Source organism: Giraffa tippelskirchi, chromosome X, assembly GCF_054371585.1.
Source record: "Giraffa tippelskirchi isolate mGirTip1 chromosome X, T2T-mGirTip1v1.2.pri, whole genome shotgun sequence".
NCBI classification, from domain to species: Eukaryota; Metazoa; Chordata; class Mammalia; order Artiodactyla; family Giraffidae; genus Giraffa; species Giraffa tippelskirchi.
In genome coordinates, this window is record NC_137289.1 from 40,868,817 (window position 1) to 40,940,905 (window position 72,089).

General features: G+C 45.4%; 1 protein-coding gene, 1 long non-coding RNA gene and 1 pseudogene across 27 annotated transcripts in view; 2 read left to right on the forward strand and 1 right to left on the reverse strand.

Annotated features, from left to right (window-relative positions):
* Positions 1-1,610: 1,610 nt before the first annotated feature.
* Positions 1,611-45,736, reverse strand: LOC145537079 (histone-lysine N-methyltransferase PRDM7-like). Of its 25 annotated transcripts, none has more exons than XM_081567646.1 (7): positions 45,568-45,736; positions 42,845-43,158; positions 16,483-16,579; positions 15,241-15,404; positions 5,569-6,212; positions 4,251-4,443; positions 1,611-2,568 (listed from the first exon to the last, which is right to left on the reverse strand). In XM_081567646.1, exons 5-7 carry the CDS (start codon positions 5,571-5,573, stop codon positions 2,461-2,463), a joined length of 306 nt encoding a protein of 101 aa, XP_081423772.1. In that variant the 5' UTR covers positions 5,574-6,212; positions 15,241-15,404; positions 16,483-16,579; positions 42,845-43,158; positions 45,568-45,736; the 3' UTR covers positions 1,611-2,460. The 25 variants fall into 25 exon arrangements, with proteins under 25 accessions (XP_081423772.1, XP_081423758.1, XP_081423767.1 ...); XM_081567632.1 differs by having other exon boundaries at positions 1,611-2,571; XM_081567641.1 differs by having other exon boundaries at positions 5,569-6,336.
* Positions 23,390-24,036, forward strand: LOC145537080 (histone H2B pseudogene; annotated as a pseudogene). Its single transcript, XR_014076170.1, has one exon. The product of XR_014076170.1 is annotated as a histone H2B pseudogene (transcript).
* Positions 45,737-70,679: 24,943 nt separating the features above from the next.
* Positions 70,680-72,089, forward strand: part of LOC145536058 (uncharacterized) — a 3,768-nt gene continuing 2,358 nt past the window's right edge. Inside the window, exon 1 of the long non-coding RNA XR_014075638.1 lies at positions 70,680-70,886. This is a non-coding gene — a long non-coding RNA (uncharacterized LOC145536058). The remainder of the gene's footprint in view (positions 70,887-72,089) is intronic.

Below are 72,089 nucleotides of genomic sequence, written 5' to 3' on the forward strand. Positions count from 1 at the left end.
ACAGAAGATGGGGAGTCTATACGGCTTCGCTTCCTGTAGGGAAACCAAGCCACAGACAAACGTGATCCTTTAAGAAAGCGTGAAAGAAATGAGAAAATAATAGTGGCTGGTTATTACTGACACGGTTCGTGTAGAGACGCTTCGGAAGCCTGGCACAGGGAGGGAACTGAGGGCTGTTGCCCCCAGTCCTGGAGTTTGCACCCTCCACCCCCCGTCCCGCAGCCCACTGTCCCCTTGGTGTCTTCTGGTGACCGGGCGAACTTCAGCCTCCTGAACACATCCTGGAAGGATCAGGCCAGGGCAGAGGTCCTTCACAGAGGGGAGGGTGTGGTCGACTCTTTAGAACGCCATTGCCTCCACTCTGTGTCAGAGCTCAGTTCTGGGTCTAAGCAAGTGTGGCTTCCTGATGCCGTCACCACCTTCACTCACCGGGGGGCCTTTGTGTCCACCTTGTCCCCTCGTGCAGCCTGGTCACCCCTGGGACCCGTGCTGTGCGTATCTGCTCTGCTCACAGCACACCCCAGGGTCCATCAGACTTTACTCATAAAAGGGACGTGTAAGGATGAACTGTTCCATAGTTAAGAATTTCAAGGTCGCGACAGCGTTGACCAGAGCACGTGGACACAGGTACGAGGCCCGTGCACAGAGAAGCCGCTGTGTGGGCTTCGAGGACCCTGCGTGTGGGGGTGGGATGGGGGCTGGACAGGGACTTCCTGCACACGCGGCTCCAGGCTCTGTTCTCGGCAGGGCGGACTACTGTCGGCACTGCCTGTCTGTGGAGGGGCTCTGGGGCTGCCCAGCTCAGCAGGAATGGCAGTGGTGGGAAGGGAGGTCGCCCTCCCTTAGCACCCCTGACCTCACACCCACTCATCAGGGCAGCCGAGTGCCTAAACGGCCCCTTCCTCGTCTAGCTCTGAAGAGCTGGAAGGTGTGGGGGCTGAAGGACATGCAGAAAACAAAATTCTGTAAAGCAATTATTCTTCAATTAAAAAATAATAAAAGGTTAAAGAAAACATCACAAGGAACAGCAAAGGTGGGGCTTGCATTCTCAGCCAGCCTCTGCCAGATTCTCCCTGTGCTTATGCATAAGACTAAAATGCTGCTGCCTCCACCGTGTATCACAGATGAGAATAGAGACACAGAGAGGTTGAGCATCTTGCCCCAGGTCGCACAGCTGCTGAGGGCAGGGCTGAAAACTGGACCCCTGTGGTCGAATCTGGAGTCCAGATGCTGTGATGACCCTGGGGGAGCAGCAAAGACCAGATGGCCCAGGCTGAGCAAGGCACACGCACATGCGCACACACACGTGCACGAGGCCTTCACCTCTGAGGCCACAGAAGCCAGAGGAAACCAGAGGGCAACCAGGAGAGGCCAAAGGAGAGTCGTGGTCTATAAGGAGGAGAGGCCACACTTCCCAGGAGGCCGGGAAATTCTCTTCCCTGGTGAGTCTGTCTCAAACCCTAGATTCCTCTCCCTGGACCCAGGAACTGACTGTTCCATGACCTAACTGAGTTGGCTCCAGAATTATGCCTTCCCAGGGGTTCAGCTACCACTGGACCCCACTGCTCTCAGTAATAAGCGGGGAATAAGTACGTAGTCTGGGCTTCAGATTTGTTTGGAGACAAAATTTATTAGGAGTACAAAAAACCCACAAAGGCAATTGGCATGAACATCTCCAGAACACTTAAGAAACCCTCTGCTGTTTATCTACCTCCTCTCCTGTCATGAAAGTGGAAGGTCTGTTTAATCAATTAATTCTGGGCTTATCACACTTTTTCTTTAAAATATTTATTTATGTATTAATTTATTCGGCTGCACTGTGTCTTAGTTGCAGCATGTGGGAGCTAGTTCCCTAATGAGGTATTGAACATGGGTCTCTGCATTGGAGTCTTGGCCACTAGACCACCTGGGAAGTCTCTTCTCATACTCTTGGGGACAGTAAAGGGTCATAGACCTCCTCTGAGGCCCCCTTAGAGCTGAGGCATGGGGCGGCTGCAGTAATCCTCCTGTGGCTAAGATGTGGTTTGTTGGTCATGACTCACTCACACTCCCTGCACACATAGGGCTTCTCCCCTGTGTGTGTCCTCTGGTTTGTGATGAGACTTGACCTATCCTTGGAGACTTGCCCACACTCTCCGCACTTGGCTTTTATAATCCCCGAGACCCCTGCCCCCATGAATAATTTGCCTGTGTCCTCTGGATTCAGTTTCTGGCTTGTGGTGGGCTCTTCCGTCATTCTCTCATGCATCCCAGAGCCCCCCATTTGTCCCTAGGACGAGTAGGAAGAGGCCCTTGAAATCCTCTTCAGCCTTTTGCTTTTCAGCAAAGGTTGGGGCCTTTCCTTGGCCTCGCGACCCTCAGGTTTGTCACTCGGGCTGTGCGGATCAGAATATCGCTGCTGCTGATTTTGATTGCCTGGGCAGTGATCCTCTGCTTGGAGGTGGTCTCTTGCAGATGGTCTCAGGAGGGTCTGAGAGGGGTGATTGCGTTGGACATGTTCGCTGAGGAATTTCTGACTAGAGAAGGCCAGAGAGCAGGAGGCACATGGGTGGATCTTGGGCTTCGGTTCTGCTGAAAGAGAAAGCTTTTGGTCAGGTAGCTGGTTTGCCGTCGTAAGGCCTGCCCACTAATCATCTTGGTGTTGACAGCGCACGATTTGTCTCCCATCAAGTGTGTCTCTACAGTCCACTTTTCCATTCCATCCTTATTCTCTACATCTACAGAAATCCGGGAAGCTTGTGTCAAGGGCCTTTTCTACGTATCACCCGGACTAGGGACCTTCCAGCAGCATCAGAGCAGCGTCTCTCCTGATAGAGGTGGATCTGCAGGGACCTTTCCCTGTGTGTCAGTATCTGAAAAGTCATGTCACAGTGGCCACAGGTATTTTACCCTACTGAGAGATAAGACTCTTGATGACTTAGGTAGAATCTTCCTGAGTGGCTCCCTGTGAGGGGAAAGGGTCTATTAAGTTAGGGGCGCCTGGCCTGGAGCTCTCTGCCTATGGGAGGTAGCACAGGGGGTAGTTAGAGCAGGTGTGAGTAAAGCTGACTTTGCGGCTCCTGGTTCAAAGAGCAGCCTTTGTGCCGATCTCTGCAGGAAGTGGGTTTCAGACTGGACGAGACCGAGTGGCCCAGGTCCCACTGACTACAGGTCTCTGGCTCCTGCTGCCCCAACTGCTTCACAAATTGCTCCTCTCTCAGTTTTCCATAAATCCGAAAATAAAGGCATGTCCTTTCTCAAGCCTCACCAGTATTCATACCTCATTTATTTCATTCAGTCTTAGTCCATTTAACATGCACTAGGAAGTCCTGTTTAAAAATACATCTCCAGCCAGACTCCTCACACCCTCACTCCCGTGCATCTTCAGCCAGCCCACTCTCCCCTCGTGTCCGGCAATGAACTGACCTCTGAGGGGACTCTCCGCTGCTGTCTCTTCCCCAAAATGAACCAAAGCATTGTCACAGAACAGAGAACATGCCGCTTGCAGCTGAAAACCTCACGGTTGTTCTGTGTCACCCAGAAAGACCCCTGGGGCCTGTACGTGGACACAGGCCCTGAGGCTTCCGTGTCCCGTCCAGCCTCCTTCCTGTCCCTCTGTGCTTCCTCCTGCGACCACCGGCATGGCCTCTCGTCCCGGCCCTGGGGCTGCGGCACTGGCTGTTCCCCTGCCTGGAATCCTTTCCCACGGGTGTTATCTCTGCAGAGACCCTGCCCCACCATCCTGCACCACACCCCGCCTTCTGCTCACACTGATCCAAGGCACTTTTCCTGCACTGTTTTCCTCAGAGCACCAGCCCCTGTCTGGTATGAAGCCGGTGCTGCCCCAGGGCAGTGGTTCTGTCTGTTTTGGTGGGTGGAGCCCTGTCTGGCACAGAGTATGAACTCACAGGACAACAAACTGAAACAGTGACTGAATGCAAATCACTGGACTCCTGTCGCTTAGAAATGGGAGGAAATGAGGAAGAAACAGGGAAAGGTGAGAGAGCTGGTAGGTGCTAGAAAACTTGCTTTTTGCTTCTGAGCCTTTCAGCAGAAGGTGATGTTACATATTTTTTGCATAAAATGTTGAAAATTAGAACTAACATTTTTCACATAAAAATCTTTCCTAACAGTCATATGAAATGAATCTAATTCTGAGGCATTTTAATTGCGACTTGACTGACTTTAGACTGGATTGTACTCTGCTTTGGAATCGGACCAGGGAGGCTCCCCGGGGTGGGCTGGGGCGCTGGAAGAGGGGTGGCGCTCACCTCTCCCGGCCGCGAGCTCGCTCTTCCCCCTGCTGTCCCGTTGATGCCGAGGTCCTGGCCATACTCGTCCCCGTACCAGACCAGCAGCTCACAGCCCAGCCCGACCACTTGGCAGGTTCGGTAGAAGATCTGCCGGTGATACTGGAAGGCCACCAGGTTCTGCTCCTCATCGTCCCGGGCACAGTTCACATACCTGGGGTCGAGGCAGGGAAAGGAAAAGAAACCTCAGGTGACGAGCGCCCCCCACTGTCGGACCATGCCCAGCTCCTTGCCTTCAGACTCTGAGGCCGCTGTGGCTCCCACCGCCCCTCATGGGGACCTTCTGTTCACACCTTCGACCAGGCCGTGCGAATTCCTATTTCCAGATCCTGTCTCTGGTCCTCTTCCTGGCTGGAATGCTTTTCTCTCCTTACCTAATTAGCCATTTTCCGGAGCCCAGTCCCAGCCGCGTCTCCACCTGGACTGTCCATGAGGCTGGTGACCTCCAGCTCCCCTAAGTTCTAAATTAAGTTCTCTTTCATTCCACAGGACTTGGTGCTCCTAGGCTAGCACACACCCCTCAGCACTCACCCCAGCCTGCCTTCTCTCCCGAGGCTTTTCTTCAATCTCCCCATGTGTATCCAGGGTCCTGTTCACTTGCCCACCCCCTCCCATGGAAACTTGGAGAGTGCTCTGACATAGCTTGAGACCCAGAACAGTAATAGTTTATTCACTTTCTGCCTGCCCTGATGAAAGGAGAGGCCCTTAGAGAATGGCCATGCTCACGGCCATCCTGCCCCGCATTCCTTCCCAGGCCTCAGGGCTCACTTCTCACTGGAACCGAGCCTGGGGAGGTTGTTGCCCACATGGACTCAAGGTCTCTCGTGTTAGGTTATCCTGGCACTGTGCAGTTACTCAAAAATGGAAAAATTAAAGTTACTATTTCTAAAACCAATTGGCTAATGTCTGTCTGCAGTATGTTCTCCAAAAGGACATGGGTTGTGTGACCTGCTTCAGTAATGAAGTTCACTGTCTAAACTGAAACATGAAGTGCTTGGTAAGTGTCAATTAAGTGAGTTACAGTGTCCCTGGTGAATCTAGACTCCTCAAGTTGTTTTCAAGTCCCCCAGTTTTGTTTAGCACATAGACTTGTATTTTGAGGGCACATGCTATATTTGTATTTCTTTCTTTCCAATATCTTTTGAAATGAAAGAGCATGATATGGAAGGAAAAGAGGAAAGAAGATGTGAAAGCTATTGAGGGAGACAGGTTGAGAAGGAAAGGGGTGTGGGCTTGAGGGAAGAGCGACGTCTACAAACTGCAGACTCACTGCACTCACCTCATCCAGTTGGCCAAAGACGTGTCCTTTCTATCCACATATTCATAGCAGTTTCTCCCTTTGGTGATCTGAGTGTCAGAAAAAGAGTTACAAGCTTTCTTCTCTCTTTTATTTATTTTTTTGTGTAGGAAGCAATAGAAGAACGATTTCTCTCTGCTGTCATTGGTGCTCTTCAGCCTGCATGGATTCAACTGCGTTCATCAAGAGGCTCTTTAGTTCTTCTTCACTTTCTGCCATAAGCGTGGTGTCATCTGCATATCTGAGGTTATTGATATTTCTCCCGGCAATCTTGATTCCAGCTTGTGCTTCTTCCAGCCCAGCGTTTCTCATGATGTACGCTGCATATAAGTTAAATAAGCAGGGTGACAATATACAGCCTTGACGTACTCCTTTTCTTATTTGGAACCAGTCTGTTGTTCCATGTCCAGTTCTAAGTGTTGCTTCCTGACCCGCATACAGGTTTCTCAAGAGACAGGTCAGATGGTCTGGTATTCCCATCTCTTTCAGAATTTTCCACAGTTTATTGTGACCCACACAGTCAAAGGCTTTGGCATAGTAAATAAAGCAGAAATAGCTGTTTTTCTGGAACTGTCTTGCTTTTTCGATGATCCTAGAGACTAGACCAAATTCCAGTCTGGTACCAGCTTACCAGATGACAGAAAAAAAATTGTTTATGGGTAAGCTTAGAAAAGTCTTTTCCATATATCTTGAAGTAGCAGTATTTTTGCAAAGGCATCAGTGTGAAACCATAGAAGGCATGTTTAAAACCTGATTAAATTGAAATTGACAAAGTAATCTGGCCATTGCTGTGACTTGAAACACTTGAATATGATAACTAGAATTATAACTGACAGCATTTTACCAAAACATATCAGATTTTCATGAATGTCACATAATTTCTAGGATATCTATATTAGTATCATCAACCATACAATATAACTTGAGAAGATCCATCACTTCTTCTGACAACACTTCCCATGTAGTTTAACATGCCAAATGAACTCGGGCTGTTTAATATCTCTCTTTGGGAGGTCTCAGGGGCCCTCTGAAGCATCCCAAAGGTAGCTAGACGTCAATTATTTAGGAAGGTTTGTTTATAAATATCAAAAGGGTTTATAACAGTCAAGTAGGATGACATAAGTCACTGTGAAACAATACTTATCCACTTAGCCAAAGTTAACAAAGGATTTCAAAGGTCAACCTAGAACAGATCACTCAAGAGGTAAAGAAACTTAAAATCCATTAGCAAAGGCAGTTCAACCTCTCAAGAAAACTTGTACTAGGCACAAAACACTTTTCTGGAGGTCCACTTCCCATAAAACCTCCTTATCCCTTTCCGTACCCATTCCTTTGCTTCTCCCATCCTGAAACTGCCACCCGAAGTCAGAACTATTTCTTTTTCCTTCATAAAATGTGATTTCATTACTCATACCTTCTTTAATAACAAGACATACATTTTCCTTAAGCAACAAAGAACTGACTTTTACATTGGCATTCTATAGATTGGTGAACATACGTATCAGTGATACTATCTAAAAAACATTTTTGCTTTCTTATAGTGAACATCTTAGGATGGCACCAGACACTATTCATGGATGGTCAAAAACCTCTTTAGTGTCTGTGTAAGAGGAAGGTCCTGTCAAGTAGTGAATGTCTCAGAACCTTATTTATTTGGAAATGACCTAGCTATTCAATACACTGTCATCACTTAGTTTAGCACAACGATAGAAATTCAGGTAACCAAAATCTGGAGAAACTATTGTAAATTCAGTTCAGTTCAGTTGCTCAGTCGTGTCTGACTCTTTGCGACCCCATGGACTGCAGGATGCCAGGCTTCCCTGTCCATCACCAACTCCCGGGGCTTGCTCAAACTCATGTCCATCGAGTCAGTGATGCCATCCAACCATCTTATCCTCTGTCGTCCCCTTCTCCTCTGCCTTCAATTGAGACTATTGTAGATAGATATTTTAAAGTATAATTATTTTTAACAGTTTATCTAAAAGCTCATATCGCATTTACATTCTTTAGGAGTTTTTCTGTTTGTTTGTTTTTAGAGGTACTTTCTTTGTTGACAAGCTTGTGACAGACATAACAATATAGCAATATTTAACTTATAATAAACCTAGGCACTATAAAAATTTTATGCTTACTGTTAATGACTCAGACATGTCTAGAGTAGTGAAAAAAAATAAATACCAGGTATTTAATATTGACTATTTCCCAGTTCACATGAATCTAAAATTCATTTAGGTCAATTTTTTCTTGTATTTAGAACTGTTTGATTTGTAAGGGCTTCCTTTTCTTTAGATTATTTAAATAAGAACTCACTTACAACTTCAGCAATATTATCAAAAAACAGAAGACTCACACTGAGACATACATAAATCCACAGACAGACAGAGGTCTTCAAAAGGTAAGTCTAGGGGTGAGGGGTTGAGTAGGGTGTAAGTTAGGGTGTGGGTTAGGTTTAGGGTGTGGGATAGGGTGTCGGGTTAGGGTGTCGGGTTAGGCAGTCGGGTTAGGGTGTCGGGTGTCAGGTTAGAGTGTCGGGTTAGGGTGTCGGGTAAGGGTTAGGATGCTGTTATTTCTGCACTAAATATATATAATTCTCTATAGCTCACATTTGAAAATCTAGGCACAGATTGTCCTGCATGATATATGGAATACGCTCTAAGAAAATCTGGAAAAAGTTTTCCCAATGGAAATATTGACTTCTTTATGTTACATTTATGAATATCTGTGAGCACATTTTCCTACACAATATATGGAATTCTCCATGGTAAACCTTTGAATATATGGACATTCATTTTCCTACATTAAATATTCAATTCTCTCCACAACACATATGAAAATATTAGCCTGGCTTTGGTGGGCATAGATTTTCAAATGTGGAATACCAAATTCTGTATGTTTCACGCGTGGCAATCAGTGTGCAGATTTGCTTAAATAAAATATGGAATCACATACATTTTGCAGATGATAATTGGAACAAAGACTTTTGCTATATTGACATATGGGATTCTGTATATTTCATATATGAAAATCTTAATTAAGATTTTCTGACATAAGTATGTAATTTTCTATATTTCATGTTATAGAAATCAGGGAACCAATTTTCCCACATTAATTAGGACACCTCTACATTTCACAAATAGAAATTTGTGAACAGATTTTCATACTTGTCATATGAGATTTTTCACATTTAGTATAAGAAAATCTCGGCCCAGATATTTGCACAAAAAATACAGAAATCTTTATGCTTCATATATGAAAATATGAGTGACAATATTCCCGTATGAAATACGGAATTCTCTATATATCAGATTTGAACTAGGGCCATCCATTTTCTACATAAATATGAAATATCTATGTATCACATATGAACACCTCTGCTCAAACTTTCCTAGAGGAAGTATTGAACATTATGTGTATCACATAGGAAAACCTGGGTGCCAATTTCCCCTCATGCAATCAGGAATTCTGTATATTTAAGATATCTTTCAAATTCTGCATACCAATTTTACTACATAAAATATGGAACCCTGCATAATTCAGATATGGAAATCACTGTGACATTTTTACTCTCTTAAAAATAGATTTTCTGTATGTTACATATGATAATCTCAACGATGGTTTTACTACATGAAATGTTGAATTTTTTTGTATTTCACTTGATTAAAATCTGTATCCAGAGTTTTTTACATGAACTATGGAATTCTCTATACTTCCTATATGAAAATCTGGGTGGTGATTTTCTTACATTAAATATGGGATACTCTACATTTCACACATGAAAATCTAGGCATTGGTTTTCTTAAGACACGGAGATCCAATATAGTATTGGTATTCCCCTATTTCACAAGGGAAAATGTCAGCACCACTGTTTCTTCATGAAATATGAAATTCTTTGCATTTCTCATACATATATCAAGACAACCATTATCCACCATGAAATATGGAATTCCTTATATTTCCTATACCAAAATCTAGGTGCTAATGCTCCTTCATGGAAGTTGGACTTTGGTATGGTTCACATTTGAAGATCAGAATGGAGATTTTCTTATAAGAAATATGGAAATCTCTATATTTTGAATGAACCAGTGGTTCTCCACGTACTGCCACGTGTTCCCTGTTTGCATTTGGGTCCCTGTCCCTGACACGTGTCTGCTTGTGTTGCATGTGTGTGTGCATGGGTACTGGCCTCTGCAGACACAGAGATGAAGGTGACAGAACATGAGATGTGGAGCAACCAGAAGAGGAGGCACGAGGCGCTCACAGACTAGGGGAGACGGGTCCATGCATCTCTGTCATGCCCCTGTCCGGGACAGGAATGAGGGAAGGATGACAGATGACAACTGTGGACAGTGACTCTGCAAATCTGCAGTTACATCAAGAGGCATAAACAAGCTCACAATTCCTGCTGTGATGTGTGTTTGTATCCGTAAGCAGTGGTGGGGGGTTTGAGGAGTCACCCAGAGGAAATAAATCAAGTGATGTGGGGATTTAAAACCACCGTCTGTGGACCCCTCAGTCTGTGGTGCATTGGCTACCCTGTGGAAATGCTGGACGAGGCTAGGGCAGGACCCCCGATTTTGAAGAGGCCAGGGTGCTTCGGATAAAGGAAGAGACTGGAAGGAGGAGGATTGGAATGAGAGCCGGCTTCACTGAAGATTGTTCCACACTTGTGAGAAGGCGATCTGGGCAAGTCCTAGGCTAGTGCTGCCTAGGATCAGCCTGTCAGCCAGCACACTCCCTCTCCAAGTGTGTTCCATATTGGCACCATGCGAGACAAATGACATGCTAATGTAGGCTCTCAGAGTGAATCCCCAGGCATCCTAGGAGAGCCTGGGTGTGAGCGTGCAATCCGTCCGGGCACTTCCAGCTACCTGGCAGTGCAGAAGGGTGAGGAAAGCGCAGGTGGGCGGTGTGTGTGAGTGCCCCTCTGCCAGTGTCTGCCTGTGAGGGAGGGAACAGGGATGAAGCAAGGACGGCAGGCTGTTTGCATGCAGGGACCCTGGGACAGTGAGAGACAGGTTCCAGTGCAGAGCCTGCTGTATTTAGGCTCCAGGCATTACTGAATAGCAGTCATGAGGAAGACACCACATTGCTCGTTTAAAAATGTCCTGACGTGAATTCCTTCCTTTTTCCGAGTGTGCTGCTGCACCCTGGATCCCTTGCCGAAAGGATAGGCAGGCAGAAAGCACCAGTGGGAAGTCGGTGAGGATGGAAAGGAGCCAAGAAACAGAATGGGGTGGATTCCCAGGCACAGAAGAGGGGGCGGGGCTACAGTCCCTTGGATCTTTCTGTCCTTCTCAAGTGTAGCAGCATTCATGCCCCAAAATGACCAGGGGCATGAGCACACCTTGCTTTGTATGTAAGCTTTGGTTGACTGACGGGACTCCAGCATAAGCAGCTGCTACCTGCAGAGTTTTCCAGTTGGAAACATCACTCTTTATTCTCTTCGCAGAAAGCTTGGCTATCAGGACTATGCAAAGGATGGCGTCAGTTGATTCTTCGCTGCTCCCGACCCCACAGGGCTGGGGAGACAGGGTAGGCTGCGGTGTGTTCTCAACCTGGAGGCTGAACGAGAACAGCCCCATTTTGAAAGGGCCTGTATACACTAAATGGGCAGACTTCAATGCCTCTGGCACCGGTGAGTCATGGTCCTCAATGGAGAGCTGTCCTTAGCATTCTCACTGACTGGCATTTAAGCACATTTCATGGAGCTCCCTCATGCCAGCTAGAGCATGCCCCGTTTCTCCCCCTGTCCAAAGTGTGGCCAAGCCACCGTAGTCCTGTGCAGTGTTCATGTCCACCATGTGAGGGAGGGAGGGACGCCTGTCTCCTTCTGTGGTTCAGAAGAGATCGCCTGTGTTTGCCTCTAAGTTTGAGAAAGCATTCCCCAGCTTTGTGAACTGACAAAGTCAGATCTCCCGTGGGTGCAACTCACACAGGAGGAGAACTTTGGCTTTATGCCTAGGTTAAGTGTCTTTTATGAGTGCCGGTGTCCGGAGAGTGGCAGAGGGCAACAGCACCAGTCAGGGAGACAGAGACACACAGACACAAGCCCCTACTACACACGGAGAAAGATGGACAGAGAAACAGTGCGTGCCAGAAGCAGAGACAGAGACACAGAGAGCTCTGTACCCTGTGGCTCCTGAGCAAAAGAGCTCAATTGTATCAAACTGGGTTTGTACCCACTCTCCTATCATCCAGACCACATCGGGCTCTCTGCTTTATGGAGGAAACTCTCCAGCCACATTGCCCCCCTGCCTTTCATGGGACACCTTGGGAGAGCACCCAGATGTCTAAGGTCCTGTGGGACGCAGGAGTGTCTTTTTCGGATATGGAAGTGGGAATTCATGGTTTGAATTTCTACAGGCCAAGGAAATGGCAGCTCGCACCTGGGTTTTGCCAGATGGAAGACAGGCAATATGCCTGGAGGTGGGCACTCAGCGAATCAGAGGCATCACGTGGCTCGCTGGAGCCCCGGAAGCCGGGGCAAGGGGGTGAGGTGGGCCCGAGGCGACTCCCTTTGGGCTAGGGGCCTGTCCGTGGAGCGTGACGCCCACTACCCTCTCTGCCAATGGCTGAGATTGGGCCAAGCAGCCTGGGAGTGGTTCACAGCTCCAGCAGCCCAGGGGCCCTGTTAGCCTGGGAAATCCGGCCGGCCTGCGGAGGAAATGGATGAAAACGGAAGGGGGAACCAAGGCCAAGATGGGATGGTGGCTCACACAAGACCACGAGTCTATGTTCTGGAACACCTTGCCTACAAGCTGGTGCACCAGCGAAATGAACTGACCCATATGGGCAAGACTGCCTTAGAGACGTTGCTAGGCCCATACTATCTCGTTGCTCACCTCCCCGCACTCTGTTCTTCGGTCTCCCAGTGATGTGTAACCTGTTTACAAAATAATGCTCGCCAGGGGCCTAGTAGGTCAGCAGGGACACAACATTTTGGACTATCCCCCTTTGAGGATATGGAAGCAGGTTTCACTGAAATCACTCCAAATCAAGGATTTAGATACCTTGTAGATTTGATCTGCACCTTTTCAGGCTGGGTGGAAGCCTTTCCTACCCAAACTGAAAAAGCAAGACAAGTAACCAAGGCACTCCTGAAAGACATTGTCCCCAGATATTGAATGTGTCTGACCATAGGGTTGGACAATGGACCGGCATTTGTAGCCGATGCAGAACAACAGGTGGCAAAGGCTTTGAAAACCCAGTGGAAATTGCATACTGCCTGCCATCCCCAGAGCTCAGGGAAAGTGGAACACGTGAGTGGAACCCTCAAACAAACCCTAGCAAAACTATGCCAGGAGACCAGCTTATCTTGGGTAGGCATGTTGCCTGCGGCCCTCTTAAAGGTGAGGTGTTCACCCGGGGCACGGACAGGGTTTTTGCCATTTGAAATCCTGTATGCACGACCACCCTCGCTAGTCAACTTAAGGGGAGACACCAGAGAACTGGGGAACTTGGACTTATATAGGCAGCTAAAAGGGTTAGGACACACAATCTCTCAAATACATACGTGGATAATTGATAGAATACCCATTTCCTTAGGTATAACAGCACATCCTCACCAACCAGGGGACCGAGTATGGGTAAGGATTGCAAACAACAGCCTGTAAAACCCATGTGGAAAGGGCCCTATTTTGTAATCTTAACTACCCCCACTGATCTCAAGGTGGCATGAACAGATGCTTGGACCCATTACTCCAGAGTCAAACCTGCAAGTCCCACTGATAGCCAGGAAAAGTGGGAAATGACCCTTAGTCTGGAGAAACTCCTGTGCCTGACCTTGCAAAGAAGGAAACAAGCACCCCAAAGCCCTGCTGGGGGCCACACCGGGAGCTGGTTAAGAAACACACGGCTGAAGCTGGAGGAACCAATAGGACCTACACAAGGCAGATGTATTGGTTATTAATTGGTCTGGGACTCCCCCTATTCATCTTATTTGGAATAGGGCTTTCCTCTCTCCCACAGAGTGGACTTGTATCCAAAAACTCTCTCTCTGCTTTCCCTACTTCTTCATACTTCTTCTTTTTTAGGAGTCTCCTCCGACTGTGATCAACTTAAATATGAAAACAGTGTATTTTTGCCTTATAGTTCTGTTAAGTTGTAAAGTCGCCTCCTCATCTGAGAGCCAGGATAATTGTTCTGAATGTACGGAGTCTTTCTACCATGAGGGTAAATGGGCCCAAGGATTCACTGACTGCACATACAAACCAGCCGCATGTTATAGTTCAGCTTTCCCATGAACTAGAGAAAGGAAGCATCATTGCGAGGGACAATTAGAGCCCACAGTGTGAATGGCCTAACGTGCTATGGTACCCCAAGACAGATGGCTTGCTAGACTCGACAGACTCATTTTGGGATGATAGATTGTGGGGGGGAAGACCAGGCTAGGAAAGAACGAGCCCAGGAGGTGGTCAAATGGTTAAAGGCCCAAGTAACCAAGCCAGACCCATTGGCATCAGGTCCAAAGATGGGGTCCTCTGGACTTTATAACCAGCTTTGAGTTTCCCTCAAAGATAAGTTAGAAATGACCACTATTGGAAATAATCCTTTTATCCATCTAGCCGAGGAGGTAGCCCTGGAACTAAATGTCACTAGCTGCTGTGTTTGTGGAGGAGCTCTGATGCATAAAACATGGCCCTGGAAGTGTACTGCACTGGATGCCTCTCTGCTATTCCAATGGAATCGAACAACTAGCAGGCGGGCAGGGGGTTCTATTCAGAGTTGGACCCTGTCCAAGGAAACAGAAGGCAAAGAATGCCTAAGCCAGGAAGGGACACATTATACCTGGGTCAGAGAAACAAAATGTAGAAGAGCCCTGGTCTATAATGGTACCTGTAACAAACGTCTGTGGTGGTCAGGGGCCCCAACCTGGTATCGGGATCCCCAAAAGGGAGGGAATGGAAATCACACTTGCACTCCCTTCAACTCCACTTCTGGGATTCCAGAGCGAAACTGTACGGGAAGTCAACCTGATACTAATCCTTTTCTTGCAATCCCAGGCATTAGCCCATATTGGAAGCATTTTAACTCCACAAACCCAGACTTATGGCAGCCCCGAGAGGGACTTTTTGGATTTGCGGGAGAAGGCCTACTCATGATTCCCATCCAGATGCGGAGGAACCTGCACCATAGGAATAATTCAGTCAGGTTTCTTCCTCTTCCCGACTCACCAGGGGACACGCTGGTGTTCCCAATTTGCGACAACCTGAGACATAGAGAAAAATGATTCCTCGAGCTAGGGGGAAAACAAAGTTGGGGCAAAGCTGAGCGCCCCCAACAGATAATCCCGTATTATGGTCCGGCCACGTAGCCACAAGACGGCAGTTGGGGGTACAGGACCCACATTTACATGCTCAACGGAATAATCCGACTGCGGGCGGTACTTGAGAGTATAACTAATGAAATTGCAACTGCGTTGGAACTGTTGGCACAGCAACAATCCCAGATGAGGACTGCCATCTATCCAAATCGAATAGTGGAGGAAGGAGGAGCTTGTGGGAAATTCTACCAAACTGACTGTTGCATCCAAATAGGAGACAATCGAAGAGTTGTGACAGACATAGCTAAAAATATCAGGAAGACTGCCCATCTTCTAGTTCAGACAATGTTTCTGGTTAAAACAATGATTGGGATTGTCGTAGTCATACTCACCGATGACTGCTTATTCCCTGCTTCATACCGGTCCTAATCAAACACGTAACAGGGTTCATTCATAGAAAGAGTTGTCAAACGGAGAACAGCCACCTAGTTGTTGCTTTTAAGGGGTTACCAACCAGGTCTGGATGATGATGTTCTCTGACAGCCGCAGATGCACCCTAAATATCAAGAGCGGGGAATGAAATAGAAACCAGATCAAAGCCCCCAATTAAAGTAACAACCTTTTGCTTTCCCTTCCTTTATCTTGTGTTAACAGCTGCTGCTCATCAATCACCGCTTCCACATCTGATCTCTTGCTTGGTGGTCACCTCCTCTTCTCGGGAACTAGGGCTACCTGGGGAAGGGAGGGATCTGAGCTGTTCAAGCAGGAAATCTACGGTGTATTAAAAGATACCCAGAACAAAGCCGAGGCACTCAGTCTTTGGCGGCGACTCCACTGAGCCCACACCGGTGCTGAATAAACTCGGCTGTTCTGCATCTTTGAGTGCCGCTTGTCTCTTTCTGATGCCACGGATTCTATAACCACACTACTATGTCAATCAGCCAACTCATGGCCTACTTTCCCATGGCCTTTTTTTCAAACAGTCCTCAGAAGCTTGGCTTGTCTGTGCTTTTGCATTCTATCTGCCTTTTCGTTTTTTTGAGAGACTCTTGTATGGCAGGAGGAATTACTATGAACTGGGCCATCTTTAGTGGTAGGAAGTCATCTAGCACAACTGGTACAGTTGGAGAAGTGAGAGAAAAGTCCTAATACAAAAATGTAACTTCCAAGGTAGTGCTAACTTCCGGTTGTATAAGTAGAGAAGTATTCAAACAGAAAGAAAATGAAATCCCACATAAACGTGGTTATCTCGTGATGATCACGAAATTGAAATATGCTTAAGAGAACAGTCTATATATAGGTGAATCCTGGCTCCAGCTCTATTAAGTAGTCACACTGTTTGAAAAAGTGTGACCGAGCAAGTCTCCTTTAAGTCACTGTCCCCCTTTCCCCAAATAATATCTCCTGAATCTCTAACCTGTTGCACTGCAGTTGGTCTAGTCTAGTATGCTGAGGCATTAAGATTGTCAAAGCTCATTGAGGCCAGAGACTACATTGTTTATTACATTTTGAAATATGTCCCCAAGGCTTGCAGGCAGGTCTGGAGCAGCTCCCACCACCCCAAAAAGCCAGATCTTTGCTCTGAACTCTCCCCTTCATTCTCTGGTCCATTTTTCCTCCATCTTCTCACCAACCTGCAGCATTCTGTGTTCACCGCCCCGGAAGGATGCTGTGTTCTTGCAGTCTTCATCATCTCCACGAGTGCCTGCCCATGGTCTGTATTTGAACTCTCTGTTGATGGAATGAAAACATTTGAGTAATGAAAATTAGAGGGTGCAGACAGGCTTGCATGGGAACTTCTTTATTAAGTTCCACAAAGGGACCCTGCCCTGCCTTGTGGCTGAGTTGACTATTATTAGTGATTTGAATCCTGTCGACTGGATCGTCTGGAAGACGAATAGTTTCCCTCTGAAAGTGGCACAAAAGACTTTTACGTGACTTCACTCGCAGTGCACATCTTCTGCACAATATCCCGTACCTGGTACTCTTACATACAAATATTCTCAGTTTATCCGGTATTTGGCCTGATGTGCTGCACTACAGAGTCTGTCTTTTAGGCTTGGCTAAGAAGGAAGTTGAGAGATCTTGTCGGGAGACCTTGTTGGCAGATTTTGTGGCTCAGATCATGAACTCTTTATTGACAAATTCAGACTTAAATTGAAGAAAGTAGGGAAAACCACTAGACTATTCAGGTGTGACCTAAATCAAATCCCTTACGATTATATAGTGGAAGTGACAAATAGATTCAAGGGATTAGATCTGATAGACAGAGTGCCTGAAGAACTATGGACGGAGGTTCATGACGTTGTACAGGTGACAGGGATTAAGACCATCCCCAAGAAAAAGAAATGGGAGAAAAGCAAAATGGCTGTCTGAGGAGGCCTTACAAATGGCTGTGTAAAGAAGAGAAGTGAAAAGCAAAGGAGACAAAGAAAGACATACCCATTTGAATGCAGAGTTCCAAAGAATAGCAAGGAGAGTTAAGAAAGCCTTCCTTAGTGATCAGTGCAAAGAAAGAGAGGAAAACAATAGAATGGGAAAGACTAGAGATCTCTTCAAGAAAATTAGAGATACCAAGGGTACATTTCATGCAAAGATGGGCACAGTAAAGGACAAAAATGGTATAGACCTAACAGAAGCAGAAGATATAAAGAAGAGGTGGCAAGAATACACAGAAACACTACACAAAAAGGATCTTCATGGCTTAGATAATCACGATGGCATGATCACTCACCTAGAGCCAGACATCCTGGAATGTGAAGTCAAGTGGGCCTTAGGAAGCATCACTATGAACAACGCTAGGGGAGGTGATGGAATTCCAATTGAGCTATTTCAAATCCTTAAAGATGATGCTGTGAAAGTGCTGCTCTCAATATGCTAGCAAATTGGGAAAGCTCACCAGTGGCCACAGGACTGGAAAAGGTCAGTTTTCATTCCAATCCCAAGGCAAGGCAATGCCAAAGAATGCTCAAACTACCGCACAATTCCACTCATCTCACACGCTAGCAAAGTGATGCTCAAAATTCTCCAATCCGGGCTTCAACAGTTCGTGGGCCGTGAATTTCCAGATGTTCAAGTTGGATTTAGAAAAGGCAGAGGAACCAAAGATCAAATTGCCAACATCTGTTGGATCACTGAAAAAGCAAGTGAGTTCCAGAAAAACATTTATTTCTGCTTTATCGACTATGCCAAAGCCTTTGACTGTGTGGATCACAACAACCTGTGGAAAATTCTGAAAGAGATGGGAATACCAGAACACCTGACCTGCCTCCTGAGAAATCTGTATGCAGGCCAACAAGCAACAGTTAGAATTGGACACGAAACAACAGACTGGTTCCAAATCAGGAAAGGAGTATGTCAAGACTGTATATTCTCACTCCACTTATTTAACTTTTATGCAGAGTACATAATGAGAAACACGTGATGATGAAGCACAAGCTGGAATCAAGATTGTTGGGAGAAAGATCAATAACCTCAGATATGCAGATTACACCACCCTTATGGCAGAAAGCAAAGAGGAACTAAAGAGCCTCTTGATCAAAGTGACAGAGGAGAGTGAAAACGTTGGTTTAAAACTCAACATTCAGAAAAGTAAGATCATGGCATGCGGTCCCATGAATTCACGGCAAATAGATGGGGAAATAGTGGGAACAATGAGAGAGTTTTCTGGTGGGGGGGGGGCTCCAAAATCACTGTAGATGGTGACTGCAGCCATGAAATTAAAAGATGCTTGTTCCTTGGAAGAAAAGCTATGACCAACCTGGACAGCATACTAAAAAGCAGAGACATTACTTTGCCAACAAAGGTCTGTCTAGTCAAAGCTATGGTTTTCCCAGTAGTCATGTATGGATCTGAGAGTTGAACTATCAAGAATGCTGCGCACTGAAGAATTGATGCTTTTGAACTGTAGTGTTGAAGAAGAGTCCTCAGAGTCCCTTCGATACTGAGGAGATCCAACCAGTCCATCCTAAAGGAAATCAGTCCTGAATATTCATTGAAAGGACTGATGTTGAAGCTGAAACTCCAATACTTTGGCCACCTGATGCAAAGAACTGACTCATTTGAAAAGACCCTGATGCTGGGAAAGATTGAAGGTGGGAGGAGAAGGGGATGACAGAGGATGAGATGGTTGGATGGCATCACCGACTCAATGGACATGAGTTTGTGTCAACTCTGGGAGTGGGTGATGGACAGGGAGGCCTGGCGTGCTGCAGTCCATGGGATCGCAGAGTCGGACATGACTCAGCGACTGAACTGAACTGAACTGATACCCTTCTAGAGCACTTTGTTTCCTGTTACCATAGCCGCCAACTCCCCTGAGTACCTGGTGCTGCCAGAACCCCTGCAACCCAAGCAAGTGCACCACCTCCACACCTGGCCCTCACAGGGGAAACCCAACTCCTCCAGGGCAGCCTCAGGTGCAAACCCCAGTGGACGACCCACATGCAGAGGTGGAAATGAAACCACAATAGAAACCCAGGGGCAGTGCGGCTAAGGAAGAAGACCCCAGACCTTCCCACCAGCTGTACAAGCTGAAGATTCAATCCGCAGATTCTGTGCCTATGGAATATATAAAAGGTCATCGAGAGCTCCCACAAAAGAAAACGCACTAGTTCTGATAGCTGTGGACGTTGGAGACAAGAACACAGAAGATTAGGACCAGATTAGAATCTGAGCTGCCCCCACAGCAGGTCCAGACAGCAGCACAGTGTTAGAGGGGTTTCTAGGGAGGTGAGGTGAACTGTGACTCCCAGCGAGGGAAAGGATTCTGACAGCAGTGACTCAAGAAAAACATTGATTATTTTTGTTTTGACTTGTTCTGTAGATTCTTTTGGATTTTTTTTTTCTTTTTTCTCCCCTTCCCCCCCTCCCATTGTAGTTGTTGTAAATGTTCTCTCATAAGATTTCTCTAACTTTCCACAAAACACCAAATAATGTTCTTGATAATTGGACTCACATTTCCTAAATATTTACTGCAGTGACCAAGGAGAGCCCTGGAGGTATAATAGCCCATCAGAATTCTTCTATTTTGGACCAAAAGATACAGACCTTCATTGCCCATTCTTGAAAAGGCACTGTCCACTTCATACCTGTACTACTCAGGGAGGCTCTCTCTAGTATCTTGCCCAAGGACCTCAATTCTTTTCCTTTATCTCATGAGGTTCTGCCAGTTTCAAGAAAGTGTTTTGTTTTTTTTGTCCTGTAGAGCCCTGTCCCTCTCCTGAAGGGCTCAGGAAAAGTTTGATTTCGTGGATTATCAGGATTTCATCTCAATGTTTGGCTGACAGTGGTGTACTTACAGATTCTTATATCCTACACAACAGGAAATAATTACAACTGTAGGTGTAAAGAATACTTTGCAGCAATTGAAAATGATACACTATCTTCTCGCTCACACAGAGAAAAAGAAATAAAATACGAAAACAAAATTACTGAACAATCACAGAACTGTGAAAATGACTGTGGTGGGGCCACCTTGTTTCTCATAAGTGGTCACCAGTGTTCTCTAAATAAGATGGAAGAGGCAGGAGATATGCCCACAATTAATTCAAAATACATATCTCCTAAGGGTTGATTTTCTGCCTCTAAAATTAATGTATCTGTGCCATAAACACTCATACTCATATGTGATCATAATTGGAGATAGAGTATTTACCAAGTGATCAAGTTAAAATGCATTCATTAGAGTAGGTTTTAATCCAAATGACTTATATCTATATAATAAGGGAAAATCAGACATAGATACATACATATAGGGAAGAAAACGTGGGGAGGCATAGGGAGACTTCAGCTATCTACAAGCCAAGAAAAGTGGCCAGGAACGGAGGCCCGTTATGCATTCACACCTTGCATAAAATCCAACTCAGATGAAACCTTGATTTGGGCTTAGAGCCTCCACAAGTATGAGACAATACATGAATGTTGTTTAAGTGACCCAATCACTAGCATTTTGTACAGGAGCTCTAGAATACTTGAAAGTGTTGAAAGTATTAGTCGCTCAGTTGTGTCCAACTCTTTGTGACTCCATGGACTGTAGCCTGCCTCGCCCTTCTGTCCATGGAATTTTCTAGTCAAGAACGCTGGAGTGGGATTCCATTTCCTACTCCACGGGATCTTCTGGACCCAGGGATTGAACCTGAGTCTCCTGCATTGCAAGTGGATTCTTTACTATTTGGCCATTTTCTAATACTCATATGATATTTAAATGATCTTAACTAGTTTTATAAAATGAACAATACAGTAGATAAATAATCATACTTGTTACACTACTGTCACTAGACCCGAACACACCAGGAAGACCATTATTGGTTTAGTCAGGATAACCTCGCTGTAGAGTGGCTCAGTGACCGTGGCTACCAGTTTGACTCCCTCCTTGGCTGACATGGAGTCAACATGAACTTTTTAGCTTCTCTGACTGAATGCCCTCAGCATCCCTATGATGTTAAGCTGAAAATCATCAAGATTTTCCACTTCAAAAACAACAGAATAAGGGCTAGAAAAGAATGACATTAGATCATCTGAACGAGTTAGGGTAGAAACTTCTGATTCTAGGCAGTGTGAAATGAGGTTTTTCTCCTGAAATTTTTTGTTGCACTTAACTTCTATGCTGTGTTGGGGTCCTCTTTTTAAGGGAATCCATAAACAATGGTAATGTTGAAAAGGTTTCTGAATGGGGTATGCCTATCCCATCAACACCACCATCCACGAGTTGAGACTTGCAATTGTTAATTCAGCTATGAAGCCATTTCCCTTATTTTGCCTTTACAGTGAACCACAACATTGCAAGGTGATTCCTCACTAGGTTCTCTTATTTCCTCAATCATCAACTGAAGTGAATAATTACTAGTGTTACTCCCCCTTCCAATCTTCAACATCAAACTGCTTTTCCCTTCTCCATCCTAGATTTTCTGTGTATCAGAGTCCTTTGAGGTCCCAATTATCTCTTCAAAACCCAATTGTTTTGTATTTTTAATGTTTTTTTTATAACTGATGTATTCATTTAATTTCTGAATTTACAAATGTGAAAGAAACACAGGTCATTAAGATATCTAATGGATTCTATTTCTTAAAATGACTTCATACACAATATATGTATTAGATTTAGGTCTTTAGTCCATTTTGAGTTTATTTTTGTATATGCTGTTAGGGAATGTTCTAATTTTACTTTATTGCATGTAGCTATCCAATTATCCCTGCAGCACCTATTGAAGAGACTGTCTTCTCTCCACTGTATATTCTTCTGTTTTTTTATTATAGATTAGTTGACCATAGCACATAGGTTTATTTCTGGGCTCTCTCTTCTGTTCCACGTGTCTGTTTTTGTGCCGATACTACACTGACTGGATTAATGTAGTTTTCTGATATAGTTCGAAGTCAGGGAACCTGATTCCTCCAGTTCTGCTCTTCTTCCTTAAGACTGTTTTGGCGATTCAGGGTCTTTTGTCTTTCCATACAAAATTTAAAATGGTCTGTTCTAGTTTTGTGGAAAATGCCCCGGTATTTTCACAGCAATTGCACTGAGTATGTGGATTGCCTTGGATAGCATGTTTATTTTAACAATATCAATTCTTCCCATCCATAAACAAGGTAAACCTTTCCCTCTGTTTGTATTATCTTCACTTTCTTTGATCAGGGTTTTACTTTTTCTACGTACAGGTCTTTCACCACCTTAGATACGTTTACTCCTAGCTGCTTTATTTATCATTTTATTCATTTTATCTCACCCTGGTGGCTTTTCAGCAATAAGAGTGATCATTTTTTGAGAAATAACCGCTATAAATCATTAATCAATTCCAGTATGTGTGGTACTTGGGGGACCTATATAATGTTTAAGAAAACAATTTAAAATTTGAAAAATGTTAAATATTTTCACTGTGTATGTGTAAGTATTCCTATTTCTGTTTGTGTTCTGTATTTGGAGAATGGGATTTTGTCAGTCTCTTCAAATTGATCATTGGTTTTGATAAGTTTCGGAGATAATAGCTGGTCAATTAATTCTTAGGATTTTCAGGAGCACTCTGCTGAGGAAGCCAGGACATTCTGCTCATGCCACTGCAGGTCAATCAGGAGAAGATTCTGTGTTGGAGTAAAATATCCACCAAGTGACCTGAGTCTCTCTGATGCCTGAAAGAGCTTGAGTTATGGAGGTCAGTCAGACTCTCTCAGGAAGCTCTAACTGATTATTTCATTTTTCAACTTCAGTGACTTTGGTGACATCTTTCAAACTTCTCATGCATCAATAGTAGACATAAGTCAGCTGAGGTGAATGGATGCCTGTTTCCTACATGGGGCAGAGTTCAAAGATTTTTCTGGTGGAGGTCAGGGAAAGTTTGAAGATACCACTGATTTTGGCTGACTGGGGGTTAAGCGTGGGGGAGGGGCGTGGCAGGAGTTGGGAGGTGGGACATCCAGTGAGAAGTGACATGGGCTGCCATAGTAACAGGCCTCCCTGCTTTGCATTTTATCCAATCAGATATGGACAGTGTCTGTGACGTCAGGGAACGCAGGGCCTATAAACTCGGCCAACGGCCTTCAACGCCCGCACTGGTCTTCCCTCTGAGCCATGGGGGGTGGTGTCTCCCACAAGGCTGAACCAGCCTCTGACAACTCTCAGGAAGATCTGAGCACCAGAGAAACTGGCACCTCCGAAATTGAGCCCTCGGAAACAGAGCCCTCCAGACCAGAGTCGTCTGATGCCGAGCCAAAGAAGGCAAAGCGGAAGACGGCTAAGAGCCGCCGTCGCCGTCGCCGTCGCCGCCGCTCCCGTCCGGACGACTTCTTGAGCTTCGCCATCTATTTCCGCAGGCTGCTGAGGCAAGTCCATCCGGGCCTGAGTCTCTCCCGTGAGGCCGTGAACATCATGGATTCGTTCGTGAAGGATATGTTTGAGCGGATCGCCGAAGAGGCCTGGCGCCTGGCCCGCTCCAACAAGCACCGCACCATCACAAATCATGACATCCAGACAGCTGTTCGTCTTCTCTTGCCTGGAGAGATCGGCAAGCATGCCATGTCCGAGGCCACTAAAGCGATCATCAGATACAACAGCTGCAGATAAACTGCCTCAGGACCGCCTGAACATCGCAAACCAGACTTTTCTTCTCTCACTTGGAGAGAAAAGACCTGTAGCGATGAAGAGGCACATTTCCACCCCAACGAAAACATTAAAAACTTCATTAACTTTGCTTCAATGTGTGTCGGATGTGTCATTCGTTCGATGGAAAATCGTGTACTTTTTTCTTAGCGTATTGCAACTCGTCACTTTCCTAAATGGTTATATCTATTTGTGGTTTCTCAGCGATTTTAGGGATCTTTATGGTCAAAATGGTTTCCCGAAAAGTTTCATCGGCCTTTTTCATTTTCATTCTCCCACCTATACTTAGGTACCATCCAGAGATTTTTATGTGGTGTATAGCAACCGATAAAGAACAGTGTGGTCTTCCCGGGTGGCTCAGCAGTAAAGAATGCGCCTGCAATGCAGGAGTCGCAGGAGAGGCAGGTTCGATCCCTGGGTCATAAAGATCCCCGGGAGGAGGGCATGGCAACCCTCTCCAGTATGCTTTCCTAGAGAATCCCATGGACAGAGGAGCCTGGTGGGCTATAGTCCACAGGGTCTGCAAAGAGTCGGGCACCACTGTCGCGAGGTAGCACGCATGGACACAAAGAGCAGTGTGTGTGTGTGTGTGTGTGTGTGTGTGTGTGTGTGTGTTCAGTCACTCAGTCATATCTGACTCTTTCTGACCTCATGGCCAGGAGCCCGCCAGGCTCCTCTCTCCGTGCAATTTTCCAAGCAAGAATACTGAACTGGTTGCCATTTCCTACTCCAGGGGATCTTTCTGACCATGGGATAGAAACCATGTCTCTTTCGTCTCGTGCATTGGCAGGTGGATTCTTTACCACTGCACCAGCAGTAGCAGATATAAAAATCACACTTACCCATTCTATCTCTTCAATCCCAATTCACTTCCATGTGTAAAATAGGACTCAAACACAGTGTAAAATGAGAAAATTCTAAATTTCTGGAATCAAGCACCATATCTTATGAAATTACCTTATCTAGATTTCTCTTATCCTATTTTTTTGTTTGCAAACTAGAACATTTGGCTTTAAAAAAAAAAAAAAATCCGGACTGAATTGCAAACTTGCAGGGATGATGGGATAGTCCAGTGACAGTGAATGCAGCGACAGTCTCCACAGTAGCAGCCAATGAGGGACTGGTAGCCCATGAGCCAAAGCAATTGGCCAAACGTATGGTGGAGTGAGGAGGGCTGAACAAATAACAACCTTCCTGTGGCACTCAGCCTAGAGATGGAGCGGGAAGGTGGGGTGATAGTTTCCCTGATGTTTTTCCATTCAAGCACCTGCTTTTAACCATGGCGATGTAAGTACAGGTATCCATTTCTTGGGGCTTCCCAGGTGGCGCTAGTGGTAAAGAAACTGCCTTCTTATGTGGGAAACGTTAAGAGCCACGGATTCAATCCCTGGATTGGGAAGATGCCCTGGAAAAAGGCATGGCAACCCACTCCAGTATTCTTGCTGGAAAATCCCATGGACAGAGGAGCCTAGCGGGCTTCAATCCGTAGGGTCTCAAAGAGTCGGACACGACTGAAGCGGCTTAGCATACACGCCATCCATTTCTTGGGTCTTCCCAAGTGGCGCCGGTAGTAAAGAACCTGCCTGCAATGCAGGAGACACAGGAGACCCAGGTTCTATCCCTAAGTGGAGAAGGTTCCCTGGAGGAGGGCATGGAAACCCACTCCAGTACTCTTTCCTGGATAATTCCCAGGGACAGAGGAGCCTGGTGGGCCACAGTTCATAGGGTCACAAAGAGTCGGACACAACTGAAGAGATTTAGCACACATGCATGCATCCATTTCTTGTTGTGGGACATGTCTCTAGCACCTTGCATCAAAGTAAGAAGGAGGACGATGTTCAGCAATTAAGAGAAATAAGATGACTCCTTCTTCTACCTCAAGTATTTGACTGCTAATGCTTATGATAATATTTACTGAAATTAATGTCCATTGTGATTCCTTCTTGGTGCATTGACATTTTTATTTCTATAAGTATATTGCTGCATTTCAAAGTAGTTGGTGATTTCCCTATTCCTTTTATTTTTGTTTGAGATACTTTTTGTGATTTTAGTTAATTAATTTTTTATTGAAGGATTATTGCTTTACAGAATTTTGCTGTTTTCTGTCAAACATCAACATAAATCAGCCTAGGGGATACATATATCCCCTCCCTTTTGGAACTCTCTCCCATCTCCCTCCCCATCCCACCCCTCTGGGTTGATACAGAGCCCCTGGTTGAGTTTCCTGAGCCATACAGCAAATTCCCCTTGGCTATCTCTTTTACACATGGTAATGTAAGTTTCCATGTTACTCTTTCCATACATCTCACCCTCTCCTCCCCTTTCCCCATGTCCATAATTCTATTCTCCTATTTCTTTTTTAAAAGATTGATTTCAAGCTTACTACATCCTTGGAGAGAGAGAAAGCACACTGTGATTTCAGTCCTTTGTAATTTACAATGGTTTTCATTAGAACTTAATATTTCATTTTAAACTATTCACTTTGAACTTTAAGCAACAAGGATATGCTATACAGTACAGAGGAATATACCAACTATCTAATAATAAATGTAAACAGAGTATAATATATAAAACAACTGAATTGCTATGTTGTAAATCTGAACAAATATAATATTGCAACTCATGAATACATCCACAAAAAAAGAAATTAAAGTTAAAAACAATTTATCAGTACCACTGTTATTGGATGTAGAAATCTGTGAAGGATGTGATTCTCAGCAAAACAATGAGAGAAAAACTAGGAGGATCTACAAAATTCCAACCTCTTGATCCCAGCTGTAGTGTTTTCTCGAGGTCAGTCATGATAGAGTTCGGTAAGTTCTAAATTATTTTCCTAGCAATTTCATTTCCCAGTTTATTCTCATTCTCCCAAAGTGTACTATGGAGTTCTTCAGAAGCAGTTTATGTGTGATATGCAGTAGATAAAGTGAAGAAACTGATATACGCATCCACTACCTCTATCACACTTATCCCACATATCCCAGTTTATTTACATATTTTCCACATATCCTAGTTAATGAAACATTTAAATATATAAATGGGGACTGATATATAGTATAGAAATGGCAAAACAAACATTTCACACACATTTCAATTTTCTAATTCCCTGGTTTTTTGAAATTATTTTTAAAATTCATACAGAAGAACAAGATGGCAGAGGAATAGGTGGACGCGGAGTACATCTCTCTCCACAGATACATCAGGAATATACCTTCAGACACAGAGGTGCATGCAGAACACCAGCTGAGAGTGGACAGGAGTCCCTGACTAGTGGAAAATAATATATAGACCCACCCAAACCTTGGTAGGATGAAGGGACTAGGGAAAAACAGAAGTGTTAGTAGGACTGGACCTGCCTTCAGCAGGTGGGGGAACTGAAGCAAGGGTCCGATCCCCACGTCGGGGCAATTGTCGGAGTCAGAGGAGAAACATTTAAGGATGAGAGTGAAACAGCTGATCTGTGGCAGCCTAAGTGGGATGAGAATCAGACAGTCCTTGCAGCCATACATACCCAAGACGGGGATGCAGATCCCCTGGAAGGTGCAGCGGCTGGTAGCTGGAGTTTAGGGATTGTGGAGCAATCCTAAAGCGAGGGCTGCTCTTGACTGTGGAGAGACTGATCAAGGGGATATGAGGGAGGAGACTGTGGTGGCAAATGCCTGTGGAGGAAAGTCGGGCAGCCACGGAAGCTAGGCGATACTGCTGAGTCACGTTTGGCGGTGGAGCCATCACCATAGCCTCTCTCTTCCCACACTGCCAGCATTGGCAGCTGAACAATAGAGAGGCTGGCCCAGCAAGCACCTGACGCACTGAATTACAGAGGAGGACCCCATCCAGGGTGCCCCTTTAAGTGCCTGATGCGCCAGTCTACGGAGTAGGACCCAGCCAGGGGGGCCCCTCTGTGTGCCCGATGTGCCAAACAACAGAGAAGGTCCCCAGGCAACGAAGCCCTCTAAGTGCCTGAACGGGTGGAGTTACGGAGAAAGACTGGCCAAAGAGGCCTTCTGATCGCCAGCTACAAGAGGCTTGAGAAAAGACTGATAGGGCCATAAGTCTTGCGGTGGAGGCAGTCCGTGTCCCTGCACACTTGGCGCTGCCATGGTCCCTGCAAGCCAAGCAGCTGTGCCACCTTCACGGTCAACTCTTACTGGGGCAGAGCTGCCACAGGCAAAAACAGTCTTGTGCCTCTGCATGCGGGGTCGCTTCAGTAGTGTCCTACTCTTTGCAACCCTGGAGACTGTGGCCTGCCAGGCTTCTCTGTCAAGGAGCGGCGTTCTCCAGACAAGAATACTGGAGTGTGTTGGCTAATACTGGTTTCGCGGTTGCGTGGCATGGAGCGGCCCTGAGGAGATACCCCATGTCCAAGGTCAGAGAAGCCCCAGCAAGATGGTAGGCGCTGGAGCGACTTTGAAGAGATACCCCACGTCCAAGGGCAGAGAAGCCCTAGCAAGACGGTAGGAGGGGCAAATTCACATTTAGAATCAAACCTCATCCCCGCCAGAGATGCTCAGAGGGCTCAAACAAACCTTGTGCACGCCAGGACCCAGAGCCCCCACAGAGACTGAGACAGAACTGCGTTTGAGTGTCTCCTGTGTAGGTACGGGTCAGCAGTGGACTGCCGCAGGGGCAGGGGCCCTGGGTGCAGCAGACTTGGCTATGGCATAAGCCCTCTTGGAGGGGGTCGCCATTAGCCTGACCACAGAGCCGCCAGATCTTACACAGGACTGGGAAATAGACTCTTGAAGGGCACAAACAGAACCTTGTGCACACCAGGACCCAGGAGAAAGGAGCACTGACCCCACAAGAGACTGACCCAGACTTGCCTGGGAGTGTGCAGGAGTCTCCAGTGGAGATGTGGGTTGGTGGTGGCCTGCTGCAGGGTTGGGGGCACTGAGTGTAGCAGTACATGCATGGGGCCTTTTGAAGGAGGTCGCCATTATCTTCATTACCTCCACCATAGTTTGGCCCCAGGTAAATAAGAAAGAGCGAGCACAGCTCCACCCATCAACAGAAAGGTGGATTAAAGATTTACTGAGCATGCCTCTGCCCATCAGAACAAGACCCAGTTTCCCCCTCAGTCAGTCTCTCCCATCAGGAAGCTTCCATAAGCCTCTTATGCTTCTCCATCAGAGGGCAGACAGACTGAAACCACAATCACAGAAAACTAACCAACCTGATCACATGGACCACAGCCTTGTCCAACTCAGTGAAACTATGAGACATGCCGTGTAGGGCCACCCAAGAAGGACAGGTCATCGTGGAGAGTTCAGCCAAAATGTGGTCCACTGGAGAAGGGAATGGCAAACTACCTCAGTATTCTTGCCTTGAGAACCCCAGGAACAGTAGGAAAAGGCAAAAGCATAGGACACTGAAAGATGAACTCCCCAGCGGGTAGGTGCCCCCTGGAGATCAGTGGAGAAATAACTCCAGAAAGAATGAAGAGATGGAGCCAACGCAAAAACAACACCCAGTTGTGGATGTGACTGGTGATGGAAAGAAAGTCCGATGCTGTAAAGAGCTATATTGCACAGGAACCTGGAATGTTAGGTCCATGAATCAAGGTAAATTGGAAGTGGTCAAACAGGAGATGGCAAGTGTGAATGTCGACATTTTAGGAATCAGAGAACTAAAGCAGACTGGAATGGTTGAATTTAACTCAGATGACCATTATATCTACTACTGTGGGCAAGAATCCCTTAGAAGAAAGGGAGTAGCCATCATAGTCAACAAAAGAGTCTGAAATGCAGTACTTGGATGAAATCCCAAAAACGACAGAATGATCTCTGTTTGTTTCCAAGGCAACCATTCAATATCAGAGTAACCCAAGTCTATGCCCTGACCAGTAATGCTGAAGAAACTGAAGTTGAACGGTTCTATGAGACCTACAAGACCGTCTAGAACTAACACACCCAAAATATGTCCTTTTCATTACAGGGGACTGGAATGCAATAGTAGGAAGTCAAGAGATACCTGAAGTAACAGGAACATTTGGCCTTGAAGTACAGAATGAAGCAGCGCAAAGACTCATAGAGTTTTGCCAAGAGAACGCACTGGTCATAGCAAACACCCTGTTCGAACAACACAAGAGCAGACTCTACACATGGACTTCACCAGATGGTCAACACCGAAATCAGATTGGTTATATTCTTTGCAGCCAAAATGGAGAAGCTTTATACAGTCAGCAAAAACAAGACTGGGAGCTGACTGTGGCTCAGATCGTGAAGTCTTTATTGAAAAATTCCCACTTGAATTGAAGAAAGTAGGGAAAACCACTAGACTATTCAGGTATGACCTAAATCAAATCCCTTACGAGTATACAGTGGAAGTGACAAATAGCTTCGAGGGATTAGACCTGACAGACAGAGTGCCTGAAGAACTATGGACGGAGGTTCCCGAACTTGTACAGGAGACAGGGATCAAGACCATCTCCAAGAAAAAGAAATGCAAAAAAAGTAAAATGGCTGTCTGAAGAGGCTTTACAAAGGGCTGTGTAAAGAAGAGAAGTGAAAAGCAAAGGAGACAAAGAAAGATATACCCATTTGAATGCAGAGTTCCAAAGAATAGCAAGGAGAGTTAAGAAAGCCTTCTTTAGTGATCAGTGCAAAGAAAGAGAGGAAAACGATAGAATGGGAAAGACGAGAGATCTCTTCAAGAAAATTAGAGATACCAAGGGAACATTTCATGCGAAGATGGGCACAGTAAAGGACAAAAATGGTATAGACCTAACAGAAGCAGACGATAGTAAGAAGAGGTGGCAAAAATACACAGAAGCACTATACAAAAAGGATCTTCATGACCTAGATAATCACGATGCCATGATCACTCACCTAGAGCCAGACATCCTGGAATGTGAAGTCAAGTGGGCCTTAGGAAGCATCACTATGAACAAAGCTAGTGGAGGTGATGGAATTCCAGTTGAGCTATTTCAAATCCGAAAAGATGATGCTGTGAAACCAGTGGACTCAATACGCCTTCAAAATTGGAAAACTCGGCAGCGGCCACACAACTGGAAAAGGTCAGTTTTCATTCCAGTTGCTAAGAAAGGCAATGCCAAAGAATGGTCAAACTACTGAACAATGCACTCATCTCACACGCTAGTAAAGTAATGCTCAAAATTCTCCAAACCAGGCTTCAACAATATGTGAACCATGAACTTCCAGATGTTCAAGCTGGTTTTCGAAAAGGCAGAGGAACCAGGGATCAAATTGCCAACATCCGCCGGATCATCGAAAAAGCAAGAGAGTTCGAGAAGAGCATCTATTTCTGCTTTATTGAGTATGCCAAAGCCTTTGACTGTGTGCATCTCAAGAAACTGTGTAAAATTCTGAAAGAGAAGGGAACCCCAGCCCACCTGATCTGCCTCTTGAGAAATCGGTATGCAGATCAGGGAGCAACAGTTAGAACCGGACATGGAACAACAGACTGGCTCCAAATAGGAAAAGGAGTATATCAAGGCTGTATATTGTCACCCTGCTTATTTAACTTATATGCAGAGTACATCATGAGAAACGCTGGGCTGGATGAAGCACATGCTGGAATCAAGATTACCGGGAGAAATATCAATAACCTCAGATATAAAGATGACACCACCCTTATGGCACAAAGTGAAGAAGAACTAAAGAGCCTCTTAATGAAAGTGAAAGAGGAGAGTGAAAAAGTTTGCTTAAACATTCAGAGAACTCATGCCGTCTGGTACCATCACTTCATGGCAAATAGATGGGGAAAGAGTGGAAACAGTGGCAGACTTTATATTTTTGGGCTCCAAAATCACTGCAGATTGTGACTTCAGCCAGGAAATTAAAAGATGCTTACTCCTTGGAAGAAAAGCTATGACCAACCTAGACAGCATATTAAAAAGCAGAGACATTACTTTGCCAACAAAGGTCCATCTAGTCAAGGCTTTGGTTTCTCCAGGAGTCATGTATGGATGTGAGAGTTGGACTATAACGAAAGCTGAGCGTGGAAGAATTGATGCTTTTGAACTGTGGTGTTGGGGAAGACTCTTGAGAGACCCTTGGACAGCAAGAAGATCCAACCAGTCCATCCTAAAGGAGATCAGCCCTGGGTGTTCATTGGAAGGAGTGATGTTGAAGCTGGAACTCCAGTACTTTGGCCACCTGATGCGAAGATCTGACTCATTTGAAAAGACCCTGATGCTGGGAAAGATTGAAGGTGGGAGGAGAAGGGGACGGCAGAGGATGAGATGGTTGGATGGTATCACCAACTCAATGGACATGAGTTTGGGGAAACTCCGGGAGTTGGTGATGGACAGGGAGGCCTGGCGTGCTGCCGTCCAAGGGGTCGCAAAGAGTCGGACACGACTGACATTGACTGACTGAATAAACTGAACTGAACTGATGTACCCATGGGTTAGTTAGACAAACAACATCAGAACATTGCAGTTTAAGGAAGAGAGCATTTTCTTGCAGGGCCATGCAAGGAGATGGGTGGCTTATGCCTTTAACAATCCTGAACTTTCCAAACACTTTCAAGAATGCCCACTTATACAAAACTTGAGGGAGGAATGTGATTAGCTCTGACAACCTTCTTGCTGTCAGATATTCTATTCTTGAAGAAAAGTCATAGTGAGGTAACTGTGTTCCTGTAAACCTCTAGCAAAACAAATATTAGTCTCAATGCTGAAAGGTAAGATTCCAAGCTTGACTTTCACACTCCAAGGTCCTGTTTAGGAGGAGGGGCTTCCTGGGCAAGCTGATTATCCTGCCTGAGAGCATTCATCCAGCACCCAGTCTTGGTCCTCCCACCAGTGGCCAGTCACAGCTGAAGATGCAGCTCTCAGTCTCTGGGCCCTCCTCTTACCAAGGTCCCCATACCCTGCCCAGCCACCTTAAAGGAGGGAGCCAGGTGCCCAGCCCACAGTTGCCCTCAGTCTTCTCAGTCTACCCTAACTTTGGGGGGGAAGCTGGGTCTTGTAGACTCTGACCCAATCAGATTATTGCAAGCGTTGAGTCATGGAGGTGGGGATGGCAGAGGTAGGTTGCCTAGTGCTCTGAACCCTGGGCCAGGCCAGTGAGTGTCTCTAGCAAGGTCTCTGGACCTCTGCAAGACTCGGCCTTTGGCCTGTCCCCAGGCTCCACCCCTTGCTACCCAGACCAAGGCCAGAGGACCTGGAGGGCCATGGACGAAGGCTGAAATATACCTTTTACTACACTCTGCTGAGAGGCTGACTATTGGTGGACCTGGTCTTCTAACCTCTATGGTCTTTAGCTAAGGACGGCAGCTCCATGCCCATCTTGCCCCTATTACAGTATCTTCCTTGGTGAGATTATACAAACTTTGACTGAAAGTGGGTAACTTAGACCATCATGGTCTATTTCCACTAGCCCAAGATAATCACATTCTACTCTGTTTCTATAACTCAGGTAAATTAACTAACAATATCATGTGATGATATAGTTTTTATCTTCCTCTAACTGAAATATTATACTTAAAAAGCATAATGTCCCCTCAGACATATATATTGCAAATGGGGGAACCATTTATTCATTCACTGCTGGAGCTATAGTTGAATTGTTATATTTTGAAAACAATTTTTATTGGAATGGAGTTGCTTTACCATCTTATATTAGTTTCCGTTGTACATCTAAGTCAATCTATTATAGGCATACATAGATCCCTTCATTTTTGGATTGTCTTCCCATTTAGGTCACCACAGAGCACTGAGTAGAGTTCCTTCCACTTTTTTCGTTTTTGAATTCAAATTAAGTTATTTGTATTAACTGGAGGATAATTACTGTACAATATTGTGATGCTTTTTGCCATATATCAACATTAATGAGCCATAGGTATACATGTGTCCCACACATCCTTAAGCCCCACTCACCTCCCTCCCCACCCTATTCCTATGGGTTGTTCCAGAGCACTGGTTTTGAATGCCCTGCTTTATGCATATATAAACCTGAATGATGATTTTCCTGAATGATGAAATATGCAATTTTCTCTATATCACATATGAGTTATGGGTGTAGTTTTTTCTACATTAAATTTGATATCTGTATTTATGTTTGGAAATCTAGCTGTATATTTTTGGTCATGATAGATGGACTATTGTATGTTTCACATCTGGATATCTCTGCACTCTTTTCCCTACATAAATATGGAATGCTGTATTCTTCACATAGGAAAATTTGAGCACATGTTTTCCTGAATAAAGTATGGAATATTTTGCAGTTTTCTAATGAAAATCTCACTTAAGATTTTCGGACATGAAGTATATAATTCTCCATAGTCCAAATATGAAACACCGAGGCAAATTTTCATTACTGAACTAGGAAATTTGTACATCTCATAAATGATCATCTAGGTAAAGATTTTCCTACATGAAAGTTGGCATATTTCATATTTCACATAAAGAAATATGGACACAGATCTCCTTGTTTGGGGATACTCTGTATTTCACATATGAAAACATGGGTGCTGATGTTTCTACACTAAATATGTAACTCTCTATATTTCCCATTTGAAAATCTAGACACAGGTTTTCCTGCATGAAACATGCAATATGCTATATGAAAATCTGGAAAAAGGTTTTCCTGCTTAAATACTGAATGTTTTATTTTACACTTATTAAAATCTGTGTGCACATTCTGCACATGACATATGGAATTCTCTTGTGTTTCTCTTTGGAAAATATAGACATTCAGGAACCTACATTAAATATTAAATTCTCCTTAGAACTCATATTAAAATATTGGCACAGGTGTTGTGGGCCTAGGTTTTCAACTGTGAAATTATATAATTCTGTATGATTCACGTGTGGAAATCTGAGTGCAGATTTTCCTAAATGAAGTATGAAATCATGTATATCTTACAGATGATAAGTTAAGTGTAGATTTTCTGCTATATTGCTATATGGGATTCTGCATATTTCATATAAGAAAACCTTAATTATGATTTTTTGACATAGAATATGTAATTCTAATTTCACATATAGATATCTGGGAACAGATTTTCCTACTTGAACTATGACATCTCTATATTTCACATATAGAAATCAGTGTACAGATATTCACGCATCACATATGAAATTTTCCACGTTTCGTATGTGGGACTCTCAGGCCAGATATTTTAGAAAATATATGGAACTCTCTATATTTCCCAAGTAAAAACAAGATGAGGAAGTTTTGAGATGAAATATGGACGTTTGTTCATTTCTCATATGAAAACCAGGGTACAGATTTTCTTACATGACATATGAAACGTGTATATTTTAGATACGAAAATTTGAGTTCATATTTTTTACATGAATTATGGAATTTTCTATGTTTCAAATATGGAAAACTTACCTTAGATATGCTTCTATGAAATATAGAATCCCTATATTTCCTATATGACATGTGGACCCTGATTTTGCTCCATAATATGTGCAATTCGCTACATGTCATATATGAATATCTTGGTTTAGATTCTCCCACATGAAATATGGAATTCTCTGTATGTCCCTTGCAAAACATGAGGGCAGGTTAACTTGACGAACAATGGAATTCTTTATATTTCACATTTGAAAATCTAGGTGCAGATTTTCTACATGAAATATGAAATTCTGTACATTTCTTGTATTAAAGTATTAGTGCAGATTTTCCCACTTCAAATATGGAATTCTCTATATTTCATATAGGAAAGCCTGAAAGATGACTTTCCTACAGGAAATATGTAACTTTCTATATTTCATACACGAAAATATGGGTACAGAATTTTCTCCAGGAAGTATGAAATCTGTATTTCATGTCTGAAAATCTAGCTGTATATGTTTGGTCATGATATATGAAATATTGCTTGCTTCACATATGGATATATGTGCACGTATTTTCCTGCAAGCATAGGGAATTCTGTATTATTCACATAGGAAAATTTGAGTATCCATTTTCCTGCTGAATCATGGAATTCTACTTTCATAAATGAATTTCTCAATTAAATTTTCTGACAAGAGATGTACAATTCTCTATCATTCAAATATGAAATTCCAGTAGCAAATATTCATTCCAGAAATACGAAATGTGTACATTTCACAAATGAAAATCTAGATAGAGCTTGTCTTACATGAGGTGTGGTACTCTTTACATTCCATATAAAAGATCTGAGCACAGATTTCCTTGATTTAAATATAGACTAATCTATATTTCACATATGAAAATATTGGCGTTGTGTGTTCTACAATATATGTATTTCTCTACATTTCACAAATGAAATGTTCAATTCTTCGTATCGCATTTATAAATATTGGCTGCACATTTTCCTACATGGTATATGGAATTCTCTGTGTTTAGCATTTGAAAATATAGACTTTCATTTTCCTACACTAAATATTAAATTCCCTAAACTTCACATATTAAAATATTAGCATGGGTTTTGTAGGCATAGTTTCTCAAATGTGAATGTGGAATTTTGTGTTTTGCATGTGGACATCACATTAGAAGTTTTCCTAAATGAAATATGGACTTCTGTATATTTTACAGGTGATAATTGGAGGAAGGGTTTTTCTGCTATATTGATACATGGGATTCTGTATTTTTCATATATGAAAATCTTATGATTTTATTACATAAATATGTAACTGTCTATATTTCACATTATACAACACTGGGAAAAACTTTACCTACATGAAATATGAAATCTCTACTTTTCACATATATTAATCAGTGAACAGATTTTCACACATGACATAAGAAATTTTTCATCTTTCATATAAGGAAATCCCATCCCAGACATTCATACAAAAAAACCCTGAAGTCTATATTTCATATATGAAAATACAGTTGCCAATTTTCCCACATGAAATGTGGAGTTCTCTCTATAGAATCACATGTGAAACCTGGACACCCATTTACCACAAAATATGAAATCTTCTATATATCATATAGGAAAATCTCTGCTCAAATTTTCCTCTAGGCAGTACTTAACATTATGTATGTCACACATGAAAAACTGGGTGCTAATTTACCCATGTACAATCCGGAATTGTGTATATTCTGGATATCAAAATCTGTGCACCAATATTACTACCTAAACTATGGAATTCGGTATATTTCACATATGAAAATCAGGGTGAAATTTTACTCAGTTAAAAATGGAATTCTCTATATTTTACATATGAAAATGTCAGTGCTGAATTTACATCATGAAATATTGAACTTTTTGTATTTCACTTTAGGAAAATCTGGATGCTGAGTTTCTTACATGAAATATGGTATTTTCTATACCTCATATATGACAATCTGGGTGGTGACTTCCTTACATTAAATATGGAAATCTCTATATTTCACAGACGAAAATCATGGCGTTGGTTTTCTTAAGATATGGAGAACCTATATGGTATTGGAGTTCTCTCTGTTTCACAAATGAAAATATGTGCACCACTGCTTCTTCGCAAAATATGGAATTCTTTGTATTTCTTCTATCAAAATCTAGGCTTGAACACTCTTTCATGGAAGTTGGACTTCTGTATATTTCACATTTGAAGATCAGAATGGATTTTCCTATGAGAAATATGAAATCACTGCATTTCGTGTGAACCACTGGTTCTTCAGGTACTGACACATTTGTTCCCTGTTTGTGTCCCTGTGCCTTGCACATGCGTGTGTACAGGTGTGTGCTTGTGTCACCTGTGTTTGCGTGTATGTGCATGGGCCCAGCCCCCTGCTGACATGGGAGATGAAGGCGAAAGAACATGAGATGTCTAACAACGAGAAGAGGAGGCAGGAGACGTCCACAGTCTAGGGGAGACTGGTCCACGCATCTCTGCGGTGACCCTGTTCAGGACAAGAATGAGCAAAGGATGGCCAGTGACAACTCTGGGTAGTGAGTCCACAAATCTGCAATTACCTCAGGAGACAAAGACAGGCTCACAATTTCTGCTGTGCTGTTGTGTGTGTTTGTATCCGCAAGAGGGGTTGGAGGGTTTGCAGAGTCACCCAGTGTAAATCAAGTGGTGGGGGCTCTAAAATCATGACCTGTGGACCCCTCAGTCTGTGGGGGCATTGGCTCTGATTAAAACTCTTCAAGAAATGGGCATAGAAGGAACCTACCTCAACATAGTAAAGGCCACATATGATAAGCCCACAGCAAATATTATTCTCAATGGTGAAAAACTGAAAGCATTCCCCCTAAGATCAGGAACAAGACAAGGGTGTCCACTTTCACCACTATTATTCAGCATAGTTTTGGAAGTCCTAGCTACAACAATCAGAGATGAAAAAGAAATAAAAGGAATCCAGATCGGAAGAGAAGAAAGTATAACACTCACTGTTTGCAGATGACGTGATGCTGTACATAGAATACCATGATACTATCAGAAAATTACTAGAGCTAACCAGTGAATTTAGCAAAGTCGGAGGATACAAAATCAATACACAGAAATCATTTGCATTCCTACATACTAACAATGAAAAATCAGAAAGAGAAATTAAGGAATCAATTCCATTCACCACTGCAACAAAAAGAATAAAACATCTAGGAATAAACTTACCTAAGGAGACAAAAGAACTATATACAGAAAATTATAATTTGATGAAAGAAATCAAAGATGATATAAACAGATGGAGAGATAATCCAGGTTCCTGGGTAGAAAGAATCAATATTGTGAAAATGACTATACTACCAAATGCAATCTACAGATTCAATGTGATCCCTATCAAAGTACTAATGGCATTTTTCACAGAACTAGAAAAAAAAAAGCCACAGTTCGTACGGAAACACAAAAGACCCTGAATAGCCAAAGTCATCTTGAGAAAGAAGAATGGAGCGGGAGGAATCAACTTACCTGCTTTCAAATTATACTACAAAGTCACAGTCATCAAGACAGTACACAAAAACAGAAATAAAGGCCAAGGGAACAAGATAGAAAGCCCAGAGAAAAACCCACACACATGTGGGCACCTTATCTTTGACTTAGGAGGCAAGAATATACAATGGGAACAAGACAGCAGTTTCAGTAAGTGGTGCTGGAAGAACTGGACAACTCAGTGCAAAGAATGAAATTAGAACACTTCCTAACACCATCAGTTCAGTTCAGTTCAGTCGCTCAGTTGTGTGCGACTCTTTGCGACCCCATGAACCGCAGCATGCCAGGCCTCCCTGTCCATCACTAACTGCCGGAGTCCACCCAAACCCACGTCCATTGAGTCGGTGATGCCATCCAACCATCTCATCCTCTGTCATCCCCTTCTCCTGACCTCAAACTTTCCCAGCATCAGGGTCTTTTCCAATGAGTCAGCTCTTCCCATCAGGTGGCCGAAGTATTGGAGTTTCAGCTTCAACATCAGTCCTTCTAATGAAAACCCCGGACTGATCTCCTTTAGGATGGACTGGTTGGATCTCCTTGCAAACCGAGGGACTCTCAAGAGTCTTCTCCAACACCACAGTTCAAAAGCATCAATTCTTCTGCGCTCAGCTTTCTTTATAGTCCAATTCTCACATCCATACATGACCACTGGAAAAACCATAGCCTTGACGAGACGGCCCTTTGTTGGCAAAGTAATGTCTCTGCTTTTTAACATGCTGTCTAGGTTGGTCATAACTTTCCTAACACCGCACACAAAGATAAACTGAAAATGGACTAAAGACCTAAATGTAAGACCAGAACCTATATAACTCTAGGAAGAAAACATAGGCAGAATACTCTATGACACAAATCATAGTAAAATCCTCTATGACAAACCTCCTAGAATAAAGGAAATAAAAACAAAAATAAATAACTAGGTGCTAATTTAATTTAAAAGTTTTTGCATAGCAAAGGAAACTATACACACAGTGAAAAGACCACCCTCAGAATGGGAGAAAATAATAGCAACTGAAACAACTGACAAACTATTAATTTCCAAAACATACACACAGCTCATACAAGTCAATACCAGAGAAACAAACAACCCAGTCAAAAAGTGGGCAAAAGTCCTAAACAGATATTTCTCCAAAGAAGACATAGAGATGGCTAAGAAACACATGAAGAGATGCTCTCCATCACTCATGATTAGAGTGTTAGTCGCTCAGTCGTGTCCAACTCTTTGCAAGCTCACGGACTGTAGCCCACCAGGCTCCTCTGTCCATGGAATTTTCCAGGCAAGCATACTGGAGTGGGTTGCCATTTCTTCCTCCAGGGGATCTTCCTGACCCAGGGATTGAACCTGGGGCTCCTGCACTGCAGGAAGACTCTCTACCATCTGAGGCACCAGAGAAGCTCATTATTAGAGAAATGCAAATCAAAACTACAACGTGATATCACCTCACACCAGACAGAATGGGCATCATCAAAAAGTCCACAAGCAACAAGTGCTAGAGATGGTGGGAATGTAAATTGATACAGTCACTATGGAAGACAGTGTGGAAATGCCTTAAAAAACTAGGAATAAAACCACCATGTGACCCAGCAATCCCACTATTAGGCATATGACCTTCCAAAAACCAAAGCTGAAAAAGACACACGTACCCCAGTGTTCACTCCAGCACTATTTACGGTAGCCAAGACATGGAAGCAAGCTAGATGTCCATCGACAGAGGAATGGATAAAGAAGCTGAGGTGCGTATATACAATGGAATGCTACTCAGCCATAGAAAAAAAGGAATGCATCTGGGTCAGTTCTAAGGAGGTGGATGAACCCAGAGCCTATTATACAGAGGGAAGTAAGTTAGAACGAGAAAAACAAATACCGTATATTAACGCATACATGTGGAATCTAGAAGGATGGTACTGATAAACCTGATCCCAGAGCAGCAATAGAGACGCAGACATAGAGAACAGACTTGTGCACAAGGGTAGGGGAGGAGAGGGAGTGGGTGAGATAAATGGAGAGAGTAGCATGGATGAATATACATTAACATATGTAAATAGATAGCCAATGGGAATTTGCTGTATGACTCAGGGAACACAAACGGGGGCTCTGTAATAACCTAGAGGGGTGGGAATGAGCGGGAAGTGGGAGGGATTCAAGAGGGAGGGGACATATGTACACCGAAAACTATGGTTAATTCAGGTTGAGGTGTGACAGAAATCAAACCAATACTGTAAATAATAATCAATCAATGAAAAATAAATATTTGTTAAAAGCTAGAAATAGGTAATTTGGAAATTACCTAGAATGTCACAATTGAGAGGGAAAAAACCCCTTAATATGTGATCTATTGCCTTCCAGGTTCCGTTCTCTTCATTTTTAAAAAGTATGAGATAGGGGAGTTAATGTCTTCATGATACTGTATCTATTATTTGGACCAGGAACTGTTCTCTGTGATATGTGCATGCTGACCTGACATCCCATGGTCTTTCATGCACTTAGGAGACACTGTGTTCAATCCGTACACGGTAAAGTTTCCTGCGGATGGACATGTGGATCTGCCTTTTGATCCAGAGTACACTAGACACCGCAATGTGTTCCAGATTGGGGGTCAGATACAACACGTCTCTGTTCCTCTCCACCTGGCACCAATCTGACTCAGCTCTTGCCAGGGAGGTGACTTTGGGTAAATTCATTCACCCGTTAACCGCTACGTGTTTCTGCTTCCTCAGCTGCCGAAAGGGATGACAGCATTAAAAATGCTACCTCATAGTGTTGTGATGAGTACTCAAAGACTTCATTATACGTGCACACATGGAGAGCTAACCACGGTTCAGAAGGGTGAGCTTATCTTCCTGCCTCTCTTCACTTCCGTTTCTGCTTGTACTCACACCCCCGTCCCTGCCCCCACCCTTTTCCCCTCCCACCCCAACTCCGCTCTCTAGCACCCGTGTCCCATCCTCAGACTCTCCATCCAAAATCATGGCTGACGATCTCCTCAGATTTACCTAAATGTAAGACCAGAACCTATATAACTCTAGGAAGAAAACATAGGCAGAATACTGTATGACACAAATCATAGTAAAATCCTCTATGACAAACCTCCTAGAATAAAGGAAAATTAATTTCCTTTATTATGAAAATTATGAAAATATCCACACCATTACCCTTGGATTAAAAATCATGAATATTAGCAGAAGAAATAAGAAACACACTAAAACTGGCAATGTGAAAACTAAACAAGAAATAAAGCATTAATGATGAAAGTTTGACTATTAACATTTTCATATCTTCATTAGATTGAGATTTTCAGAATTTGATACAGGGGAATTAGACTTGATAAAAAGAAAGCCAAAATAAAAAAAAAAAACTATGTGAAGAAGTTTCTTGGCCTTTAAATGACCCTCTATAAGGTTTTTAAAACTTTATATACTCTAGTTCTATAACTGGCCAGTGACCACTTACTTCCTGTCATTATACATATCATAGGAAGGGGTCATTAGACTTGTAACTGCATAGAGAATATGCACTAAATTTTTCCATACGAGCACATGATGAAGCCTCAGTGTTGTATTTAGGCTTCACAATGTCCCCACAGGAAGAGCCGAATACTCATTATGCTAAAAAAAAAAAAAAAATCCTTCCCCCATGCCTCATACAATCCATTCTTGAGGCCCTGAAGGGCTGAAGTGATGCTGCAAGGTCCATGCGGTGAGTCAAAGGTGGTCTTGACACTGTGTCCCTGGAGCACTATCCAGGGAAATGTGGAACAGCAATAATATTAACTACAGTAATGACAACAGCTAGAATTGACCGGGAACGTACCATATGGCACATACTGTTCTGACACTTTCCCCTGTCTTAACATGGTCAGTGTTCTACACTGCCCCATGAAGTAGTTAAATTTACTCCAAGCTAGTGCTTCTATGTGGCTAATGGAAGAATGAGGCACAGAGACACTATGTTACTTGCTCAGAGTCGCCCAGCAGTCAGGGAACCACTGGTCTCGAGGCATTGTGGAAACCTCAGTGTGTTCTGTATTTATTCAGTCAAGGCTAAGATCCAACGGCTATGGCAAAATATGTAGAATAACAGCTACCACATAACACAAATTGATCTTACCTCAGAAATGCACACGAAATAGAAATCGGATTTCTTCAGAAATCTTTCAGATAGAGGCTTGGCAAGACTGCATCAGGATGTTTTGTAGAAAGGATAGTCTGAACAGCAGTCTGAATCCTCAGAACAGCAGACAGCAGGTCAGTGAGTCTCCTAGACTGGAGGTCTTGGGTTTGTGCATCAGAGAAGGCAGCAAACCCCTGTCACCTACACATGCTCCCAGTGGAGACAGAGCCTGGCAGGAGGCAAAATAAGACCATTCCTCTGCTCTAGTAGTGCCTAGACAAGTTGTCCATGTCAATCAGAACTGAGGAATTCTAAAAAAAGAAAAATGGAGATTTCATGATCCGCACTCGGTGCATCTCACTTAGTGCAGCTACAATAGTGCCCTAGAATCTGTCCGTTTTCACTATGCTTGGGAAACTCTCAGGGACTTTAGTAAACCTCATTAGTAGCGAGACTGTCAGCAAAATAAGGGAAATAGCGATCAGAACACATATCAGAAAAAAAAAAAGTAGAGATGATCAACAAAACCCAAAGCTGGCTCTTTCAAAAGATCAATACAAATTCATAAACGTCTACTCATGTAGACCAAAAAAAGCAAGATATCTAAAGACAACACTTATGAATATCGGAAGTAAAATAGATTTCAGATCTCACAGAAATTAAAAGGATTCTGTGAATGATTATAATAACTACATCTGGCAATTTCGGTGAAAGGAACTAACTAACAAAGTTGAGCCAAAAAGAAATAGATAATCTATTTAAAAATCGAGCTTGTAGTTGAAAAATTTACAGAAATCTCCAGGCCCAGGTGGTATCCCTGGCACAACAGACAAAGGGAGGGAAATAATGGGTAGGGACAGAGAAAAGGTGACTATATTCTAACACAACCAGTTACTCAAGGTAAAATGGGCCAAATCCAAGCAATGTGATGAAGCCATTGGTTTTATTTTCTCATTGTCCTCCAGCTTCTCCTTCCTGCCTCCCTCCTTTGCCCCAGTTGCTTCCTCCTTCTTAAGTCCTGCCCTGCATCAAGAGTAGCAGTGTTATGAGGCGCGATTCCCATATTGTAACTGATATCCGCTGGCTGACTGACATTCAGCTGGATGCTATCATCCCTGCAGCTGGTATACTCAAGCTTTCTGTCTCATCATGGACCAGAAGGTTTCACTCCTAATTTCAGGTATAGCTAGGAGAGAAGGTGCAGGGCACACGTTGGAGCCTTGAGTCCTTCATCTGTGAAATGCGGATGACCACAAATTGTGGGAGAAACAGAGATTTCGGCACCAGACCCTTTGCAATGAGTGCTAAACCCAATGAAACATGACAAACTCAGAGCATCACGGGACTCCTTGACATTCAGAAGCACCTCAAGTAGATTTCCCTGCCAGGACTGTTGCGTTTATTGCTCCTTCAGCCTGGAATGCTCTTCCCTTAGGTAAGCCCATGGCCTGCTCCCTCACTTCCTCCACATCTCTGCTTAATTGCCATCTTTCAGGGAGATTTTCCCTCATTATCTTGAATAAAATAATAACATCATACCCCACACACCCCCTTTCCCCTGATCTAGTATTATCTTTCTTCATAGTGCCTGCCACCCACCCTTGATTTACTTACTGACTACCAGGTCTCTGAAACGAGAGACTTGGTCCGTTTTGTCCTGTTACAAACTCCTCGAATAGCGCTCTGGTATATGGCAGGTGCTCAGAAAACATTTGCTGAAGGACAGTCGGGAGCCAGGCCCTTTACACACATCGCTAACATGCACAGGTACCCTCCAAGACCGACACTGGCCCCACTGAATTAATTATCATACACGCTCAATGACACACAGTCAGCATGTCAGGTTCCAGGCTTCGGAATCATATCTGCCAGCTTCCAAATCCTCAGCTCCTGGACAGAGACCTCACAGCCAAGAACTCAAGAGGTTTTATTTCTAACACAACGACTCCAAACAGCTCAGGTAGATACCCAGACACACAAAAAAAGGTCACTGAGTATCTGCACAGAGAGCTCACAACTCGAGCCTCAGACCCTCAAATACGACAGAGACCAAACACACTGCGACAAAGAGCCTCCAAACAGACCAAGGTCGTCAAGACAGAAACAAATGAGAATCGCACAGATACTTCACATCACGGAGACTGACTTCCGAACCACTCCGGACACTTACTAAGTTAATACAGAAACCGCTAAGCAGAAAGACATAACTTTGAGTAACTCAAGAACATCATACAACCTGCAGATAAAGTTCCCAGACAAATGGAAAACCTGCACCCTGTGCGCAGACCCCAAGCAGCTGAGAGTTTCCACCTTAAGACAAACCCCTCCTCAAAGCAGCTCAGAGACAGCACAACTTGGGACCCAGAATCAAAAGCTCAGAGATCTCACATTCTGGGGCGCAGACGCCTACACAGAGATCTCACACCCAGGGACTCAAGTGCCCCAAAGCTCCAAAAATGCACATCCCGGCACACAGGCACACACATCCTAGAGGCTTTGGACTATGGCTCTCAAAATCCACTCCGATCAAATACCCCATCACCCACAATCCTGGCCAATGGCTCAGAGAGATCAAGCGTACCCAAAACAGCATCTGTGATGTCACACGTAGCCATACACAACCCCAAGCTCCCTGACCCAGGTTACTCTCCAGGGAGAGACACGAAACAAGCCCTGAGACCTCTCCCTGGTCATGAATTGCATGCATCTGTGCGACTTACCGCGCGTTGCCATCTGATCCAGACTGAGGGAGAGCTCAGTAAGACTGAAACACGGTCGCCCTGCACAGCCACTGACTGTGCCGAACCTCGCCAGTAACCAAGGCAGCCATTCAACCCCTTCGGGAAAAGCGGTAAAACTCGGAGAAAACATGGCACACTCTGAAAAGCCGGGCAAACGAACGCAGGCGCACTGGTATACACACGCCTCGCGCCCAGAGGTCCAGCTCCGCGACCTCAGTGCCTGTCTAAGACAGGCAGCCAATGGGAACTGAGCAGGAGAAAAAGGAGGGCGGGAGTAGCCGGACTTCCGCGTATACTCGCGCTCCGGAAGAACTAATTCCGGCCATCTCCCGGTCGCCTTACCCCCAAAGCGGCAGCCAATCTCTCGCTCTGGAGCCATCCCCACCTTGGATGTGACCATGTCAAAACGAAGGGGTGGAGTTGGAAAAGAGACAAAGAAAGTTGCGGCTTAATATCAGTGTCCACTCAAATTCAAATGCGGCGGGAAGGCGGAGTGGAGCGAATGCGGTTGGACCCAGTGGCGCCATGAGTGCCTCCGCTGGGAACTGTGGTCGATGCCCGACGCGGTGTCAGGGGACCCTCTGTGTTGTCACACGCACTCTCCCAATGGTACCTTCCAGAGTGGGTGGTCCTACCGCTACCCCTCAGCGGTACATCCCAGGACAAAACTGTTTCATCTCGAGCGCCTCTTGGTGGTGAGATTGGGGAACAACAGACGTAGATTCCCCAACCTTCCCAGGATGATAATGCAAAGGGTGGAAAGACAAAGTCAGGAGGAAAACCCCACAGATTGCCACACTCTTGGACTCGGAAAAAAGTCTTCATAAACTGAAGATTACTCCTCTGTGGTGGCCACTATTGTAACAGGAAGCATTCAAAGAATTTTCTCTGTGCTGAGCATTGGCATTGGTGCTTGTTTGTGCTTTCCTGCTTAACACAGAATAGGTCTCATGGGGAAAGGCGGCCACAGTCCCCCAACTGGCAGAAGAGATAAAGCTACTGAGAATGGAATCCGAAGGCCTGGCGTGGGGACGGCCTCTGTCGCTGACTGCGAGTGATATGTGAAAGGACAACAGGACTTTCCATTCTGTTAGAAAAGGGGTCATCTCCAAGGGGACCCAAGGACACCATGTAGGTGAGATAAAGACCACAGCTTTGTCATCATCTTGTCATCCCTGAATATGTTCCCTAGCAGAATCCTCAGCCTGTCTAGCTGTGCCTCTCTCAACGAGTTTAAATTTATTCATTCTGTCATTCAGTCATGTGTGAAGCACATGTATGTGTGAAGCACAACTATGAGTGTTAGGAAGGAGAAAATCAACCTTGCCCTCATGGAATGTACATTCTGTTGGGATCATACACCCCCAAACTCTAAGTAATTTTTCAGGCGTTTGTAACTGCCGTGATTAAAATTAAATCGGGATAGTGAAATAGAGAGAGGGGATCATGTCTAGAAAGAGTGGTCACGGAAGTTCTTTCTAAGATTGTGACTTTTGAGCAAAAGCCTAGAAGAGATGCCTCTCTGGGAGAAGAGTACCCCAGACAGAGATAATGGCCAGTGGAAAAAGTGGGGAGTGGAACTCAGTGTCGTGTGTGTGAAAACGTGTGTGTCGTGTGTGAGGAGGCTGATGTGACTGTCACAGCGTGATGGAGGCAGAGCCAGGAGATTGGATGAGAGAGGTAACGAGGGGCAGGTCCCATAGGGCGTACTGGCCATGGGGAGGACTTTGACTTGAGCCCCAGGAGGGTTCCTACAAGAGAAGCCCCCATGCTTCCTTCAGAGGCCCAGGTCAGACAATGATTGTTGAGGAACGCCTGGTTTACCCCCAAGAAAACCACAGGCCCTCTGAAGCTGAACGTGCCTTTCCTCGAATCCCCACTCTCAAGGGGAATGCCCCCTACTGCTCCCAGTGAACATCCATGTCAATGGATGATACCCTCAGGAGAGCCAGAACAAGGACCCTCGTGGTGTGAGTGAGGTCACATTCAGTCTTACAGAGGCAAAGAGGGACGATGTAACAGGCACGGAGTTGTCAGGGAGAAAGACAAAGCTAGAGCATTAGATAGGAGCAGAGAGACTCTTTCTGGAAGCAAAGTGTCCCCACTTAGTTAGCAGCCACCTATGGGTGCCCAGCCCTGCTACTGGATGATGTACCTGTCTCTACAGGAGAAAAGAGGCCCCTCCTCGGGGACTGCCTCTAGGGAGTGATTGAGTTACCCATGGCCAGGGCATCGGTCATGCTCCCTTGACACACATCAGGGGCCTCTGCCCATCAAGACAAGGACATGTTCCAGTCATGGGGAGGCTCATGTTGTACACAGGGTCCCTCACAACCTCTTCTGTCCAGACTACACTCCTGCTGACCTCAGTGCCAATGAATGCTTTAATGGGGGAAAGAGAGGCAGGGGTCTCTGCATTTGTGGTGGAGCCTCATGAAAATTGCTGAGTGTGAAGTTTCTCCCCACCTGCTTGGAGCCTCACCTCTGTAATTTTCAGCACCACCTCCCAGGGGATGAGAAGGTTGCATTCCATATATCCGGTAACCAGCTGAGTGTGTGATGGGGAGACACAGAGAAATATCCTGACAGTGCGTCAGTCACAGGGTCCTTGCGGCCCTGTGCAAATGCCCCCCTCCCTCACTACCTGGCCAGGGTTGTGCTGAGTCTTCCCTGCCTCCTCCAAGGAACCCAGGCTTACATCCAGTTTCTCCCCTCCTCCGGTGCTGAGACTTTCCATCTGCACTGGGCTTTGGATTGGGCTCCCATCTACAAACAGTGCCCTCCTTGTTGTGGGTTGGGCAGATTGAATGAGTGAGTGTGTGAACACAGATTTGGTCACAGGGCCCCTATCAAGGGTGGTCATCATGTCAGAAAGTTTTGTTCTTATCAGAGTTATTTCCATGGGCTCCTGTGAACTGCACATCACTTACTCTCCCTGAGGATGGGGCCCCAAGCTTTCATCTCTGTAGGCAGGCATGGTAGAAATCATAGCAAATGTGAAATCACAGGTCTACTTCTAGACCCGTGAGAGTGGGGTCTATCCAGCCTTCATCTCAAGAACACTCTCATTTGCAGATACATGAACAGCTCAGAGGCCCATCCCTCTGGACAAAGACCACCCCTCCTCCCCATAGTTCAGAGACTCCATACCTGGGACAGAGATCCACAAATAGTTCCGAGCCTGCTCATCCTGGACACCAATACCAAGCAGCTCAAATATGTCACACCTGAGGACACAGACCCTAACCAGCTCAGAAATTCCCACTGTGGCCTCAGATGAGTTAGGATCCCTAAGACAAACAGCGTTGCTCACAGCCAGTTCTATCGGGTGAGGTTGTAACCTCTGTGGTTGCTGAATGACACTGCATCCTGAAGGAATTCAGAGTGAAAAACAGGATGAGGCACACTATGCTTTGGACCAGCTGGCCTTTATTTCGTTGCACGGATACCTCAGGAAAAGGTTCAGTGACGCCAGATTCTTGCATCTTCCCAAACACAGAAAAGCATGAAAAGCGGTAACTTGTGATATCTGATCTCTGTGTTTCACAGTAATCTTTCACCAATATCCATACTTGACTGAATGTATTTCCTAGCCAAAATCATACTGACTTCTCTGCTACCTCCTCAGAGCAGGTTCCTCAGAGCTAACAGAGTAGCTGTGTCCTGGGTTCTAGTCCCCAGAAGACCCTGAATCCAACTTAGACTCCCAACACTTCCACCGTATGTTTTTCTCTAAGTAGACACTACTCAAGCTAACAGCTCCCCTTTAGCTCGGAGGCGTCACACCCCTCCGCACAGGGCCGACAGGCTGCACCCTGGGACACAGAGCCCCAATTCTTTCCCTCTGGACTTCCGTGTGGGCAGTGGCACTGAGACTCTGTTAAGTCAACACCAAGGGAGAGAGGCCGCAAGTCTTGCAACCCCTGCAGTCTGCATTCACCAGCATGTCATTCTGAGGAAGGCAGTTTCACTCCAGGGGTGTGGTGTGCCTTAGAGCTGAGGGGTTCTGAAACTGACTTCCCATGTCTGGGTCCCTGACTTAGGCCCTAACCCTCCCCCCATCACCGGTCACCTCTGGTCATGGTAACTTTGTATCCTGCCCCATGGGAGGTTCAGAGTGAATCCCAGATCCAGAGAAGAAGCCCCGGGGACTTGGTCGTCTCTCTCAGCACCCACTGTGGGCTACTGAATTCTGGAGATCGGAGAGGGTTTCCCCTCACTGTGCCTATGACAACTCCCTTACATCCCTCTAATCATCTGTCATCTTCCAGAGTCCCTCTCCTGGTGACAGCTGCCACAACTCCTCTCTCTCCCCAAATTCCCACCCCTCCCCTCATCTTCCAAGAGGCCTCCCCTCCCACCTCAGGGGCCTCTTTAGCCCCTCCCCCAGCCCGACTCCCAGGGCCTCATTGACACCCTCACTCCATTTGTGGCCTCTCAGCTGGCACCCCCCTTCCTCAGAGGATCCCGTGAGGACCCTGTCTACTCCCTGCATTCTTCAGGACACCTCTCTCCTGCCCACACACAGGGGTCTGTCACAAATTCCTGCTGAGGGAGGAACGGAAAATCTCTCCAAGATCCAGCGAATATCCAGACCCAGACCAGGAGTCCAGGGCACTTCCCTCAGGGCTGGTGGGAAAGGGTGAGGGTCTGTGAGAGAAAGAGCCAGACTCAAGGTCCCACAGGTGTGACAGGGTTTTCTTCAAGGGACCTAGTGAAGAAGAAGTGAGATGGCACCTTAGAAGTGCTTAGGACACTGCAACTCAGAAGGATGATTACCTGAAACTCAGAGCCCCGCCCAAGGATGCCTGCTGACTCCTAGAGTGACCTCGCTAAAGCAGCCACTGACTGGGGAAGCCTCTCCAGCCTGTTGACTGGGCAGCAAACACTCCTGGAAACTGGGTTCCACTGGCCCTTCGGTGCTCAGGCCCCAGGCCCCCACTGCAAGCTCTTGCTCATCAGCCTCAGTGCCTGTGTGAGCCCTGGTCTGATCTGGGGTCTCTGTCGCTGTACCCCGCGAGAGCCTGAACCTGCGTTTTCCACGTGGGCTGTGCAGAGTGGTCTAGTATTCCTTGCCTTCCAAGCCCCACAACCAAAAACTGCTGCCTGTGTATGCTAATGTGCAGGGGACGGGCGTGGGCAAAATGGGGGTTGGAGTGGCCTCCTGGACATCTGAGAAAGGGGATTCCCCTCTGTCCGCCCTGAGAATGATGTGAGGAGGTAGGAAGCAAGCTTGACTTCTCCTGCACTGTAGATTGGACAGCGCTGTGGCAGCATCTATCAAAGTGAACACTCCTTTCAAAATCCTTGTCCTGTCCCTGAAGGAAGGATATTTTCTGTCCAGTTTTGTCAGTCACCCCAGTGCCCAGCACATAGTAGGTGCTCATTGGGTGATTGGTGACCGACTGAGTCTTGATCCAGCAGCTCCACTTTAAAAATGTATAATCAACACACCCACATTCGTAGACCTGTGTGTAGAAGGAAGGTGGTAGCAAATAATTGTGCAAAACCTCTTTATGTCCATTAATTGTCAATGATCTTTGGATGGTAAACTAACGGTGAGGGGTTCATGGTAGAGCATGCAGCACGCACTGGCCGTGGAACACAATGAGGGGACCAGTGTGTACTGATCCTATGGAACTGCTTCAGGAGATGCTGTTAATAGTTGTGGGGAGGGGAAGCAAATGGGAGATGCTCATAGTGGGGCCTGCTCTGTGTGTGTATTTGTCTGTGTGTGTGCTCTGCTGTGCTTAGTCGCTCAGTCGTGTCTGCCTCTTTGCGACCCCATGGACTGTAACCCTCCAGGCTCCTCTGTCCATGGGGATTCTTCAGGCAAGAATACTGGAGTGGGTTGCCATGCCCCCCTCCAGGGGATCTTCCCAACACTGGGACCAAGCTCAGGTCTCCTGCATTGCAGGTGAATTCTTTAGCATCTGAGCCACCAGGGAAACCCAAGAATACCAGAGTCGGTAGCCTATTGCTTCTCAGGGTTCTTCCTGACCCAGGTCCGAACCGGGGTCTCCTACATTGCAGGCTGGTTCTTTACCAGCCGAGCTACCAGGGAAGCCCTGTGTGTGTGTGTGTGTGTGTGTGTGTGTGTGTGTGTGTGTGTGTGTGTGTGTGTGTTTGTGAAAGCCGTGTGTGTGTGTGTGTGTGTGTGGTTTAAATACAGAGAAACCTGTTTGAAAGGAACAAGGAGGCAGTGATAACTAACCCCAGTGGTAGGTCCTGGGAGCAGAGAACGTGGAGTGAGATGACCTGTGTAGTCCATGTACTGATATACTAATGGAATCTCACCAGCCCCGTACTCAGATAATATTTGAGTAACTATTAATATATAAAGCAAGGTCATATGATGAAAACAATACCTGTAGCACAGAGCATTTGTATGTGAGGGCCTCTGGAAGATGTCCAGGAACAGGGTTCTCAAACTTACATGGCCCAGGGCCAGGCAGTTAGTGTGCATAAGGGAACCCAGCTCATGTGAGGGTAGGGAAGAGCAGCACATGGCCACGGTAAATGTTCCCTGCTGATCCGCTTCTGGTGTAGGTACAATAGAGAAGATGGGGTTGGTGCAGACTCCAGACCCTCGTGACAGCCTCCGCCGCATCATAAATAGAGGTAATTTTCAGGACTGCATCAAAGTTGTTACGTCTTTGCACTCATGTCAACTCCTTGGGAGTTTCCCTCAACCATTTCATCGCAGAACACACAAACACAGACACGTCATAAGGAAAGATAACTGACCCTCTGAACCCAGAATTCAATAACTAACTAAGATGGACTTGAGGGGACTTCCCTGGTAATCCTATGGTTAAGAATTCACGTTGCAGTGCAGGGCATGCGAATTCGCTCCAACCACTGAGCCTGTGGCACAGCTAGCGAGTCCGTGCACCCCAAATTGAGTTGCGGATCTTTCCTTGCGGTGCACAGACACTCTATTTATGGTACAGGTTTACTATTGTGCTAATAAATTATGTCTTTTACAAAATAGATACAGAAATGTAAATTGTAAAGACATCAATTAAAGATAAACTTTTTTAAAAAACAATTATCCAATTAAAATAAATAAATACATTTTAGAAAACAACAAGACTGACTTAGGAATTGGTTCAGCCCATGAGGAGTTAACAGGCTTGTATTTATCCTCCCACTTTAAGTAACTGAAATTTTGTGATGGTTCTCATACATAGTAGAACCTGCAAGATGCTGATGCCTGAGAGAAGGGGGAAAACGAGGTGAGAACTACAATTTTCCCTGGCTTACTTCCTGAAGAAGTTTCCAAGCATTAGTGCAGGAAGAGGGAACCCACCCAGAGGCCAGCACTCTGCCAGATCTGACGAAACAGAGTACAGCATTCAGGGAGGCCAACACAGCTAGAAATCCTGGAACACAGGACAAGAGAAAGGGGAGCTGCACCTAGCAGGGAGGACTGCAGAGAGAGAGAGAGAACAGGAGCGAGCGCTACCGATATTTGTACAGGGTTCCCTGGGAGCCCCCTGCTCCATTCCGATCAGCTCATATGTGTGAAGAATGCACCTAAGGCCACGAAAAGAACCACCGAAAAGGAGTGGGTGGAGCGATCTCAGAGTTCACAGAGGGATGGAGATAGTTCTTCTTCTTACCTGCCAGAGGGAAGAAAACACTCATAATATGCAGGTATCTTGCACATTACTCAGCAAGATATTACCTCAGTAGCGGGGCAAATTAGCCCTAGATTAGTGACTGCTCTGGTCCAATCTAACAATGATTGAAAGCAAGCCTGAAAAGGATAAATCTCCTTCTAAGCATCTGAAATGCATCACAGGCTCGGTCTCAAAACTACTGAAAGGAATTATTATTATTGCTATTACTATTATCATAAAATCCAGAACTCAACAAGGTACAATTCTCCATGTCTAGAGTATAGTAAAAAACTGTATTGCATCGAAAATGTCTATAGACAGAAAACAACTGAAGGCCAGCTCAACTACTGAAAAGATTGACTCAAACATCAGCAGCGACTCTGATGTGACATCAGCAGTGGCAGAAAGAGAAACAAAAAGACACGTTTCATACACAGGAACAAATTTGAGAAAGCAGAATTCTCATCAGAATTTATACCACCCAGAATTGTCTAATCAGTGCAAATGCTGTTTGAAACGTGAAGATGAAGTGGAAATATTTAAACCAATGACTATCAAACTAAAAATCTAAGAATATTCATTGCTAACAGATCTGCCATACAAAGTCTTTTAATGAAGTTCTTAAGGAAGAAGGAAAAGGATAGAAAAACATGTGGGTCTGTACAAAGAATTGACTCATACTGGAAATAGTAATACGTTTTATAAATATACATTTTAAAAGTAGTTAATCTCATATGATAATCATTGAAAGCAAAAATATTAAGCGTACCGTGGTGTTTGTTACATATGCAAAAATAAAATGTAAGAAAAGAATAGCAGGAAGGAAAGGGAAACACACAGTTTTAAGGTTCTTCGATAGGAACTGGGTATAGTATTAATTGAGGGCTTATTGGAAGAAGTATAAAATGCATATTGTAAACTCTAGAGCCACCGCTAGAAAGATTATTTTGGCTGTGCACTCAGCTCGTGGGATCTTAGTTCCCTAACCAAGGACTGGACCTGGAGCCATGGCAGTGAAAGCACCAAGAGCTAATCCTTGGAGTGCCAGGGAATTCCCTAGAAAGATTTTTCATAAGATGTATAGCTAGAAAGCCAATAGAGGCAATAGAATGGACTAATTAAAGAAAACAACCATCTAAACGAAGAGAAGAAATGGACAACTGGTCACTGAAAGAACATATGTGATATAAAGAAAAGCATATCCAGATGGGAGATTTAAAACTGAACTGTGTACACACTAATTGTAACTTGCCTACACATGTCAACTAAAAGACCTACTTTGGGGGACTCCTCTGGTGGTCCAGTGGTTAAGGATCTGCTTTCCAATGCAGGTGACACAGGTGTGATCCCTGGTCTAGGAGCAAAGATCCCACATGTCTCGAGGCAACGAAGCCCTTGTGCTGCAACAAGAGAAGCCCATACACTGCAACTAGAGAGAAGCCTGCACGCAGCAGCGAAGGCCCATGAAGCCAGATAAATACTTAAAGACCTAGTTGGTCAGATCACATTATGTATGGTCAAAAATGATCTCACCCTAAAAAAGTTAATAATTTAAAATTAAATGGGTGGAAATACTTACACCTTCAAATTCCAAATCAAATCAAAGCTGGAGAGGCTGAATTAATCCCATTAAGCTATACTTCAGAATGAGGACTTTTACTGAAGATAAAGAAGGACAGTGCATAATGATAGAGAATTCAGTTCATTGAGAAGACGTAACAATCATGAATGTGTAGGCTATTTTAAAAATATAGGAGCCAAAAGCTGATAGAATGGAAAGGAGAAACAGACAAATCCACAGTTGCAGCTGGAAACTTTAACTTTTCACTCCCAGTCGTTAATACAATAAGAGAGCAAAAAAATGAGAAAATATATAGAAGACTTGAATAATACTATGAACCAGCTTGACCTAATTGATATTTATAGAATGTGCTCAGTCACTCGTTTGTGTCCAACTCATTAAGACCCCACGGACTGTAGCCTGTTGCATGGTTAGTCGTATTGGACTCTTTGTGACCCTATGGATCGTGGCTTGTCAGGCTTCTCTGTCCGTGGAATTTTCCAGGGAAAAATACTGGTGTGGGTTGCCGTTTCTTACTCCAGGGGATCTTCCGGACCCAGAGACTGAACCTGCGTCTCTTGCCTCTCCTGCGTTGGCATGCAGATTCTTTACCACTGCACCACCTGGAAAGACCAACAGAACAACAGCAACCAAATACATATTCTTCTAAAGTGAATATGGAAGTTCATGAGATATGCGATTTTAAAAACGTCATGAGTTCAAAAGGACTGAAATCATACAAAGTATATTCCCTGACCACAGGAGAATTAAAGTAGAAATTAGCTGTGGAAAGATAGCTAGAAAATCACAAACTATTTGTAAATTAAAACCACTTCAAATTAATGCCAAGATCAAAGGAGAAATAGGAAATACAACAGATCAAAATTTATGAGGTGACACCAAATCTTCAAAGAGGGAAATTTATAGCATTAAATCGTTGTATTAGAAAAGGAAAAAGGCCAATGATCGTTCAAAGACCAATAACCTTCTTACTGAAGAAGCTAGAAAAGTACAATAAAATTTAATCCACAACCAGCAAAAAAAAAAAAAAAAAGATTAACAAACATCTGAACAGAAATCAATTAAATAGAAACCCGAAAATCAGTAGTACCAGAAAACTCCATGAAACCAACTGTTGATACCTTGAATAGATTAACAAAATAATAAACTTTCAACCAGGTTGATTAAAAAAAGAGAGAGAAAAAGCAAGTAGTGACACTAATTACCAATTTCAGTAATGCCATAGGGGACATCAATACAGAGCTTTCAGATATTAAATGCACAATGAAGGAAGATTTTTAAAGTATTATTCAAAATCTGTTGCTTGTTTAGTCGTATTGGACTCTTTGTGACCCTATGGATTGTGGCTTGCCAGGCTCCTCTGTCCATGAGATTTTTCCAGGCAAGAATGCTAGCTGGAAAATTTCCAGGCTCTAGAGTTTACATGGGTGGCCATTTCCTCCTCCAGGAGATCTTCCTGGTGCAGGGATCAAACCCGCATATACTGCAACGGCAGGTGGATTCTTTACCACTGAGCCACCTGAGAAGCCCCGAAATTTGTTAAGAGTATATCTAATTGTGTTCTCGCTATACATACACACATTTGTGCGTACTATGTCGTTTCAGTCACAACCAGCTCTTTGAGACTCTGTGGACCATAGCCTGTCAGACTCCTTTGTCCAGGGATTCACCAGGCAGGAATACTGGAGTGGGTTGTCATGCCCTCCTCTAGGGGATCTTTGCAACCCAGGGATCGAACCCACATCTCTTGTCTCCTGCACTGGCAGGTGGGTTTTTTTTTACCACTAGCCCCACCTGTGAAGCCCCCTACACACACACGTAAAACCTAACAAAAAAATAAAATAAAATAAAAGGAAACAAGACTGCATCCAGGAAATTAAAAGATGCTTCGTGCAGGAAGAAAAGCGCTGACCAATCTAGACAGCATATGAAAAAAGCAGAGACATTACTTTGCTGACAAACTTTCCTCTAGTCAAAGCTGTGGTTTTTCCAGTGCTCATGTATGGATGTGAGAGTTGGACAGTAAAGAGAGCTGAGCACTGAAGAAATGATGCTTTTGAACTGGAATATTGGAGAAGACTCTTGACAGTCTCTTGAGTTCAAGGAGATGAAATCAGTCCATCATAAAAGAAATCAGTCCTGAATATTCATTTGAAGGACTGATGCTGGAGCTGAAGCTCCAATACGTTGGCCACCTGATGTGAAGAACTGACTCATTGGAAAAGACGTGAATGCTGGGAACGTTTGTTTGCAGGAGGCCAAGGTGATGACAGAGGATGAGTAGGTTGATGGCACCAACGAGTCGATGTACAGGAGTTTGAGCCAGCTCCGGGAGTTGTTGATAGACAGGGAAGCCAACAGAGAGTTTAGGCAACTTCCCTAAGATCAAAGACCTCAGACGTGGAAGCACAGAGAGGTCAGACAACTTGTTCAAGATCACACAGCTCTTAATGTTAAGACCAGAGAAGTCAGGCCGGGTGCTGAGATCACATGGGTCAGAAGTGGAAGCACAGGGAGGTCAGCCAACTTGCCTAAGATCACACAGCTCATATGAAGAAGCACAGAGAGGTCAGGCAACGTGCCTAAAATCACAGAGCTTCAATGCGGAACAACAGTGAAGTCGGGCAACTTACCTAGGGTCACATAGCTCATAAGGACATAAGCACATAAGCACAGAGAGGTCTGACAACTTGACAAAGAACACAGCTCAGAAGTGGAAACACAGAGAGATCAGACAACTTACCTAAGTTCACACAGTTCAGAAGTGGAAGGAGAGAGGTTAGCAATCTTGCCTAACATCACACAGCTCACATGCAGAAGCACAGAGAGTTTTGGCAACTTATCTAAGCTCACACAGCTGAAATATGAAAGAACAGCACATACAGGCATCTTGCCTAGGATCATAGAGCTCAGAAGTGAAAGCAGAGAACGGTCAGGCAACCTGCCTAAGATCACACGGCTGAGATACGGAAGCACGGATAGGTTAGGCTACTTGCCTCCGATGCGATGGGTGCAATCTCAAAAATGAGAAAAAGATCTCTGTTCGTTTCCAAAGGAAACCATTCAATATCACAATACTCCAAGTCTATGCCCCAACGATAATGCCGAAGAAGCTGACGTTGAATGGTTCTTTGGTGGGCTACAAGACCTTCTAGATCTAAAACCAAAAAAGATGTCCTGTTCATCATAGGGGACTGGAATGCAAAAGCACGAAGTCAAGAGATACCTGTCATAACAGGCAAGTTTGGCCTTGGAGTAAAAAATGAAAAGCAGGGCAAAGGCTAACAGAGTTTTGCCAAGAGAACGCACTGGTCATAGCAAACAACCTCTTCCAACAACACCAGAAACAACACTACACATGGACCTCACCAGATGGCCAATACCAAAATCAGATCGATTATGTTCCTTGCAGATGAAGATGGAGAAGCTGGATACAGTCAGCAAAAAGAAGACTGAGAGCTGACTCTGGCTCAGATCATCAACTCCTGATTGCCAAATTCAGACGTAAGCTGAAGAAAGTAGGGAAAACCATGAGATGGTTCAGGTATGCCCTACATCAAATCCCTTAGGATTTTATAGTGGAAGTGACAGATAAATTCAAGGCATTAAATCTGATAGAGAGAGTGTCTGAAGGACTATGGACGGAGGTTCGTCATAGTGCACAGGAAGCCGTGATCAAAACCATCCCCAAGAGAAAGAAATGCAAAAAGGCAAAATGGTTGTCTGAGGAGGCCTTACCAATAACTGGGCAAATAATAGAAATGAAAGGCAAAGGAGAAAAGGAAAGATATAGCCATCTGAATGCAGACTTCCAAAGAAGAGCAAAGAGTTTAAGCCTCCTCAGTGATGAAGGAAAAGAAATAGAGGAAAAGAGTAGAATGGGAAAGACTAGAGATTTCTTGAAGAAAATTAGAGATACCAAGGGAATATTCCATGCAAAGATAGGCACAATAAAGTACATAAATGGAATGGACCTAAGAGAAGCAGAAGATATTAAGAAGAGGTGGCGAGAATACACAGATCTATACAGAAAAGATCTTAATGACACAGATAAGTCCAATGGTGTGATCACATCTCATACTACACACCTCTTTTCCCTGTTCTTGTGGATCTTAGCGTTTCACCCTATTTGGGTTCTGACTCCCCATACTAGGCTACTTTGTCTTCATGGATATCCTCTTCATCCCTACCATCTCATCTGGCCCACTATAGTACCACGTCCCCTATCATGGATGCCTGTCTTGATAGACCTCACCAAATTGCTTTATGAATAGTTGCTTTATACTTTGGGGTATAATCCCAAAGGATGACTTACTTAATTTATTCCGTTGCTCATCCTGTTCTAGTTTTGGCCATTGGAAGCTCATTCCTGTCTACTTTGACATAACCCCATTACTGTGGGGCTTTTTTTTTTTTCACTTCCGTTTTGATACCATAAGATGCCCCAGACTCCTCTTCTATATTTCTTCTCTGAGCCCTATAATCAGCAATTTCTCCTAGAAGCCTGGTTCCTTTCCTTGGGGAAAGTATTGGGAACCAAAATGTGTGCTTATTTCTACATCGTTGTTTCTTTCAGGTATGGGGAGTATCATTCCTCTTAGACTCTTTCAGCTCACAGAACAAAGAAATGTATGTATGTATACTCATGTGCCATCTATTTAACAGTTTAATTCATGTACGCATGTGCAACCATATCAAGATTGTTAACCTGTGTCACTACTAGAAAGAACACGATCAACTAGATTACAGTGCTTTTATCTTTTGCTTTCAGTCTTTCAAACTCTGTTCATTTCCAAAGTTACTTAAGTCAGGGAATCTGATTGAGGTTGTTTTAAATATTTGCAATATAATTGGATAGTTTAGACAGATTCTGTATTCCATTCTTGAGGTCAAAATTTGTTTAATATGCATACATTGATTCACTCTATGTGCTGTAAGATTCTGAGGGTTTTGGGAAATATGCAGTGTCATCTATTCACCATAACATCATACAGAATAGTTTCACTGCCCTAAAACATCCTCTCTGCCAGGAGAAGAAAATGGCATCCCACTCCAGTATTCTTGCCTGGGAAATCCCAGGGACAGAGGAGCCTGCTGGGCTACAGTCCATGGGGTCCCAAGGAGTCACTCACGACTTAGAACAGTGAAGGCCACACAAAACACCTCAGCGGCTCCTAGTTTGCGGTCTCTCCTTTACTATCTTTCTTTCCCACTTGGCCCTCTGTTCCACAGGGCCACGTGCCCATGGGTCTGCTCTGCTCACCCAGTGTCTGGATTTAACAAATGGAAAAATAAAAATGAAAGATAGACCCACCCTCCCAGTAGAGCACCAGGTTCAGAAAGAATACACTGGCAAGGAGATGGCATTCTGTCACCCCCCAACCCTTTTGCAACTACCCGCTGGAAATTTCACCATCTTCCTTTAAGCCCTACTACCAGTTGACCTCTGCAAGCCTCCTTATCCTCTGCCCTGAAGTCATCACAATGGCCTCATGGGTTCTGGATGGGGCAGGGCCTCTAAAACGTCACCAAGGGCCCAGCCCTGGCTGGACCTCAGTCTCCAGGTGCCAGGGCAGACCAGCGCACCAGGAGCCATTTCCTCTCGGCTCACCATGTGGTCTCTCAAATCGTTCCTGTGCTTTTCCATGGGTGTTACCTGTGTCTACGCCTTAAAGTTTACTTCTCTGAGAGAGAAAGCTGAAGAACCCCAGGGGAAGCTGCTCTGTGGAGGGCACTTTTTAATTCGGCAGAATCTACAAGAGCATGTCCGAGACTTGCTTGAGATCACGTTGCTTTGGCTTTTCTTCATTGTGCTGATGTACGTGACAGTGAAGTTGGCAGGAGAGAGTGGCGAGAGTAAAGTGCAGCCTCCTCCTGCAGCCCATTAGGACCGTTCATTTGGCTCTCTCAGAAGGAAAAAGGAAAAGTCTTCCTCTGAAGAAGACTACCTTTTCCATACCTTAACCCTGCTCGAGATGGACCTCGTGAAATTTGTGTCCAGTGTGTGGAATCTGAAATTCGCCACGTCAACTGGTGGTAACCACCCCCACCCCCCCACAATGTCGAGGTTCCTGCAGACCTATGAGCTCTGGGGCAACGAAGAATCCAACTGACTGGATTTGTGAGTCAAAGTAGGAGAGGCATTGTTAAACGTTGACATACATTATCCAAACTAATAAAACTATTCTGAAGCAAAACAAAAAAGTCTCTGATATTTTTCATTCACTCTATAGTTTTACCTTTTCCAGAATGTCATATAATAGGCAGCATGCAGTGTGTGATCTTTTCCAGGCTAGCTTATTTTACTTTATAACATTCATTCAGGTTTCATCCATTTCTTTTTGTGATTTGATAGCTCACTTTGTTTTATTCTTCAATAATATTTTCTTATGTTGATGTACTACAGTAGTTTATCAAGTCGTCTATTAAAGCACACTTTGGTTGCTTCCAATTTGTGTTTGTGTGTGTGTGTGTGTGTGAGAGAGAGAGACAGGGAGAGAGATAGCATGAATTAAGCTGTTATAAAATTCATGTGCATGTTTTTGTGTGGGCAGTGGCTATCAAATCGTTTGCTGAACTATCTAGGAGCACAATGGTTAGATCATGCGGTCTGACAATGTTTAGCTCTGTAAGAAATTGCTTCCAAATGGCATTCCCACTAACAACGAATGAGAGTTCCTGTTGTCCCTCATCTTTGCCGGCAAATGGTTTGTCAGATTTTTGTATCTGACCATTCCAATAAGTCTGTCGTTGTATCTCAGTGTTCTAGTTTCACCAGTCTACTCTAAAAAGTTATCTTATTTCCATATTTCCATTGTGTTTTATTACCATAAATTCTTCGGGTGTTTTTTCTTTAACCTGAGGTTTAATCTCACTCCTGACATCGCCTACATTTGGGGCCTCCCTGGTAGCTCAGACGGTAAAGCATCTGCCTGTAATGCGAGAGATCTGGGTTCGATCCCTGGGTTGGGAAGATCCCCTGGAGAAGGGAATGGCAGCCCACTCCAGTAGTCTTGCCTGGAAAATTCCATGGATGGAGGAGCCTGGTAGGTTACAGTCCATGGGATCACAAAGAGTCAGACACGACTGACCAACTTCACTGGTTTTCTGAGGTTTAAATAGATCTTCTGCTCAGCAAAACTTCTGCTTCTGTTTATGCCATCAGTGATTACTTTCCTTCATTAGTCCTCTAATAACTTTTTCATGAAGGACCCGTAAGTTGAAATCATGCATATTAGAAAAAAATATTTTTAATCGAACAACACTGAGCACATTTTCTTTTCCTGAGTATTGCTTTGTCCACTATTCTTCAGCGTTTCCACACAAAACTTGAAGTTCAGGATGAACTTCTCCCCTTTTTCTTTGGTTTGTTTTGATTCTCTTCTATCCTTTCGAGATGTTAACCAAATCGGTATGCGTACCAGTTGCAGTTGCAGTTTTACATTTATCATGAAGTTTCACTACAAGCATATGTGTATTTTATATGAGTCTTCACTGTATTATGTGTGTTCTTCATAGTGTTTGAAAAACTATTGCTCATTATTCCAGTTTTTAACAGTCTGTGCCTCTTCTCCATTGAGATTCAAACGAACCCATTGATATAATCTTTGAAAGAGAGAACAGCCATAAAATATGTTGGTATAGTTATTGAAGAAAATAGACTTCAAAAAGAACAGTAACTAAACTGTTTGCTATTGAATAGCCGAATTAATTTTCTCTCAGTGTATTTTGTATTTATGAAAGTCCAAATGTTCTTGCATGTAGTCTATACAGAGAAGATAAATTAGAAAGCACCTCAATAGAACATAGATTTACAGAAAATCTAATGTTCAGTTTTAACTAGCTCAACTTAGAGCTTTGTTATAGTTCAGTTATCCACAGCCTTGGTTTCGTGTCAGCAAATAGAATGTGCTAGTTCTCTTTGGGGGGAAGATATTTTAATCAACCTTTTCATATGCTTTTGATTTTCAAGAGAAGAGAAATCTAAAGACACATGTTTTCATATGTCTGGTACTGTGCCTGATGAATATTTTTCTATTTAATATGTTATCATGAGTCAAATGTACGTTTTGCTTACTTTCAATACTGATTTAAAGTTGGATTGGCATTACTGACTCAATGGGCATATCTTTCAACAGGCTCCAGGAGATGGAGAAGGACAGGAAAGCCTGGCGTGCATGGGTCGCAAAAAATTAGACACGACTGAGTGACTGAAATGATCCTATTAAAGCACAGTCATTACAAAGGTTACAAAGTAACATGTATTCCTCAAAGAAGACCTGATGACAACATTTGTCACCGTTCTTTTGTCCTAAATTCACCTGGTAATTTGTTGTAGCCATCAGTGTTTGGAAGAATGATCAATTGCACATAATTTAATGACTGAATGTGGTTTGGGAGTGAGGTATTCTCTCAGATAGTTACCCTCTTCAGAAATAGGACTTTAGGTGCTACTGTTAATGAATACCAACGTACCCAGTATAGTTAGGCCAAGCAATATCAGAACATTGGAGCTTAAAGCAGAGAGAGTTTTATTGCAGGGCCATGAAAGGATGGCATATGGCTTTAAAAATCCTGAACTCCCCAAGGGTTTTCAGCCAAATACACTTCTGGGAGAGGTGAGGGAGGGGTGTGATTAACCGTTGCAAACGTATCCCTGTCAGATCCTCTGCTAGTGAAATAAGGTCACGGTGAGGTAACAGTGTTCATGTAAGCCTCTATCGAAACAAATATGATTCCCTATGCTGAAAGAAAAGCTTCCAAGCGTGACTTTCACACTCCAAGGTCCTGTTTAGGAGTGGGGGGGGGGCCCTGGGCATGCTGGTTATCCTGACTGGGAGCATTCATCCAGCACCCAGTCTTGATCCTCCCACAGGAAGCCAGTCCCAGCTGAAGAGGCAGCTCTCAGTTCTCTGTGCCCTCCTCTTACCAAGGTCCCCATACTTTGCCCAGCCATCTTCAATGAGGGAGCCAGGTGTCCAGCATGCAGCTGACCCTCAGTCTCCTCAGCGGGCAGGGGCTGGGTTCGGTAGACTGACTCATGCAGAAGCCACAACCGTTCAGTCATGGAGGTGGGGATGGGAGCGCTTGGCTATTGCTCTGAACCTGGAGCCAGGCCAGTGAGTGGCTCTAGCAAGCGGCTCTGGGCCACTGCAAGACACAGCCTTTAGCCTGTCCCCAGGTGCCCTGGCTTGCTACCCGGCACGAGGCCAGAGGACCTGGAGGGCCCTGGGCAAAGCCTGCAATATATCTTTAACTAAACTCTTCTGAGAGGCTGACTCTGGTGGAGCTGGATTTCGAACTTCACTAATGGACATGAGCTAAGTGTGCAGCTCCATATTCCTCCTGCCCTCTTACAGCATCTTCTTTGGTGAGATTATTCAACGTATGACTAAAGTTGGTATCTTGGGCCATCATGGTCCATTTCCACTAGCCCTTGATAACCACATTCAACTCTCTGTTTCTATAACTCAGGTATTTTAACTAACAATATCATGTGATGATCAAGTTTTTGTCTTCCTCTAACTGAAATATTTTACTTAGCGGAATGCCCCTAAAGACATATACATTGCAAATGGGGGAACCATTTATTTATTCACTGCTGGAGGTCTAGTTGCATTGTAATATTTTTAAATCAATTTTTATTTGAGTATAGTTACTTTACTTTGGTGTATTAGTTTCTCCTGCACATCAGTGTGAATCAATTATATGCTAACATAGATCCCTCCGTGTTGGATTGTCTTCCCATTTGTGTCTCCAGAGCACTGACTAGAGTTCCTTGTGCTTTTCTTTCTGATTTTGTTAGTAAGTTAAGTTGATTTCTTTATTTTAACTGGAGGATGATTACTATACAAACATTGTGACGGTTTTTGCCATACATCAACCTTAGTGAGCCATAGGTACACATGTGTCCAACACATCCTTAAGCCCACCCCACATCCCTCCCCACATTATTCCTCTGGGTTCTTCCAGATCACTGGCTTTGGATGCCCCGCTTCATACATATGTACACCTGAAGGATGATTTTCCTGCATGAAATATGTACTTTTCTATGTTTCACAGATGAAAATATGGGTGCAGAGTTTTCTACATGAAATACGAAATCTGCATTTCCCTTTTGAAAATCTAGTTGTATATTTTTGGTCGTGATACATGGCTTATGGAATGTTACGCATCTGGATGTCTGTGCACACTTTTTCCTACATGAATATGGAATTGTGTATATCTTACATAGGAAAATTTGAGCATACATTTTCCTGCTTGAAATACGGAATTTTATATATTTTCTATATGAAAATCTCTATTAACATCTTCTGACATGAAGTATGTTGTCCATAGCTCAAATATGAAAGCACGATGCAAATTTTCACTCATGAAATAGAAACTTTGTATGTTTCAAAAATGAAAATCGAGGTACAGATTATCTTACCTGAAATTTGGTATATTTTATACTTCACGCAAAGACATTTGGATGCAGGTTTCCTTGGTCTACATATGCAATACTCTATTATTTCACATACGAATATACGAGTGCTGTTAGATTTTCAGTTCAGTTCAGTCATTCAGTCGTGTCCCACTCTTTGGACATCAGGGATCAGTGAAAGGCGGCGTCCGGTCCTAGAGAGGAAACACGCTACGGAGCCATAACAGGCGGCGTCCCGTCCTGAAGAGGAAAGACTAGAGCAGTGACAGGCGGTGTCACATACTAGAGAGGAAAGACATCTGGGATCAGTGAGAAGTGGCGTCACGTCCTAGAGAGGAAAGATGTCACGGATATGTGAGATGCGGTGTCACGTTTTAGAGAGGAATGACATCAGGGATCAGTGAGAGGCGGCGTCACGTTCTAGAGAGGACGACCTCAGGGATCAGTGAGAGGCGGCGTCATGTCCTAGAGAGGAAAAATAACACGGAGATGTGAGAGGCGGTGGCACGTTCTAGAGAGGAACGACGTCAGGGATGAGTGAGAGGCGGCCTCAAGTCCTAGAGAGGAAGACCTCAAGGACCAATGAGAGGCGGCGACAGGTCCTAGACAGGAGAGACGTCACGGAAAGACGTCACAGAGCCGTCAGAGGCGGTGTCCAATACTGGAGAGGAAAGACGTCAGGGATCAGTGAGAAGCGGCATGACTTCCTAGAGAGGAAAGACGTCAGGAATCAGTGAGAGGCGGTGTCCGGTCCTAGGGAGGAAATACGCTACGGAGCCATAAGAGGCGGCGACCCGGCCTGGAGAGGAAAGACTGGAGTCGTGAGAGGTGCTGTCACATCCTAGATAGGAAAGACGTCTGGGATCAGTGAGAGGTGGCGTCACGTCCTAGAGAGGACGACGTCAGGGATCAGTGAGAGGCGGCGTCCAGTCCTAGAGAGGAAAGACGTCTGGGATCAGTGAGAGGCGGCGTCCAGTCCTAAAGAGGAAAGACGTCTGGGATCAGTGAGAGGCGGCGTCCCGCCTAGAGAGGACGACCTCAGGGATCAGTGAGAGGGGGCGTCATGTCCTAGAGAGGAATACGTCAGGGATCAGTGAGAGGCGGCGTTCGCTCCTAGAGAGGAAAGACGTCTGGGATCAGTGATAGGCGGCGTCCAGTCCTAGAGAGGACGACCTCCTGGATCAGTGAGAGGCGGCGTCATGTCCTAGAGAGGAAAGATAGCACGGAGATGTGAGAGGCGGTGTCACGTTCTAGAGAGGAACGATGTCAGGGATCAGTGAGAGGCGGCCTCAAGTCCTAGAGAGGAAGACCTCAAGGACCAGTGAGAGGCGGCGACAGGTCCTAGACAGGAGAGACGTCACGGAAAGACGTCACAGAGCCGTCAGAGGCGGTGTCCAATACTGGAGAGGAAAGACGTCAGGGATCAGTGAGAAGCGGCATGACTTCCTAGAGAGGAAAGACGTCAGGAATCAGTGAGAGGCGGTGTCCGGTCCTAGGGAGGAAATACGCTACGGAGCCATAAGAGGCGGCGTCCCGTCCTGGAGAGGAAAAACTAGAGCAGTGACAGGTGGTGTCCAGCCCTAGAGAGGAAAGACGTCTGGGATCAGTGAGAGGCAGCGTCCCTTCCTAGAGAGGACGACCTCAGGGATTAGTGAGAAGCGGCGTCATGTCCTAGAGAGGAATACGTCAGGGATGAGTAAGAGGCGGCCTCAGGTCCTAGAGAGCAATACGACAGCGATCAGTGAGAGGCGGCCCCACGTCCTAGAGAGGAAGACGTCAGAGACCAGTGAGAGGCGGCGTCAGGTCCTAGAGAGGACAACCTCAGGTATCAGTGAGAGGCGGCTTCAGGTCCTAGAGAGGAAAGATATCACGGAGCTGTGAGAGGCGGCGTCCGGTCCTAGAGAGGAAAGATATCACGGATATGTGAGAGGCGGTGTCACGTTTTAGAGAGGATCGACGTCAGGGATCATTGAAAGGTCGGCACGGGTACTACAGAGGAAAAGCATCACGGAGCCGTGAGAGGCGGTGTCACATCCTAGAGAGGACGACGTCAGGGATCAGTGAGAGGAGGCGTCCGTTCCTAGAGAGGACGACCTCAGGGATCAGTGAGAGGCGGCGTCCAGTCCTAGAGAGGAAAGACGTCTGTGATCAGTTAGAGGCGGCGTCCTGTCCTAGAGAGGACAACGTCAGGGATCAGTGAGAGGCGGCGTCCGGTCCTAGAGAGGAAAGACGTCTGGGATCAGTGAGAGGCGGTGTCGGCTCCTAGAGAGGAAAGACGTCTGGGATCAGTGAGAGGCAGTGTCCGGTCCTAGAGAGGATGACGTCACGGATCAGTGAGAGTCGGCGTCCAGTCCTAGAGAGGAAAGACGTCTGGGATCAGTGAGAGGCGGCGTCCAGTCCTAGAGAGGAAAGACGTCTGGGATCAGTGAGAGGCGGCGTCCAGTCCTAGAGAGGAAAGACGTCTGGGATCAGTGAGAGGCGGCGTCCAGTCCTAGAGAGGACGACGTCAGGGATCAGTGAGAGGCAACGTCACTTCCTAGAGAGGAAGACCGGAGGGATAAGTGAGAGGCAGCGTCACCGCCTAGAGAGGAAGACGTTAGGGATGACTGACAGGCTGCAACAGGTCCTAGAGACAAAAGATATCACGCAAAGTCGTCAAGGAGCCATGAGAGGCGGTGTCCGGTCCTAGAGAGGAAGACCTCAGATCAGTAAGAGGCAGCGACAGGTCCTAGAGAGGAAAGACGTCACGGATCAGTGAGATGCGGCGACAGGTCCTAGAGAGGAAAGACGTCTGGGATCAGTGAGAGGCGGCGTCCGCTCCTAGAGAGGATGACGTCACGGATCAGTGAGAGGCAGCGTCCCGTCCTAGAGAGGACGACCTCAGGGATCAGTGAGAAGCGGCGTCATGTCCTAGAGAGGAAAGATATCACGGAGCTGTGAGAGGCGGTGTCCGGTCCTAGAGAGGAAAGATATCACGGATATGTGAGAGGCGGTGTCACGTTTTAGAGAGGATCGACGTCAGGGATCACTGAAAGGTGGGCACGGGTACTAGAGAGGAAAAGCACCACGGAGCCGTGAGAGGAAGTTTCACATCCTAGAGAGGACGACGTCAGGGATCAGTGAGAGGAGGCGTCCGTTCCTAGAGAGGACGACGTCAGGGATCAGTGAGAGGCGGCGTCCAGTCCCAGAGAGGAAAGACGTCTGGGATCAGTGAGAGGCGGCGTCCAGTCCTAGAGAGGAAAGACGTCTGGGATCAGTGAAAGGCGGCGTCCAGTCCTAGAGAGGAAAGACGTCTGGGATCAGTGAGAAGCAGCGTCCGGTCCTAGAGAGGATGACGTCACGGATCAGTGAGAGGCGGCGTCCAGTCCTAGAGAGGATGACGTCACGGATCAGTGAGAGGCGGCGTCCAGTCCTAGAGAGGAAAGACGTCTGGGATCAGTGAGAGGCGGTGTCTGGTCCTAGAGAGGAAAGACGTCTGGCATCAGTGAGAAGCAGCATCATGTCCTAGAGAGGAATACGTCAGGGATGAGTAAGAGGCGGCGTCAGGTCCTAGAGAGGAAGACGTGAGGGACCAGTGAGAGGCGGTATCATGTCCTAGAGAGGAAAGATATCATGGAGCGCTGAGAGGCGGAGTCCGGTCCTAGACAGGACGACCTCTGGGATCAGTGAGAGGCGGCGTCAGGTCCTAGAGAGGACAACGTCAGGGATCAGTGAGAGGCGGCGTCCATTCCTAGAGAGGAAAGACGTCTGGGATCAGTGAGAGGCGGCGTCCAGTCCTAGAGAGGAATGACGTCTGTGATCAGTGAGAGGCGGCGTCCTGTCCTAGAGAGGACAACGTCAGGGATCAGTGAGAGGCGGCGTTCAGTCCTAGAGAGGAAAGACGTCTGGGATCAGTGAGAGGCGGCGTCCAGTCCTAGAGAGGAAAGACGTCTGGGATCAGTGCGAGGTGGCGTCACGTCCTAGAGAGGAAAGATGTCACGGATATGTGAGATGCGGCATCACGTTTTAGAGAGGAATGACATCAGGGATCAGTGAGAGGCGGCGTCACGTTCTAGAGAGGACGACCTCAGGGATCAGTGAGAGGCGGCGTCATGTCCTAGAGAGGAAAAATAGCACGGAGATGTGAGAGGCGGTGTCACGTTCTAGAGAGGAACAACGTCAGGGATCAGTGAGAGGCGGCCTCAAGTCCTAGAGAGGAAGACCTCAAGGACCAATGAGAGGCGGCGACAGGTCCTAGACAGGAGAGACGTCACTGAAAGACTTCACAGAGCCGTCAGAGGCGGTGTCCAATACTGGAGAGGAAATACGTCAGGGCTCAGTGACAAGCGGTGTCCAGTCCTAGGGAGGAAATACGCTACGGAGCCATAAGAGGCGGCGACCGGGCCTGGAGAGGAAAGACTGGAGTCGTGAGAGGTGCTGTCACATCCTAGATAGGAAAGACGTCTGGGATCAGTGAGAGGTGGCGTCACGTCCTAGAGAGGACGACGTCCAGTCCTAGAGAGGACAGACGTCTGGGATCAGTGAGAGGTGGCGTCCGGTCCTAGAGAGGACGACCTCAGGGATCAGTGAGAGGCGGCGTCAGGGCCTAGAAAGGAAAGATATCACGGAGCGCTGAGATGCGGCGTCACGTTTTAGAGTGGAACGACGTCAGGGATCACTGAGAGGCGGCATCACTTCCTAGAGAGGAAAGACGTCAGAAATCAGTGAGAGGCGGCATCCGGTCCTAGGGAGGAAACACGCTACGGAGCCATAAGAGGCGGTGTCCCGTCCTGGAGAGGAAAGACTGGAGCAGTGAGAGGCGGTGTCACATCCTAGAGAGGACGACGTCAGGGATCAGTGAGAGGCGGCGTCCCGTCCTAGAGAGGACGACCTCAGGGATCAGTGAGAGGGGGCGTCATGTCCTAGAGAGGAATACGTCAGGGATCAGTGAGAGGCGGCATCCCGTCCTAGAGAGGACGACCTCCTGGATCAGTGAGAGGCGGCGTCATGTCCTAGAGAGGAAAGATAGCACGGAGATGTGAGAGGCGGTGTCACGTTCTAGAGAGGAACGATGTCAGGGATCAGTGAGAGGTGGCCTCAGGTCCTAGAGAGGAATACCTCAGGGATCAGTGAGAGGCGGCGTCCGGTCCTAGAGAGGAAGACGTGAGGGACCACTGAGAGGCGGCATCATGTCCTAGAGATGAAAGATTTCATGGAGCTCTGAGAGGCGGAGTCTGGTCCTAGAGAGGACGACCTCTGGGATCAGTGAGAGGCGGCGTCAGGTCCTAGAGAGGAAAGATAACACGGAGATGTGAGAGGCGGTGTCACGTTCTAGAAAGGAACGATGTCAGGGATCAGTGAGAGGCGGCCTCAAGTCCTAGAGAGGAAGACCTCAAGGACCAGTGAGAGGCGGCGACAGGTCCTAGACAGGAGAGACGTCACGGAAAGACGTCACAGAGCCGTCAGAGGCGGTGTCCAATACTGGAGAGGAAAGACGTCAGGGATCAGTGAGAAGCGGCACGACTTCCTAGAGAGGAAAGACGTCAGGAATCAGTGAGAGGCGGTGTCCGGTCCTAGGGAGGAAATACGCTACGGAGCCATAAGAGGCGGCGACCCGGCCTGGAGAGGAAGACCTCAGGGATCAGTGAGAAGCGGCATCATGTCCTAGAGAGGAATACGTCAGGGATGAGTAAGTGGCGGCCTCAGGTCCTAGAGAGCAATACGACAGCGATCAGTGAGAGGCGGCCCCACGTCCTAGAGAGGAAGACGTCAGGGACCAGTGAGAGGTGGCGTCAGGTCCTAGAGACGACGACCTCAGGTATCAGTGAGAGGCGGCGTCAGGTCCTAGAGAGGAAAGATATCACGGAGCTGTGAGAGGCGGCGTCCGGTCCTAGAGAGGAAAGATATCACGGATATGTGAGAGGCGGTGTCACATTTTAGAGAGGATCGACGTCAGGGATCATTGAAAGGTGGGCACGGGTACTAGAGAGGAAAAGCATCACGGAGCCGTGAGAGGCCGTGTCACATCCTAGAGAGGACGACGTCAGGGATCAGTGAGAGGAGGCGTCCGTTCCTAGAGAGGACGACCTCAGGGATCAGTGAGAGGCGGCGTCCAGTCCTAGAGAGGAAAGACGTCTGTGATCAGTTAGAGGCGGCGTCCTGTCCTAGAGAGGACAACGTCAGGGATCAGTGAGAGGCGGCGTCCAGTCCTAGAGAGGAGAGACGTCTGGGATCACTGAGAGGCGTCGTCCGGTCCTAGAGAGGATGACGTCACGGATCAGTGAGAGGTGGCGTCCAGTCCTAGAGAGGAAAGACGTCTGGGATAAGTGAGAGGCGGCGTCCAGTCCTAGAGAGGAAAGACGTCTGGGATCAGTGAGAGGCGGCGTCCAGTCCTAGAGAGGAAAGACGTCTGGGATCAGTGAGAGGGGGCGCCCGCTCCTAGAGAGGAAAGACGTGTGGGATCAGTGAGAGGGGGCGTCCAGTCCTAGAGAGGATGACGTCACGGATCAGTGAGAGGCGGCGTCCAGTCCTAGAGAGGAAAGACGTCTGGGATCAGTGAGAGGCGGCGTCCAGTCCTAGAGAAGAAAGACGTCTGGGATCAGTGAGAGGCGGCGTCCCGTCCTAGAGAGGACGACGTCAGGGATCAGTGAGAGGCAACGTCACTTCCTAGAGAGGAAGACCGGAGGGATAAGTGAGAGGCAGCGTCACCGCCTAGAGAGGAAGACGTTAGGGATGACTGACAGGCTGCAACAGGTCCTAGAGACAAAAGATATCACGGAAAGTCGTCAAGGAGCCATGAGAGGCAGTGTCCGGTCCTAGAGAGGACGACCTCAGATCAGTAAGAGGCAGCGACAGGTCCTAGAGAGGAAAGACGTCACGGATCAGTGAGAGG

Coding starts and splice junctions, on each gene's coding strand:
- LOC145537079 (XM_081567628.1), bottom strand. Junction 2,585..4,250: donor CGAGCTCGCGGCCGGGAGAG/GTGAGCGCCACC, acceptor CCTGACCAAAAG/CTTTCTCTTTCAGCAGAACC.